Consider the following 72,089-nt stretch of genomic DNA (forward strand, 5'->3'; position numbering starts at 1 on the left):
GCCGCCACCGAAGGTAGCAGCCCAGCCCGAACTGCTAGGCCAGGTCCCCTCTGCACAGAAAACCAAGCAACCCCAGACATGTTTCGGCCTTTTTGGACCTCCTCAGTGAGGTGCAGCCTGGTTCCCTGTGGCGCAGCGAGCAAGGGACCCACGTCTGGGCATACCCTCTCTCACAAGGAGATACAAAATGACCACAAAAGTGATGGGTGGAAGGTTTCGAATGAATCTAAACCACTGGCAATTGCTCTGGGTATGCCCAGACGTGGGTCCCTTGCTCGCTGCGCCACAGGGAACCAGGCTGCACCTCACTGAGGAGGTCCAACAAGGCCGAAACATGTCTGGGGTTGCTTGGTTTTCTGTGCAGAGGGGACCTGGCCTAGCAGTTCGGGCTGGGCTGCTACCTTCGGTGGCAGCAGCTGCTGACTGATTTGCACATGGCTGGTCCCCTTTTGCAATGGCGCAGACGGGCTAAAAAACGGTGGTGTGGAAGGTTGGCCCAGAGCAATTGCCAGTGGTTTAGATTCATTTGAAACCTTCCACCCATCACTTTTGTGGTCAGTTTGTTTCTCCTTGTGAGAGAGGGTATGCCCAGACGTGGGTCCCTTGCTCGCTGCGCCACAGGGAACCAGGCTGCACCTCACTGAGGAGGTCCAACAAGGCCGAAACATGTCTGGGGTTGCTTGGTTTTCTGTGCAGAGGGGACCTGGCCTAGCAGTTCGGGCTGGGCTGCTACCTTCGGTGGCAGCAGCTGCTGACTGATTTGCACATGGCTGGTCCCCTTTTGCAATGGCGCAGACGGGCTAAAAAACGGTGGTGTGGAAGGTTGGCCCAGAGCAATTGCCAGTGGTTTAGATTCATTTGAAACCTTCCACCCATCACTTTTGTGGTCACTGTGCTCAGAGAGGCACAGCTCCACCACACTGATGAGGCCCAAAAAGGCTGAAACACGTTTATGGGGTTGCTGTTAGTACTCTTGTTCAGAAAGGAATTGCCATGGCATTTCGGTGCTGTACTGCCCATGTGGGTGAGACAACGATTGATATGCAAATGGTAATTTCCCATCTGTGAAAGGTACAGAGAAAAAAGCAGATGGCTGCGAACTTTCATAGTGGGAAAAAACTACTGAACAGGTTATCATGCCATGTTCTTTCTGGAGATGGGCGCCGGCTAACATTTATGAAAATTGTTAGCAAAAATAAAATGACCAGCTAAATTTCAAGGCTATGTCGATTGTATCCTGCCGACATGTGAGCATCTAGCTTCACCCCTACGATTGGCTGATCTGTTCTCTTTTTTTGGTTTCCAATTGCATTTGAATAAATATGCAATATAAATAAATGGCAAAACTGACATTCAAGGCTTTAGGCAATGATCAGTCATGAAGCTGAGTGGGACTCAAAGAAGCGTACAATGGTATTTTAACTCTTATTTATTTTTTGCCAATTTGTTTATAAAGTTCTGTAAAAGTGTAGGTTGGAACTATCAACACAAAATATGAGTTATTTCTTCTGTTCTCTGAGAGAAGAAAAACCAATGTTCAAACTTTCAGGGTCCAATACACCACAACTATCTAACAACATAAAAGCCCAGGCAAGGCTTCTTGACTCATGACACTTGCTTCTGTTAGATGATGGGTCTCTTGTTGTAGGGTACAGAAGTTTTTCAGCTTAATAGTCAGCTCCTACATTCACCATCTACTCAGAAGCTATGGCCCATACCATTTCCCTCTTCTAGGGCCCTGATCATGTGTAACACACAATCTCTCAACATGGAATAAGTTCCCACAGCATTGTTGAGAAAACACTGACCGATTGCCCCTTGCACCTCTAACTCCTGCGTAGAATGATCTGGTCCACCAGAATCCTAATAGAAAGACTAGTTGGATTCTCTTTCTCTCTCAACTTCTCCTCTATTGAGATTCGGGTTACCTCCTTCTCCCATTCTCGATTCTTACCCTTGAATCTCCAAACCTACTTTAACAACTGTTTCATTTCTTTATATTCACCATCTAGCCTCCAACCATTCTCTACCATTCCCTTTGCCTGTTATTCACCCTTCAGTCTCCAATAATCCAATGCCTTTGTGTCTCCTTCTCCTTTGCACACTTCCTCAGTATCTCTTTTTTAATCTTCATTCCACTCGTCAGCCACTGCCAAGCTCCCCTCTCCAGCACCTTCTCCAAAATCCACCCAGTGAGACTGAGTTGCTTGTCTTTTATAGGATGGTTTTACCTCCTCCTTGGTAGTACCATGGGTAAGGGTTTGCACCTGGGTATGCCTGGGATGAGCTTTGTAACATCTTTGATTCTCTCTATAGTAAGCTGGGGCCCTCGTTTCCCCAGTATATGAATTGCAAGTCTAGAAAAGATCTGAGCAAGGAAATTGAAACATTGTATCTCCAGCATATACATACTTTACTGGGGATCAATGCTTTTGTTCAGGAGGAGAGGAATTCACTGACGGGCCCATAGGTCAGCGCTCACCCTCCAGAACTTGTAAGACAAGATAGCTGCACCATGTGAGGGCAGGGGGTGCAGGATTCACTTACTCCAACATGACTTAATAATGAGGAAGTTGGCAAGATCAGCAGCATTGCGATCACCTGTCTCGTTCCGACTTCCTCGAACCTCTGTCGAACAGCAATTCTTATAGGCAAATATCGTCATCACTGACGTCTAATTTCTATAAAAAATCATCATGCAATATTATTGGTTAGGAAAGGTAACTTAAGTATAGGTGTTATATCTGTATATGATAATAGGGCATGCGGATTGGATAACTCTTATTGGGTGGGTGTCTACGCCCATCACTCTACATTGCGCGTGATAGACGTCACTACAACTACGACGTCCTATTGGTTACAATATCTATAGGACTCCAGATAACTTGGTCCATTGTGATTGGGAAGGCTACACCCCTAGACATTAATTTCCACTTTTAATTAGCAGCATGCAGAATGGACACCCCTGTGCCTGGTGTCCCAAGTTTCACCCTGCCTCCCTTCCATAAATCAGTGTTTTAGGGCGACATGTCAATTAGTTGGCTAAGGATGGCCTCAAAACTGTAGTCTCTTATCAAGAAAAGTTATGGCACCCTCGGGTCCTGGATGACATCAGGCGATGGTACTTCTTCGCGCCTGGCTGGTCACGTGATATTTCAGTTTCAAGCTTTTAGTGCATTTAATTCTGTGTCAGCCTATCCACCTGCATGGGCCCCCCTTATCTTGACCTTCATGAGTCAGGCTGGTATGCTCTGAAGTTGGAGTCTTGTGAGCTGACGCTCACCTCCCCTTCTCTGGTTGACCTCGATTTCCTAGGCATGAGATGCTCTTTGTTGAGATTCGATTCCGCTCATTCTCTTGCCTTTGGCTGGGTTTCAAAACTTGGCCTGTCAGGCCGCTGGCCGCCTGGGTACATTTCTGCCTTTACAAAATGGAGTTGCACTTGTATAATGTGCCTTATTGAGGTAGATATATGGTTGGCGCTCGCCGCTCTATCTTCTACTAAGCATTGCAAGCAGTATCGATTTCTCAGCATCTTGCGTTTCAAGCCTATTTACACACGTTTAACAGGACGGTTGCTTCCATATTGTCTTGTAGCACTCTTTCCTCACATTGTAACATTGTCTCCTCTCTGTGTCTATTCCATTGATTTTCGTAGTTACTCACACTGGCGTGTTATCTTCGATAGCTGCTTTTATTCATTCACAGGTCTGTTCAGGCCCTTGTGTCATTTCCACTGGCCTTCCATTAAGGCTTTTGGGGTCTCTTCGTGGACCGTGTGTAGGTACTCCTCATTTCGTGTCAGCGGCTGGTATGGCTGTCTAATAGGGTACTGTGCTGCCCAGGGTTGTCTGGTTATGGGTGCTTCAACCGGTATGGATCTTCTGATGTATACTAGGCAGAGTCCCAGTGCAGCTCTTTGTAGGTTCATTTGATCTTCATACGTCACATATCTTGGCGAGTACGCTCCTGGTAACTCGAAATAAGAGGAAGGGGTGCAGGCCGTGTCTGGGACCTCCTCTACACTCCCCACTCTGGTTGGTTCATCGATCACTTCTGCACCCTCCTTTGGATTAATTTCTTTTGATTCTTCGGTGTCATGCTCATCGTCCTCTGCGTTGGTACATGATGGTGTGAATGTGTGAGACTTTGGAGTCCATATTTTTATCACTCCCTTCAAACTCCCTGCTGTTTTCACATGTTGTCTTTGTTCCATGTCATTAGCTGACATTGTCCATTTGGGCTGCAGTAGATCCATTTTCCTTCAGACCTTCTTCATTTCTTAGGGTATGTGAACTTTGTTCCCTCTGACGCAAATTTGCTGCCTTTCACAAAGTCTCTTATTTCTTCATCAGTCAGGTCTCTGGGCTTCCATCCTGGCTCGACATCAACCATTATTTTCAATCCTATGGCTTTCTTCGCAGTTTTCTGGCACTGTGTAATGATTATCTTGATAACACATAATCCTAGCAATACCATTGCTAGTAGAGCTCCCAGAAACTTGAATATATCTGCCATCCATTGTGGGACCCACGAGAATAGGTCTTCAAACCAGCTGTCATCGTCCACTTCATCACTTTCATCGGTCATCTGGATTTTCAGGCTTGTCAACATACTTATGGCCTCTATTAGGGTTCCATTTTCTTCATCGTGTGATGGTACAAATGTGCAACATGATTCTCCGATTTTTGCACAAACACCTCCATCCATTGCAATGTTCATGTCAAGCACATATCTGTTTTGGAGGGTCATAAGTCTGATTTCTCTCAGCTCTTCTTTAATCGCATTGAATCCTTTTATAGTGGTATTGATGGTCTGCGATACCTCACATCTGGTTATCTGCAACCATTTAGTATTCACTCCAACTTGGATGTGGGGCAGGAGTAGTGTTGTGAATACTGTTGAGGTGAGGCTGAACAGCCTGTGTTCGTACGGGATTGGATGGAATGCCTCTTCTGATTTGGGAGAAAAGTAGTTTTCTCTCTTTATCCTGGTTACCAGTTCTACAGATCTCCTTCTTCTTAGATGAGCATATGCTTTCGGGAAACTGTCCAACTTCAGGTCATTCTTAAGGATCACTAGCGCGGGAACGTGGACGTTCACTAGTGTGCATATGCCTCCCCAATTCTTCGGCAACCTTATGTATGCCTTGGATCCACATGCTCAGTAATTGTCCATAATAACTGCGGTTCCTTGTGTCATTCCTGGGGCTTCAAAGATTCTTCTGCAGTTTTGATTCTCTCCCATCTCCCTTGTGCCATTGTTTCTGAAGCATAGTTTTGGGCTCTCCAGTGGCGCTATCTGCAGTGGTCCCCCTCTATCTTTGACCCATGTTAGTAACTTTACTAGCTTTGGCCACAGAGGTTTGCATAACCTCTGCAAATTCTCTATTGCTTCCTTGCAGGCTCCAAGGACCATCCATGCTCGGCAGATTACTACTCCGTCCTCCCATCTGTCTGGGGAGACCGCTGACCCCCAGATCTGCATTTGGCCTCTGTTCTTCCAGATTTGAGCCTCTTTTGCAGTGTTCCCCCAAACATTCAGTCTCGGGTTAACTTCCCATCTTATCCCTGATCTTTTGATGCCAGGGTTCTCGCACCTGATCACATGATTTCTGGTGTGCGCTCGGTTTCTTGTTTTAATGTCCTGGACATAGCCATCTTCATCCGGGTAATCCTTTTCGTTGGCCCATATCAATGAGGCGTCTCTTCCCATAAATTGTCCTCTGGTCTTGCACATTGCTACATGTGACATACAGTGTGCTGTAGGGACATCAATTTCTACAGCCACGAAGATCTTGGATTTTCGCACGCTTTATGGTAGGAGAGCACAGACGAAGCATTCTCCTTCTGACTGCCTTCGTCCTACTTCCTTCATGTGCTGGTACCATATGTTGTTTCCGAGATCTGCTGTGCTGTCCAGGTAATCATTAAGTTCATTGTTATCTTCGTATGGGCTTCTCTTGATTCTCAGCATTCTTCTGTAGTTTGATATGACTATGTCTCTAAATGCGTCTGTGCTGCTTTTCCTCTCTGGGTGTCTTGGTGGAGCAGGCTGCCTCGTTATGGTAGGAGAAGGTTTTGTGTTTCTCCTCCACTCCTCTTGTTGGTTTTCGTCATGGATCTCTGGCTGCCATTGGCTCACCATCTCCTCAGTGTGAGGCTGAGTTATAGATCTGGTGCTTGTTTGCAGTGCTCGAGCTGGCGTGTTTGTCGTTATAGTGTCTGCAGTTCTATGTTCCAGCTCCTCGTGCAGTTTCTGTGCTCTGACTATGAATGGGAACAAATAGTCTATCAGCATTTGTGTTTTGTCTGTGAATTCCTTTGTGGCTACTTCTGTTCTTTTGAGGGATTTTGCTATGCCCTCTCTCTCTAGTAGTTCACTTGGCTCCTCTTGAGTACTTCCAATGTTCTCTGGAACTGCTTGTTCGGCAGGCAGTCTCTCCTTCTCTGCTGCCGTCGTTGGAGGTCTTGTAGCCATTGACACTTGCCCTTGTTTGTGTGCATTCTGTGTGTGGGTGCGTGCCGTGGTCAATGCTACATTATTATTCATTCCGTGCTGACCCTGCCTCCAGCCTTTTTTCTCATTCATCACCTCATGTGTATACGTATCACTGCTAATTACATTCAATTTTAAATCATTTGCTTCATCATTGGCTTTTCTTGGAACTGGAATCACTATATAGGGTCTGGGTGCTTTCGTAGGCTCCAGATGTTCATTATCTGGTGGGTGCACTGAGATCGGGGCACTTCGCGCACCAATAAAGAAAGCAGTTCGGAGTGTTAATGACAGAAAAACAATAATAATAACTATACATATACACACGATCGTTCGGAACGACAATTTGCAGCATTTTCTTCCAGGGAAGTGGGGGCGCCCTTCTGTTGGGGGTAAAACCAAGTTACTGTTCTGGGCCCCCATTTCGAATGAGTTCATAGTCAATTATTTATTTGTTCTTTTGCTCTGGTCTCATATTTCAAGAGTTTGTTATTACCAGAGGGACCAGTGCTTCTCCAAATGTCCCCCCTCACGTGAGTGACGACGGTAGTCTCTGGGTACTCAGTACAGTTCCTGTGCTAGACTACGGAAAAGGGTTAAGCTAGCACCTTTGTCACATCACATTCATTATACATATCGATAATAGGTGAGGTCCCAATGCATGCCTCGAATTTGCCTTGGTCCTGAGGACATGCTGGAATTTGCTCAATGCGAAGGAAGGAGAAGGTGGAACTTCTAAAAATCACACAAAAATAAAATGTAAAAATAAAAACAAAAGTAAAAATAAAAATGAACATATGAAAAAATAGGAAAATGAGAAAAATGCAGAAAAATGAAAATAAGATGGTGAAGTTCTTGTGTCCGCTCCTTTCACTCGGGCTCTCGGCGACAAGTTGAAGAACTGTGTCTCTCTCCCCGATCTGCTCCATGGTTGAAGGATGACGAAAAGTTTTATTGTGGATCTCCTCCTTTTAAGTTTCTCCTTAGCAGTGGATGTCCGTAATTGCTTCTCAGTTGCGTTATGATAGCTCTCAGGAGCTTGTTTAATTGTGCGTTCTTTACTGGGTCTCTGAGGAATGTATGCACGTCAACATTGTTGGGTCTACCCACTAGTTCTGGAAAGTTCTCAATGAGGTGGAAGAAGACTTGGTATGCGTATCTGCTGTCTTCTGGTGACAACAACATTCGCTCTGACTCTATGGTCACAGGCCTTTCTTGTGACGTGAACAGTTTTTACACTTTCCTGCTGCGTGGATTGCGACCACGTAATTCAGTTTGTACCACACTTGGTTTAGGAATTTGTTGTTTCTTGGATCTCTGATAAAGGTAGGTAGGGTATCTGTGGTTCTCCCGACAAGTCGTGGGCACTCCTCTATGATTCGTAAAAACAAGGTGTATGTCAGTTCATAGATGATCACTTGAGGTGGAAGCATTTGTGTCCTTATTCCCAGTACTCTGGCACTTCGGCAAAAGCCTCCGCGAGGACGTCAGTAGTTGCCGTATTATCTTCCTGTTAGCTGGATTTTGAATGAAATCTGGGATGCTGGTGTCTCTCCCTACAAGTGATGGCTATGTCTCTAATACTAGCCGAAAACAGGAAAGCACATCCTTTGTAATATTTCTTCTGGGGGATACCATAAGTTTTATGACAAAGACTTGGTACTGGTTGCTTCAGGATACTGTGTTACACTGTCAGGCAATGCCTTATTTGCAGTCTATCAGAGTCTTGATTCTTTGTACTAATTGAGCAGGTCGTGCTTTCGAAAGCTCATTTTATCAATGTTGTTGTGGCTTGGGATGTGCTTCTCTTTACCCTGCAATGGGATGGACAGAGTGTTTGTTTTATTGCTTTTTATTCCTTTCAGTGCTTACATGGAATGTTCAGTGTAAGGCCAAGTTTACACAATGAGCTCTCTCGTTTTGTATTTTCTGATCATGTGTCCTTCTTCCTCGTCATGGATCTTGTCTGCACGTGCAGAGGTTCTTCCCCATTGTCTGTAGATTCTTCGCAGCTGGATGCAGCTGGAGGGCCCTCTCCTGCATAGGGTTTCATGTCATTTAGAAAGATCCATGCTCTTCTGCCCTGGAGCTTGACAGCGGATGGGGTGCAGTCCTCTACGATAAAGGGGCCATTACATCTTGACTCATCCCACCTTTTTCTTGTGTGGTTTCTCACCAATACTGCATCACCAGGGAAGATGAGGGCGCACAAAGGATTTGAGCTGTGCCTGCTTCAGCACTTCCTATTGTTTTTTGTGCTGTGCTGTCCCCTTTTAGCCATCGCTGCAGCTGGCCTGTAATGACAGAGGTGCTGGATGTCATACAGTCAAGGTACTTTTGCATCTCTGTTCCCAGAACCTCTCTAGTTGGCTGGGCATCACAACTAGCTCTATCTCGGGGGGTAAGAGGGGTCCTCATCCTTCTGCCTGTAACTATCTCTTGTGGCGTGAGATGATGGTCGGATCCTGGTTGGTTCCAAAGTGCATACAATGGCAATGGTAGACAGTGCAGCCATCCCTTCTTTAATGTGAGCTTCAACTTGGCTATCCTCTCCTTACGCAAGCCGTTGATCCGATCACATATCCCGTTCCCCTCAGGATGATACGCCAACGAGAACTTGTGCTTTATACCAAGCAACAAGCTAATCTGTTCGAAAAAAGTGAATTTACAAAGTGAGCCCTGTTATCTGATCTCATTACTTCGCACACCCCCCATCTAGGGAACACCTCCCTCACTAGGAACTTGTCAGCACAGGTAGCGTCGGGGTGTGTACAGGGACCTGCTTCTATCCATCTAGAGAATGGACACACCACCACAATTAAATACCTGTACCCGTTGCACACTTGAATCATGTCGATGTAGTCGATATGCAAGTGCTGGAATGGTCCATTTGGTCTGGGGATGATCCCTCTCACAACTTTTAATGTGTGCCCAGCAGTGAATTGCTGGCAGATTATGCAGTTCACCATGAAAAATGCAACATGCTCTGCTAAATTCGGTGTGAACCAGTCTTCTGCGAGCGTTGCAGCAAGATTTTCTTTTGTCATATGGATGGGGTAGTGTAGTTGTTCTAACGCTACCTTTAGAAGGGTGACAGGCATTACTTGTTTACCAGTGCTGTCTTGCCTCCACAACCCGTCAGAGGGGTTTAAAGAACACCCTTGACGCTTCCATAAATGTTTCTCCTCCTGAGGTGCCTCCCCCTGGAGCTCCATTAGCTGAGTCAGCCCCATATTGCTATAGGCTTCTGGTGTGGCTCGCGCTACCATCATCCTCTCATTGGTACCTGCCCCTCCACGTCCATGATTGTTTCAGTTTTGGATGCCATGCGCTTGGCTTCCGTGTCCGCTTCATGATTTCCAGGTGACACGAAATCCGTCCCCTTCATATGAGCGGCACATTTCACGACCGCTATGCCCACTGGGAGATGTAGTGCTTTTATCAACCTGTCCAATAAGGCTGCATGTTGCACTGACGTGCCGTCTGCTCGGAGGTAGCCCCTCCTTTTCCAGCGCGCTAGACCTGAATGTACTGTGGACGTCACATAGGCTGAGTCACTGTACACAGTTACTTCCTGGTCTTCATGATTCTCAATGGCGAGTATCAATACCAGTAGTTCTGCAGCTTGCGCAGAATAGTGAAAGGGTATTTGCGCACTGATGAGTACTCGAAACTCTCCATTCGCTAGGTGTTTTATCACAGCCACACCTGTATACCTTTGTCCATCTTCTTGGTCGATTCTCGAAGAACCGTCAATAAAGATGATCTCTCCACTTGCCAGGGTGTTTTCCCTTACCCTGGGGATCTCAACATAGAATTCCTCATAGTTCGCATAGTCGTGTATAGGTTCTCCCTCTGTGACTGGCTCAGCTATGAATGTAGCAGGATTCACAGTTTTACATCGAACTATTTTGATCGATGGGTTAGAGATAATCACCTCATAGGCAGATGCTCTCTGAGATGTCAGTGTGCCCTTTGGCTTCTCTAGTATGGCGAACAGCGAATGTTCAGCATATAATGTCATGGAGCACCCCATCACAATGGATGACGCTTTTTCGATAGCGAATGCGGCAGCAGCTAGATTTTGTTCGCACGGGAAGTGGCCTTTCATAACCGGGTCCAGACTCCCGCTGTAATATGCTAAGGGCTTGTACCCCAGCGAGGTTCGCTGCGCGAGCACTGCTGTCATAATATTACCATCAGAGTGTGAGAACAGGTAGAATTCCTCTGCATAATTAGGAATCCTGAGAACTGGGGCCTTACAAATTGCCCCCTTGAGTTCTGCAAACCCTTTCTCCATTGCCTCAGTCCATTCAATTTCTCCTTTTGTTGCCTGGGCTTTCTTTAAAGCCTGAAGCAAGGGCTTGGTATACGAGCTGTAGTCAAAGACCCATGCTCTGACATAATTGCACAGGCCTATGAAGCTCTGCATTTGTTTTAACGTGCGCAGCTTGGCCGTGTTCATGATGGCTTCAGCCCTTTCTGGGGTTACATACTTCCCCTCATGAGAGATCAGTTGCCCTATGTACAACACCTCCTGTTGACAGTACTGCAACTTTTCCTTATCAACTTTGTATCCTTTTTCAGCCAATATAGTCAACAGCTGGACAGAGTCGCGCCTGCATTGCTCTTCAGTGGTGCTGCAGATCAGAACGTCATCCGCATACTGAAAAACAACACTGTCCACCGCAATATTGCCTAGGTCCATTTGCAGCACTCTGTTGAAAATAGACGGGGACTCGCAATACCCCTGTGGCAACCTCATACTTTTCAGGCGCATTTTTTGAAGGTAAATGACGTCAGGTCCTGAGAGTCACGGTGCAGTGGAATTGAGAAAAATGCATTTTTCAAATCAATCACTGTGAAATATTTTGCCTCAGTGGGTATTTTACACAGTATTGTGGATGGATTGGGGACTAGAGGGAACTGGGCTTCAACAGTATCGTTTAATGCCCATTAATCTTGGATTAAACGCCAGGACCTCCCTTTGATTTGTTGACAGGGTAAATCGCCGTATTGGTGATTCTGACATCACTAGGATGCCCTGCTCCATCATGGCCGAAATTGTCTTCGCAATCCCTTCATCTGCCTCTCACGACATGGGATATTGTCGCGCTCGTGGTAAAATTGCTCCTGATTTCAGTTTAATTTTCACTTCACCTGCCCCCTTCAGGAGGCCTACATCATAGGGCCCTGTAGTCCATACCTCGGCAGGCACTTGGGCCGTGTCATCCTCAAAGTATTCTGGACGTACCAGAGCCAGCATCATTCTCTGTGGCACCTCCCGTCTGATCATTTTGACCCAAAATGTGGGACTTACTTCCACTCTTGTCTCCTCTAGGTCAGGGTGCTCTTTGAACAGATCGTCATCAGTGACATCAGTAACTCGATACCCTTCTTCGATGGTGATAATCGCACACCATTGTCTGCCTTCATCATCATATCCTCAACCAATACCACTTTCCCTTGCACTGCATCAGATTGTATCATTAAGGGAAATACTTGCCCCTCCTCTTTGTGCATGGGTATTCTTGGTCTGAACAGAAACTCATCAGGGGTTCTCATAGTTTTGCCTGCGAGGCCTGGCAGTCCCGCCATAAGCACTCTACTATGAGCTCCAGTGAAATTCTGAGTATCTGTAGCCTCGCCGGACAAGGAAAATTTGCCCTCTCGTATGCATGAGCGCGTTGCACCTGTGTCAACTAAGAAGGAATATTCTTTCCCCCCTATGGTGACATTCACCCTTGGTTCCCTGTTAGGGTCTGGTGCCACTGATAGGATAGAGCACATGAGAATCCCCCGTGAGCTGTCCTATTTTATATATAAGTTCAGCCCACTGTATACTTGTTGGTTTCCCCCAGCCCCAGGGTTAACTCCCCCTCCGGAGCTAGTGCCCTGTGACATTTGCGGTGGTGCCTGCTGGGGTTTTCCCTCTGGCAAGTTCCCCATGTTCGGTGGTTGAACCACTTACTGTGCACCTTGCGGCACGCCTGACGCCTGCGGCTGCACTGTGTACTTTTGCAAGCTGATTCACCATGCCTGCCCCCATCCGTTGGCTGTTTTGCCACATGCCTTGGCTTCTGCACATGCGCGCCACGTGTCCTGTCATTCCACACAGCCAACACGTTGGCGGTGGTCGGGCCATCTGTCCATCAGGCCTAGCTTGACCGCCCATCTGCGCGTTCTGAAAGCCATTTTGATTATTCTGCAAGCCTCCCTGGTTACCTCGAAACCCTCCTTGATTACTCTGCCATCCTCTTCCTCCAAAACCCCTTCCTCTTGGGTAAAATCCTGCATTACCCTGATTATTCTGCGATGGGTTGGTCGCTTGTTGTGCGCTTGGTTCGGCTGGGCTGGTGAGCATGGCTCCCTCGTGAGCATACTTTGAGAGCTTCTTTTGCACCAGCTTCGCCTCCTCGCCCTTACGAGTTACCTCCTTTTTCCGATTCTTTTCTTGCAATAATCTACAGTAGTGTGCAATTGTCAACTGTATTTAAGCGCATGGTTTTGCTTCTACTCCTACCAGTTTTTTTAGCTGCTTCTGCACCGGTTCAGGCAACCCTTGGTATTATATGTGGTACAATAGAGGGATTGATTTCGTCCAAGACTCATGCGTTTCGAGCACCCACGCGTCCTGAAAATAAATCAGCGGGTCCTCTGACTCTTTCATTTTTTGAGTCATTATAGCCCCCATATCAGAAGTGTCTGGATATAGCGTTTGCAGCGCTATCCGCACTGCTGCCCTACAGTTATTAAACAGTGCTCCGTCATGGGAGGTGTTAGTTTGGGTTACCCTAGGCTAGCCTGCCCGTTTCCATACATCATCTGCTCTTTCGCCAAGTATGGCAATTAGGAGGCCCTAAATGTCCCCTATAGCTCAGGTGACACCCACGTCATTTTCTCTAACTCGTGTATCCACTTTCCAGCTCCTGATGTCAGCATTGGAAGCTTATTTTTAAGGTTCTCTCGGTCCATATGTGGCCATGGAATATACTGTGGTCTGGTTCCCCCCTTTTCTAGCAACGGGAATTGGAATGCACAGTCCTCCTTCTCTTTCCCCATAGCTCTCTGGTCTGTCGCTGGGGTGGCATTCCCGCCTTGCCGTCTACTTTGCAATGCCCTTAATCTGTCTGAATAGGCAGGTGCTGACGCCCCCCTCTGACCGTGGGGTGTTCCTTCATGTCGGCCGGACTGCGTGGGAGACTTCTGTGCCCTACTTGTGGACCCGCCAGCGTCTGACAATTGTACCCCTCAATCCCATGGGAGCCGTTTTTTGCACTGACTCCCTTCTTCATATACCACATCCTAGCATCTTCTTCGTTTTGCCCAATCTCCAGCCAGTCTAGGGACAGTCCCCTGCTCCCACTACTTCGTGTGACATCCTCAGTGTCATATAGCTGAGTGCTCTCTAAGCGCTCATCTTCCCTTCCCCCATCGGATATCTGCTCTAGCCCCATCTCGTCGTATATTTTATCGATCGTTTCCCCGATGCTTCTGGTGTCGAGGTCATCTTCAATATTTGTCCTGCTTGTACCTGGTACTGCATCGTTTGCAGGAAAGAATTCTTCTATGTCTTCCCATTCTATTGTAGGATTGGGTTTAATCACTTCCCGCTCCAAATATTCAAGATCCTGTGCCCTCTGTCTGTGCTTACGTTCTATTTCCTTGTCTATTTCCTTTCGCTTCTTTGCTTCTTCTCTAGCCTGATCTACTTCCCTCATCCGTTCATTTCCATGTTCTTTTGCCCATCTACTTCCTCAAACTCCCGCATTTTTACTTTCCTTTCGTGCACTCTCCTTTCTTCCTTCAACCTTAACATGTTCTGCCTGTACTTTTTATAGGCTGCGTACTGTGTGCGACTGAGGGGTATTCCTTGCTCTATACTTGCGATATAGTTGTTCTCGCCTTAGCCTATCTTTCTTTCTAGTCCTTTCATCTCTTTCTTCCATCCCTTTCTCTTTCTCTCTCCTTTGCGTCTCATCAGACTTCTCCCTTGGCCTCAAATCATCACTTCCTTTTCTAACTTCAGTAATATTTGACCTCCCATCCATTCGTCTTTCGCGATTGCTATCTCAACACCTCTACCTTCATTTCCTTTATGTTTATTTCCCTCTTTCTCCCTATCTGGAGGTGCAGAACTCCGTGCCCAATCTTTCCCTTTATCTTCGCATCTCTCTTTGTCCCTTGAGACTGCGGAGGCGACATTGTTTTCTTGTTCTTTTCCCTTATTATCGTCACTACTGTACGTAGGCGACTCATATGCAGGGTTACTATACCCCGTGGCTGCTTTAAGTTCTCTTAGTGGGTAAAGACCCTCTGACTTGCTTCCTTCAATGACTGGATCAGGCGTGGCTGGTGGCATGGTAAGCGTCTCACCCCCCTCTGTACATACATTTAGTATCCAGTCTATGGGTGGTTCTTCCACCTTCGTTTCTTCAAACATTTTCCACAACTCTAGAACAGCAAGAGGTTTCTATAACTTCTGCCCGAATATGTGGTATGTAGGAAGGTAGTCATGTGCTGTAAAACAGCCTTAGAGAGTGACCCGTTCTGGGGCCACGGCATAAACATCTTATTGCCGGTACCCTTGACCCACTCCTGGCTGTATTTCTTCAGCTTTAGTGCAAGATTGGGCAGTTGCTTGCATAAATGCGCAAGTGGGGTAACTTCCTCCATTCTTAATTTCATCACCAACAGTATTTATACAGTTTTTTAATCTTCCAATAGTATGAGCGAGCACCACATAGGCAAGCTCCAATCAAATTTTTCCCGCCGAATTTTGTGCCAACAATTTACTCAAAACCCATCAATTCAATGGCGATTCCTCTTAGTTACAGAATCGCGTAAAGCCATAATGCATTTCAATCAATCATGAATACAGTTATTTCACATTTGACATAAACAGGACATATATGACAGATATTTGACAGATTAGACGGACACCAGCTTATCATACATATACCTGCCTTCTAATCAATACCCCGTCATGGGATGTGAATAAACCCCTTTGATGCCGTCTTTAATCGTCACCGTAGACTAAATTGTCCCCCCACTGTGGGCTCTGGGATCACGTTCCTTCTGACCACTCTTTAAAGCGCAGGAATAAGGTGAATCCTTACGTTTTTTTCTCAGGTGCCCCCCTGGTAATCCTTACGTTTTGTCTCGGGTGCCCCCCTGGTAATCCTTACGTTTTGTCTCATTTGCCCACCTGGTAATCCTTACATTTTGTCTCAGGTGCCCCCCTGGTAATCCTTATGTTTTGTCTCAGGTTCCCCACTGGTAATCCTCACGTTTTATCTCGGGACCCCCCTGTATGCACTCTTTATTTCTTATGCTCGATTAATTCCCCCCTTTATATACACAGTCTCCTCTACTTCTAACTACTTTATTTTTCTCCGCCAACCTCCGTTACCTTTCCCTTACTTACTCTAATTCCTACAAGACATTTGCCAAAGTAACGAGCTTGTTGTTTCACTCACTGATCGCATCTTTTCCTCTGTGGAACTTCGGGATCATCGCCCCTTTCTCTTCCCGCTTTTAAGGTTTTCGTCCGATACGCTGCCCGTGGGAATGAAAAGGAATATGCTTGGAAAGGCGGGTTCCTTCAGACCCACTGCAGATTTTTGAAGTTTTACTCTATCATTGTCCACAGGGAGCTTCTCAGTCTACTCACCCGGAATGGCGAAAGGACTCCTGATCTTACCGAAGGCCTAGAATTACTTTGTGCCGTCGGTCTAAAAGTGTCTTATAACTATATCAATCGATAATCAATAATCGATGGCCGAAACCATCCTCAACCTACTAAGTGTTCAGGAGGAGAGGAATTCACTGACAGGCCCATAGGTCAGCGCTCACCATCCAGAACTTGTAAGACAAGATAGCTGCACCATGTGAGGGCAGGGGGTGCAGGATTCACTTACTCCAACACGACTCAATAATGAGGACTCAGTAAGTTGGCAAAGGGAAGTCTGTTTAATGACAATTACATCAAACAGAGAAACAAATGGAAATCAGCAGCATTGCGATCACCTGTCTCGTTCCGACTTCCTCGAACTTCAGTCGAACAGCAATTCTTATAGGCAAAAATCGTCATCACTGACGTCTAATTTCTATTAAAAATCATCATGCAATATAATTGGTTAGGAAAGGTAACTTAAGTATAGGTATTATATCTTTATATGTTAATAGGGCATGCAGATTGGATAACTCTTATCGGGTGGGTGTCTACGCCCATCCCTCTACATTACGCGTGATAGACGTCACTACAACTACGACGTCCTATTGGTTACAATATATATAGGACTCCAGATAACTTGGTCCATCGTGATTGGGCAGGTTACAACCCTAGACATGAATTTCCACTTTTAATTAGCATCATGCAGAATGGACACCCCTGTGCCTGGTGTCCCAAGTTTCACCCTGCCTCCCTTCCATCAATCAGTGTTTTAGGGCAACGTGTCAATTAGTTGGTTAAGGATGGCCTCGAAACTGTAGTCTCTTATCGGGAAAAGTTATGGCATCCTCGGGTCCTGGATGACATCAGGCGATGGTACTTCTTCGCACCTGGCTGCTCACGTGTTTTTCACCATCAATATGCTTCCGTTTCCAGCTTTTAGTGCATTTAATTCTGTGTCAGCCTAGCCACCTGCATGGCCCCCCTTATCTTGACATTCATGAGGCAGGCTGGTGTGCTCTGAAGTTGGAGTCTTGTGAGCTGACGCTCTCCTCCCCTTCTCTGGTTGACCTCGATTTCCTAGGCATGAGCCGCTCTTTGTTGAGTTTCGATTCCGCTCCTTCTCTTGCCTTTGGCTGGGTTTCAAAACTTGGTCTGTCAGGCCTCTGGAAGCCTGGGTACATTTCTGCCTTTACAAAATGGAGTCGCACTTGTATAATGTGCCTTATTGAGGTAGATATATGGTTGGCGCTTGCCCCTCTATCTTCTACTAAGCATTGCAAGCAGTATCGATTTCTTAGCATCTTGCGTTTCAAACCTATTTACACAGGTTTAACAGGACGGTTGCTTCCATCTTGTCTCGTAGCACTGTTTGCTCACGTTGTAACATTGTCTCCTCTCTGTGCCTATTCCATTCATTTTCGTAATTGCTCACACTGGCGTGAAAACATCGATAGCTGCTTTTATTCATTCACAGGTCTGTTCAGGCCCTTGTGTCATTTCCACTGGCCTTCCATTAAGGCTTTTGGGGTCTCTTTGTGGACCGTGTGTAGGTACTCCTCATTTTGTATCAGCAGCTGGTATGGATGTCTAATAGGGTACCATGCTGCCCAGAGTTGTCTGGTTATGGGTGCTTCAACCGGTATGGATCTTCTGATGTATATTGGGCAGACTCCCAGTGAGCTCTTTGTAGGTTCATTTAATCTTCATATGTCACATACCTTTTGCGAATACGCTCCTGGTACCTCGAAATAAGAGGATGCGGTGCAGGCCGTGTCTGGGACCTCCTCTACACTTTAATAACCTGTTTCCCATGTGTTCTACTCTTTGTTCAGGGAGCAGTGGATCTGAAATATTGTATCCACAGAGCTCCTGTGCTTATCTTGCAGGATTCTATTGATAGCAAATTACTTTGCTTTGAACTGTGTTCAGCTTATAACTGTATCAAATCCCTCTTGTGCTAAGTGTCGGGAAATGATGTCTCTGACAAGGAAATGTATCTAATACTCTGCTGTGGTTTTGGGTTTGGCTGTTGAATGCTAAGGTATCTCTGGTAGACTTAGAGTAAATGTGAAGAGGCTTTTTACTGTGTGTGAACCCTGCCTGCGAGCAGGAACTCAGTGAGAGTGGTCTTGGAAACCTCCACATACCTCTTCCCAGCCCTCATTCTTTAGCTTGGGGTGGTACCTTAATCATTCACCCACTCTACCTATAGTGCCCAAAGTCTTCCATTTGGCTTCCTTCTTCGTGTTTGACTGTATATCAACTTTGGCAATCTGTGTTAAGCTGTTCACATGTTTTTCAGTGGACTGACAAAAAGGAGTATTTGTAATTGCATTTGTTTGTTGGGGGTTTCTAGTGTGCAACTAGGTAACAACAGAGCAGTGTAATGTTGGGTTAACAGAGGTCGGTGAAGGGGAGGTTATAATAGGTTGGCTATCCCATACTGTATGGCTGTTAAATACCTAGGTGAAGCAGGTCCTAAGTGACCCCTATTTTCTTTCTTTTTTTTGAGTTAGTTGATCAAATTAACCTTTCAATTTACTTTCTTATAACCATACAAAATATTAACACAAGGTTTTTGTTTTCTTTCCAACAAAATCCGCTATCAGAACTAAAATATACTAAATTCAGTCAATCAATAAGTAATTAAGATGCATTTATACAAGCAACATACACCCATTCATAAGCTTCAAATGAGTCAAAGACATATCCAGTGTCTAAATTATGACATGATTGATATAATAAAAAGAAAAAAAATGCAGGCATATGAATAGAGTACATTTGTGCTAGTATAAACCAATCTTCGATAAAGAATATTAGCAAAGGTAAGTTCTCATGAGTTACTAAATTGATGACAATTAAAACACATAATAACAAAGTGTGAAAAAAATCAATATATGAAAAAAATCAATATATAAAAAAGAAAAGAAGACACATCTGCGTTCTCAAAAGGTCATCATTTAGGAATCGTTGTGGCAAACAGGCTTCTTTTCATCTACCAGAAATTCTGGTCTGCAACCTTTGGCTCCCAGATGTGTTTGGACTACCATTCCCATGATCTCCTGACATTGACTATGCTGTACAGGCCGGATGGGAATGGTAGTCCAAACACATCTGGGAGCCAAAGGTTGCAGACCCCTGTACCAGATCATCACTGAGAAAATTCAAGTATTCATGATGTACAGGATAAAAAGAGAACACTAGTTTGGTTATCAATATCTGCAAGAGGAAACACATCTTAAAGCCTCCTTATTATTGTACCAAAATTTAAAAGAAAGAAAGAACAGGTCTTTAGGAATGATCCCTTTTTATCTCCAATACAGCCTATGTGAGTCGAAGCGATTCTAGATAATTCACAATAGCGATATTAGTTGATGTTCATCGGCAATTAAAAGATTGTCCCAGAAGATGTCAGGTGTTGTTATACGATATTTGGAGAATAAATGATAAAAATATTTTCTCCTTGCTTCAGACAACTGGGAACACACAGTTAATAAGTGCTTTATAGTCTCAGGTTGATTGGTTTCCAAGCAGAATCTGCAGTTATTCGTCTCTTTGCCAACTGTCTAACCCCTATATAGGACATCATTGGTGTGCCAGAGATTCAGTCTAAATCCCATGAACTGGTTTCTCAGTTTTTGTGCTGGACATTTTTTTTAAAATATGTCTCTACAGAATTAAGTTTCTTCTTCAAAATGTTATGCTCTCTGAATAATCTTAATTTCATACAGTTGTCTCCTGTTGAGATTCCATCATTTGACCCCTATCTCTTCTGTGAAGAGAAGCATCCTATGTTCCTTGCTGAACTACAAGATCATTGGAGCAGTCCTGATTGTGAACAAGATTATTTTCCAGTAGGCTGGGGAATAGAAAGAGAAGGACTGTTTCCTGGTTTCTCTTTGTGTTTCAGTTTTGTCTCAAGCCTCACAATACATGGGCTCCTGCAGCAGCATGCCCCACCTAAGCGCACATGTTTTGTAACTAGGTAGGAGGGAGTTTGGACAGTAGCTGCCTTATATGTGATGCAAGCAGTTTTTAAGAGTATCCCGGCTGGAATGGGTGGCCAGTGTAATTTCCTTAGGAAGGGAAAAATATGATCAATTATCTTAGCTCCTGTTATGAAGCATGCAGTGACATATTCAATGGACCTAAATAAGTTCCTTATCAATACCAACTGTATGCTTAAATTTTGAATTAGCATCCCGCCTTTTATCTTTTTCTTTTGCGATCACTGCGTTTGTGCTGATGTATAAATGGAACGTAGAACTCTGCCTCTCATTCACGGTTTGCAAATCATAAGTGGAATCAGCTAATGACATGAACGTGGTGTTTTGACATGAACGTGGTGTTTTTACATTGATGCATAATGGATAGCAGAGTGGATTATACCACTTCTAATGTTTGTACGTAATATATGCACTCCCACATTTATTTTAGAACTGTTGAAGTCTTAGGGCCTCATTACGAGGAGGGCGGTAAGGGGTTAACGGTGCCAGTAAAGGTGCAAGAGCCATTAATCCCATACCGCCTGTAAGATATTTTGTCTTACTGGGGTAAATTTGAGATTTGGCAGTATTTTCTTACCGTAAAAATGGTGGTGGTAATTTGGTGGTAAATTAGTCTTGCACTTAGATTGGACTTGGCATCCCATTATTTTAGTGACCATACCTTATTAGCTTATATTGGTGGTAATTTTAGTGGTATTTTGTTTTGCCGTAATTACTTCTGTGGCATAGTGATGAGCATTGTTTTCTTTCTTATACTATAACCCCATCATAAAACAAAATGTTCATTTCAATTAGAATACCTCCCAGTGGTCTATAGAGAGCCTCAGACTTATGCACTGTTATAAACCAATGATATTATTTAGAGCGCCACCTATAGTTTTGGCTGGTATTAGTGGCTTATATACATCCAGTAATCTATGTGTCATAAAGTATCACTGGCTTATTTACATCCATAATCTATGAATCAGATCCTTTCTCATCAGCATGCAAGAAAAGGGCATTCATCATACCGCACACAAACCTTTGCTTATCTGTTACTTTACTTGCATTGGTAAATTGGCAAATGCACTACTGTACTAATATGAGCCTCCCCTTTAGACATCATCTATTGAAGGTAATTCACAGATACATGAATGAAACAAACTCCCATTTGTTTTCATAGTTAATTATTGTATTTAATTACATTTACATGTCATCAAGTCTTACCATGGTTATTTACAGCAGCCTCTGGAATACAAAAAAAAGCAAAACAGAACAAGCAGGTCTATTTGAAACGTAGATTAATCTTCCCACATTTGGAAAATGACAAGAATAAACATGCAGTGATTTCCTAACCTTTCTACACTGTAATATATCTTGCCAAACATACGACATTCAAATGATCCTCACTTGGCATAAATCTTACCAAGATCAGCACTTCTTTGAAGTTCTCAGCACAACCTTGCTCCACTCGCAAAGGCAGGGCCAGTGACAGCTCAAAATGGTTCTGTAAATCTTGTGTGTGGGGAGCTCCAGCGAGATATCTCTCATAGCCAGCGCTCTATAACCCCTTGAAACTCTGTCTGTCTTCACAGCCCAGTCTGAACTAACTGCTCTGCACAATTTTTGCCATTAGCAAAACTCAGATCCTTCCCATTTTTACGTGGCATATCTGCCTATAATTCTCTCCCAATCAGGTTAACAAGGGTGTGTTCTGTGACAACCCTCGTGTTCCGAACAATGAGAGCTTCAGAACAGAATTATTGTATCTTTTTGGTTTCCTGCTGCAGCATTCTTTCTGCTCCCTGCTAGCTAAAGTAAACGCCAGTGTGCATTTAAAAAGCATTTCAGTAGGGCCACCAAAACATGTATTTTCACCTCATTTTGCACATGAGACTATATTATAATGTTATGGAGGTTAGAATTAGTATTTAGCAATGTTAATTAAGTTAGTCAGTTATATGATTAATGTAGTCTCCATGTATAAGGCATAAAAAAAAATTGGTGCACTTCAATATTTGGCCTGACAGCACTAAGCTTTTCTATGCATGCATTTCATTCTCCTCTGCAGTTTCAAGTTGGGCTTGGCTGTGTTGTAAAACCTGTACTTTGCATGCCACCAACAACATATGTACATGTTATACTGGCAAAAATACATATATATGTATATATGTGCCATATTACTGCTGGCAACAAAATGCCACTACATTTTGCATAAAAATGCTATTACATTTTAGTAATATATATAGATATATATAGATAGATATATATATATATATACCCTTACATACCCTCCTTTTCTGACAATTCTGGCTACCCAAATCCACAATTGGAGGAAACCCAAATTGTTCTTCTTTCTTTTCATCATATGAATCACAATTGAAATAATAGCGACTTAATAAAATGAACATTGAAATATTTCATAATAAACCACTGCTTAATCATAATAGCAGTAAAACATATCCCAAATGGGTCCATGAGTACTCATACACATGTGCATATGTATGTATAACTTTATTTTTAATGAAGTGTCCGCATCAACATTTTATGTATAATAACAAAACAATAAAAATGAAATAAATAAATAAAATAAATGACTAATATAATTAACTAAAACAACTAATTAAAATAACAAACATGTGATTCTCCACCACACTCCTTTTCAGTTCTATAGAATAATACTATGCTTCATCAGGAACGCTGTAGAATTAAGTTTAATTCACTACTGTTCTTTTAAAACATTTATCATTTTTATGATTGATATGCACCTCTATGATGTTCTGATCATTAACTTTTCGTTATCTGGTTCATTCGATTAAATTCTTCCATCCTGGCACCCTTGGATTCTTTTCCATAGAAGTCATCTCTTTGGGCGTCCCTGTTATTTTGTCTTCACCTCCATATTTCGGTCCGGAGGCATTACTTGAGCTTCATCCCATGGACTCCAAGACTCTGTGATCTTTCGTGTCCTCCGGTCCAGCGACCTCTGACCTCAAAAGATCAATTAATTGTTCTAAATTAAATAGAAAAGAGACAGATTAAGTACGTAGCACAATACCAATTTCACCCTTTCTACCATAAAAAAATAGTCCAACATATTCTGCTTGATTTCTGAAACTAAGCACATGTTAGATAGAAAACAAACATATACATAAGACACCATTATACATCAAAATATATTTCAACACTGTTCCATTATAATTCAATCTGCTTCAGCCCCTTATGTCAATGTCTATCACCTATGGTATTTTCATTTACATTTATCTCTACAATAAGGACCACATCTATTTTTATTTTTATGATGTGAGATACTATAAAAACAGCTACTCTGTTTTTCATTCCATGTATTCAGGGCACTTAAGCTGTTTCTAATTGCTCAAGCCTCCTGACTTCATGTTTGGGATGACAAGGCTTGATTTGATTAACATGAACAAATTGCTCTGTCACCATTTCACCCTCTGTCTTCAATATTTTGTAAACTACTGGAGACACCTTATCCACAATTTCAAATGGCCCTTGCCAGGCTGCAAGAAATTTAGAATTTTTATGTTTACATTTTCCAAAATGAAATGTATGTACCTGGTCCCCCACGTTATCAAGGGCATGGCTACACCCAAACTAGTAATGAGGCCCTTAGTGTGAGTTATTAGCAACATTAGGTAAGTGTCATGATTATGTTGGGCTGGGATGTTCAGAATTTAAGCATATAATTGGTATTGATAAGGAACCTATTTACCCCCGTTTGGTTACCATACATCAAGGAGGGCGGTATATGAATAACTCAGATGAGCCATTGGGTAGTTTTGCATGTGCATTCTGTGTAATGGCAGCTAGCAAAGTCGGGCTGACATATCACATACACAATGAACAGAATGGGTGCACTATATGTAATGGTTAGGAGGGATGGCTGCTAGATATAATTTGCATCCACAAACGTTACAATGAGCAATGTCTTATAACCACTAAGTGATGTCTGGGCATTGGTTGTGGGCATGTACGGATGATCCATGCACACAACGGAATCTCGTTAGAGCTAAAGTTAGCAAACATATGACTTGTTATAGGAAGAAGCTATCTTTGTTAATTTAGTATGCTAACACTAAGATCTGTTGTTTGTGTTTCTCCCTCTTCTCTTTTATATTTTTCCCATAATCCATCTATAAACGGGGTGATATTTTGTATGTCATGCTGTATCCTTTTCAAACTATATGTGTACAATTATGTGTTTAACTTTGATTCCCTATGTTCCATTGTGTTCATTTGTGTTTAGTATCTTAATTTTGTATTCATTGAATCTGTACCAACCAATGCAGACTCAAACCTGAATGCACCCATGTTGTCTTTGGTTTGCCCTAATCATACTTATTATTGTTTTGTCCATGAATTCAAACAACTGGTTTTTGAATGTTTGTATGGACACATTTCTTTGTTTTTTTACTACTAATTGTAGCCTGGAAGAAGACAGTTGGGTCGAAACATGTGTTGGCTACACTGTTTTCTGATAATTTGTTTAATTAAATGCATTGCCTTTGCTCAGAATGGCTGTGTAACTTTATGTGTATAATTCTCTAGTTGATAGCAGGCATCTCAGGTTTTTTGTTGATATCTTGCCGGAAGGAGAGATTGCTGTCAATAATCAACCCAAGTGATTTGGAATATGAGCCCAGTAAAGATCGGAATCCATCAAGGTGCATGTCATTCAGCCACTATTGACTGGCCTCCTGTTTAGATAGATGTCCTAATAGGACAAATTAACTTTTGGTGGGATTGAGTTTCAGGTAGGTGCTTTTCAGCCAAGCTTGGATGAGGCGAGGAATTTCCTGGGGGGTGAAATACCTGGGGCTAAAAGGGAAAGAACCATCTCATTATCCCTCGTTTAGTGGAATTAAGTAATTGGACGAGACAGGTGAAAGGGGGAATCGTCTATTACTAATGGACATTTTTTACATTTCAAGTAGTATTTTAGTTGATCTACTGCCCAAAGGACAGCCAGTCACTCCCATTCAATTGTAGAAGAGTTTCTATTCCAAGGCTGTAATTTTCAGGAAAAGAGTGTGATTGGCTGTACTACACCATTTGTACTTAGGATACAACCAGTTCATAACCAACTCAGGAAACAGAGCTCTGCACAATAAAGAGCTTTGAAAAGTGAGGCATAGTTAGGAGGGGTGTTGGCAGAGCGAGTGCTTCAACACATTAAAGGTTCTCTCCAGCTGTTCAGTCCATTTGATTTGGTTTTCCTTGGATCCTTTTAGTTTGTCTGTGAGGGTTCCTACTATAGCATAGAATCTGGGAATTACGTGATGGTAGAAGCTGAGTAGGCCAAGGAAGGCACTTACTGCACACTTGGCCTTTGGGGTACGGATGGTTTGAGAGTTGTTCCCCTTGGCTAAAAGTGGCTGAACCTTCCTCTGCCAACTTAGAATCCAAGATATTCAACTGAGGGCATGGCTAGGTGACATTTATCAGGATTGTCAATGAACCTAACTTTCGCTATGGTCCTGGTCGTTGTGTACACATTTAGCATGTGTCCTTCCTACATCTGGCTATGGATAATACTGCAATCTAGATATGAAGTGACAAAGCACTGATGGGGCAGAAGTATTGTGTCAATGATCCACTGGAATATATCTGGGACCCCAATGTAGCACAAAAGGCAGCATGTTGTATTGAAATAGTGCTGTGAGAGTTACAGAAGTGTTTTCCTGGTCCTCTGGTGACAACAGAATTTGTCAATATCATTTTAAGCACAAACATTGGGCAGAATTCTTCTGGCACTATTCTTTCAACCAGGCATCGAAGCAGGGGTTTTGTTGTAGTCTACACATAACCTCCAGCTGTCTTCTAGTTTGGGCACCAACACCATTGGAGAGGCCCAATAGCTATGGGCAGGTTGTATTCATTCAGTAATAGCATCCTCTAGACCTTTTCGACTATAGCCTTTTGGCATGCTTCGTGTAGGTGGTTTAGGTGAAAGTTGCACTGCCTTTCCCAGTGGGTTTTCAATGTGATACAGAATCCCTTCATTAGGACAGAGCAGCCAGGGACAATATCTGTGAATTGGTGCAGGTAGAACCTAAGATCCACATCCTGCTTGGAAGAGACGCCTTCTGGAATGAAACCCCTGAGAGACAAAATGTTGCATCACCCTGAGATAGGATATGCCAGAAGCATTGGCCCCTTCAGTGCCCATCAGGCCTTTAGCAAAATGACGTGGCACACCTCCTCTTGCTGAATCTGCTAGTTAGGAATCAGTGAATTCCTGTACCACTTTGTATGTCACTTCACCATCAACTTGTTCTCCGTGGTGGGCCGTAAAACCAGTAACCAGTCTCCCATGAAAATACTGACCAATACCCAGTCTCCCACAACAAACGTACTGAGCTGTGCACCCAGATCATACATTAATGTGTGCTTCTCTTGGTGAATTTTAAAGTAATGCTGTGCAGTGTCCTGAAACAGATGAAGACCCTCATGACTGGTACTGATGACCAAGCCATTCCTCCTCATCACAGGGTCTTGGCTCTCCCCTCCATCTTTTAGGAAATCAAGGACATTTTGAGGCTCCATCCTGTAGTCAAGTTCGAAGGGGGAATAGTCCATGGATGCTTGAAGTGTTTTTCTTTTGGCAAAGAATACCCAGGATAATAGTGAATCCCAGTCCTGGCATCTTCAGACAAACCTCTAGAGAATGTTCTTCAGTTTTGTTTTACACCCTCCACCAACCATCTATTTGAGGGTGGGATATGAGACATAGATGGTCTTAAACGTTAATGCCTTGTTAAGGTCAGTCATGAGATGGGACAAGAAAGGGGGTCCCTTTGGAGGTCAATAGCTCCTTTGGAGATCTCACCCAGTATAAGCAAGGGATAAGGTTATCTGAGATGTTCATTGAAGTGTTAGTCCTCATTGGAAGTGCCTCTGGTATATCGTGGTGTAATTAAAAGGGGACAACAATGTTGGCTAAAGGTTGAAGTAGGGTTTTGGCCATTTTGCCTCAGGCACTTTTTTGAATACGGGGCACTGTATACAGTATTCTTCTATGTTCTTATCTAAACCTCATGAAAAAAACCTAAGCCTGGGTCTTCACTGATGATGTACGGACAAATCAGATTGGATGAAATCTAGAACCACTTTCTTAAACTGTGGTGCTACCAATAAAACATGTATAGTTCATCCTCCCTCTTGCATTTTATTTATGACTCAGTGTAGGAGTCCCTGTTTTTCCATTAAATAGTGTCGAGCCAAGGTCAGACCTACCTCAGGGGAGACCACTGATTTGAAGGCTGACCTAAGGGTTGAGTCATTCTGCTGAAACTGGGTAAAGCCTTCTTGAGGCGTACAGGCCCGCCAGGTCTTGTCCCTCATTCCTATTTGAGTGAGAAGGAAGTTAAGAGAACCTGAACATGGCCTCAAGTTATGCCTCCTCATCAGGCCTAAGGGTTTCTTCTACCTCAATCAAGACATACGTTTCACAAATCTGTTGTGAAATGGATGTACCTCACTAGATTTTAAAACATTCCAACTCATGATTTAAGAGAAGGATGTAATGTCCCAATAGACTTTGTCTGTGACCACAGCTCTTACATCAATTCCAAACCTTCATGCCAACCTGTATTTCACAGTTACTATCCCATATATCTCCTTGAATAAAGATACCTTTAATCCTGCAGATCTAAAGAATTGATAGCCAGGTACAAGTTCAGCTCCTTCACACTCTGGCCATCTAGCCCCATGGATCTTGGGGCAGGTTAGGAAGGGATCTGGGACAGTCCCAAGTGGGTGGTTCATCTGGATTGCAAATCAGCCTCTCCACATCCCACTTTCAACCCCACGTGTCATGAAGCTGAGTGGAGCAGATAACTGAATTTAAATTCTCAAGTGTAGTTTATTTTCACCAAATTGATTATACAGTTCTTCAAAGGTGTGGGTAGGAGCTACCAACATAATGGGCCTCATCACGAGTTGGGCGGTAACGCCGGCGCTATTAGCGCCGGCCTTAATAGCCCTACCGCCAAACCCCCAGGCGCTAATAGCGCTGGATCACGGGTTTGGCGGAACGGGTATTGCCCATCCCCCACTGAGCCCATTCGGGTATTCCCCATTCCCCATTGGGCTCAATGGGGAATTTTCATGCTCTTACCGCCGGCGGATTTCCCGCTGGCGGTAATAGCGTGAAATTTCGTCGGATTTCCCCCCAGCCCAGAGCTGGGGGAAATCTGCCAAACCTGTGATTTGGCAGACCCTTAAATGCGGCGGTAATAGCGTTACCGCCGCATTTAAGGGTTACCGCCAAACTCGTGATGAGGCCCAATGTCTTAGTCATTTATTCTCTCCACTGGGTGGTAAACCAACTATCTGTGTGCTTTCTGGTCACCCATATCCCACAACTATCTAACGGCCCAAAAATCCAAGCCAGTCCCAAATAATAATTTCTATCAGATGCTGGCTCTCTCGTCACAGGGTACAGAAGAGTTCTGCTTCTTGCTCAGCTTCCACATTCTCCACCTGAGTTTTTCTCTGAGGTTCTGGAATTGATCATCTCCGTCATCTAGGGTACTGATCCATGTGTCACTCACAATCTCACTGAACCTGAAATAAGAAAGCTCTGTCACCTCATAAAGACAACACACTCTAACCTCCTCACACCTCTAACACCTGATAGGACTGTCCTGGTCCACCTGAACCTCCCTAAACTGACTTACTGGGCTCACCCTGCCCCCCCTCCTCTGCATAGTCTTGTGTCCCACTCTCGATTCTCACCCTCCAATTCTGCACCACCTCCTCCCTCTCCAACCTCCAATCTTTCTCTGCCACCTCCTTCCGCTCTTGATTGTCACCATCTAGCCTCCAATCTCATACTGTGTCCTGCTGGTGTCTCCTTTCCAAATTCCTCCAGAATCTCCTTAGCACCTCTCTCCACTGCCAGCTGCTACCAAACCCCTTTCTCCAGCTCGTTTTACATCCAATCCTGTCAGACTAAGCTGATTGGTTTATTAATCGTGATCTACCCTCTTCCTGGTTGGGACTCTGTCTGGTGTCTGAACCTGTATGAGCTGGGGCTGAACCAGATAATTTAATGTGTCCTGGGTTATGGGGCTTGGGCCTTGTTGATTATGTACTCTATAACTCTCTGATACAGGATATAATGAGATGGAGTCCCCATACAAATTGAAGCTCAAGAAAACCTTGAGTAATTCTAAAAACAAACTTTGCCAGAGAACAATGCTTCAATAACTTTGTTCCTACGTCTTTCTTTTTTGATCAGAGAGCAGAAGCTTTGAAACATTGCAAACATGTCAGGGGGGATTCTTCTAATCATAGGAAATGACTTCACTTTTTACAGTGTTGAACTTTTAACTTTTATCAGATACCTCTCTACATTTGGTGAGTATCTGGAAAGTATTTCCCTCAAAGGAAAATAGGTCTGTTGCTAAGCTAGTGGTTTTAGATCTGGTTATGGATTGCCTTAGCACTGAAAGGTCTCTCTAGTAGACCTCGGCTAAATGTAGGTGGGATGTTCACTGTGTGTTTTCCCTGCCTTCGGGTATGGATACAGTGAGTGTGGCCTGGGAATCCCCCTTATACCTACACCAGGCTCACACCTGTAGCCTGGGTGGTACCCAGCCCATAAAAGAAACGCTCTGATAGCTGTGAAGTTAGGCAGGGGACATTGTCATAGCTCCTAAAACATCCTGAAAACCTTCAGAACTGCATATACAATTCTTTACTAATACAAACTGAATCTATGGAGCAGAAATGATTAGCCACAATTCATATAATCCTGTCAGTTTTCATTTTAAAATGCAAAATTTCAGAAGCATTGAGCCATTACCATTAACATATACACACATGGAGGTATCAGCTCTTATACATCCCCTTCCTGTGGTTGGCCGATATCTGGTGCCCTCCTCTCTGTGTGTCCTCATTGTTTCACATGTCCACTACTGTAATTCTCTCTTTCCATGGACCTCTACTTTTGTATTCTTTGGATTCTTCAGATTTGCACTCCTTTCCTTATCTTTGAACTTCTTGCTTTGCACACTTTTCTAAACCTCTTTTACAACTTCACTGTATCCCTATTTTCCAGCAAATCTTTCTCATATTTCGCTACATTCTATTCTAAGTATGCCCATTCTTCTTTCTATCATTCTCTTTGTATGGGCTTCTCTATCTTTCTCCCTCTCTCCCTCTCTCTCGTTCTTGGTCATTCCAGTTGCTTTTGTCTCTTGCCCCCTCACTAGAACTCATCTCCTCTTGATAACTGTATCTTTTTTACATTCGACATTCTCCCAGAAACTCAAAACTCAATGTTTTGGTTTATCTTTCAACTCTATTGTAAATATGGCTAGCACGAAGTACATTTTAAGTAAATCTTTTTCTGGATCATGTATACTCTGTGCCCTTCAACCCCCACCTAGGCAGCATAGTTCAAGCATGGTGCTTAGAATAAAAATGCATTCACTTTTAAGGGATCCAGAGAAGTATAATCCCCTGAGTGGCGCAAGTCATTGAACATCAAAATATGGATGCCAGAAAGCAGGGTTCTGCATCAGTAGCCCAAGCAGGATAAAGACATTAGTCATATTCAAATGATAGAGTTCAGATAGTTCTTACACTTTCTTCGTTGGACACTAGTTGTTCCACAGTTTCTCAGACATAGCAAATTAGTAACTGTATCTTGCTGGGATCTCATCAGGCATAAACACCTTGATCTTTTATAATTTGGCATGAATATCAAGAACATTCAGTACATTAACTTGCATAGCCTGGCATTCTGAAGTGAAACTTCCGCATTAAAAATCACGAAATGAATACTTCCATAACTAAAAATATGAACTTTCATTGCTGAGTAGCAATTTACAAGAAACCGATTGTTATTATTCTATAAAGGTCTTTGATTCTATGAATATTTTGTGTCTTTTTATTTTTAAGAAAATAATCTGAAGTTATGCTGTTGCGTTTTTATCCCATGGCATTTCTCTGTTCAAATTACATTCTATTATTGAAAGTAATCATTCCTAATGTCTTAAGAAATTGTACACGTGGCTAACTGTTAATTTGGCTGATTCATGCAATCATTGAATGATAAATTAGCTAGGGGAAAGCAAATTGAATTTGCCCAACAGTAAGCCTTTTGTTTAATTTCCTTGACACTTCAGAAAACCTTTTTACAGAAAATAGTTTGTCCAACTCAAATTAATTCCAATCGTGATGCTGTGCCCCAGTTTAAGTCAGCCAATCTCAATATATGCTCCTTTGATCATATAAACCTTATTTTAGTCATCAGACCATAAGTTCATTATGGATACAGAAGTGCAAAACCAAGGAGATGATTTCTTGTGGCACGATATCTGCGGAAACAGGGTCGGCCCCCTCGCGGCACATTTTTGGTTTTGGCACAAATGGTGGTTCACAGCGCCATTTTATAGCTGTAACCAGTGCTGCCAAGAAGTGAAAGAGAAAAGGGTGTTAGGAAGCAGAATAACTGGTTGGAATGGCAACCGTAAATGCTTGTGGCACGAAACAGCCTAAGTAATTAATGCCTATTGTAGTATGTTCCAATGGAACATCCAATATGGGGTTGTTTCCCTGTAGACTTGCCAATCATGTGTTTGTATTCACCAGGGTGCTCTTCTCGTCTTCTGTGGAGCTGCCACCACGAGCAGTGTGTGCACCTCTGTACATCTCCTTCGTCCTCGCTTCTCCCACGAGCTGTTTGTTTCCTGTGCCAGTGTGATGGGAGGGTTTTTCAAAGTCTCTACTTATAGTAGGACTTGGAGAAGCCAACCTAGGGCAGCAGGGCTGTTTCAACCAGAGTTAAACATAACCACTCTCTTTAAGGTAGCAACAATGAGTTGTCTGGCTAAATTGGGGCGAGGGGGTATGGTTATAGTTAAGACTATACAGGTATGATAAGTAAAAGACAACAGAAAGGTAAGTACAGCAATACTGTAATGTATTATGCCATCACACTGTGGCACACTTTAAACAATGAATTGTAAAACTAAAATAAAGCTACGCATATATATAACACATAGTTTTGCAAACCATTAGGGACTGCTCACTACTTTAGATCTGCACACAGTTATAACACATACACTGTACATATTAAAGTAGGACAAAGCATCCAGTTTAAGTAGATAAAAACATTCAAATACATAGGCCTTACTTAAGGGCAGTTCAAAACACCATGAAGCTAATTTAAGGAATGTAGGAGTTGTAAATAGGTTCTGCTGGAGTCACAGATGAATAACACTAGGAAAAGCCACTCAAGAAAAGAGTTCAGGACAAACAAACAGCAAGTTCAGAGCAAAAGGTTGTAGGTGGAAAAAGACTTAAATGAATGAAGTAAACTTGCAGATGTTTTGGGTAGCAGTTAACATGACTAGGGTCCATGAGGACTTCCCCTTAAATACCGACCTGGGCCAGCCCCAGACAGAGCTAAGGTAAGCAGGACTTTGAATCCAGTGGAAACCTGGCGGAGATAAGGTAGATTAAAGGGATATAATCAATCTCCGGCCCTGGAGGTCCCACAAAGGGATGATCACCTTAGTCAATAGGAAAGTGCTGGGGAAGATGATATCACTATAATGGTAGTAATACAGGGTCTTTGGGTCAGGGTATGCAGGCGTTTAATGTCAGTTGTTTCTAGGCTCCTCTGGACACCTCTGACCGCCCACAAAGTAGCAGAGAATGTCACGGACAACCGGTACAATTAATGTCTTGCATTGATGCCGGACCGGTCAGCAGGCTCTTGGTAGCTTGGGGGTTGGACTTCGGGATCCTGGCATGCTCCACTTCTAGTGAAGGTCAGCATAGCCGAGTACCAGTATAATAGCAGAGCACTGAGAAAGCCCTCGAAGATTCCAGCACCCAAGATGGATGAAAGTCCTTGCAGTGGAGCAAAGGTGGTAATGGGTGTTCCAGGCTAATTGCAAACATCCAAGCTCCCTCAGCCCAGAGATGGGGATGCAAGTTGATCAGGATAGCTGACTGGTTGGTCCCACCATTCAAGGAGTGGGAGGTGCCTTGGAAATGTCTGTCCTGTTGAGTAGTAGGGAGAGCACAATATACAAGGGGTGCTGCCAGCAGAAGAATACATCAAACGCCCCTTCTTTTCGAATCAAAACATGAACTGCAATAAATGCTTTGCAGTTTAGGATTAGGCATTTGCTAAATTGAAGTCGATAAATGATCATTCTTGAATAATTCTTTTGAACGAAATGCGATTTCAGGCAGTTTATTGAATCCAAAATATTAATAAAAACAAAAGAGCGAAGGGTTAAAGAAACTGTGCTCGAGAGATAAAGAATAGAGAAGGAAATAGACTCACCGGAGCCCCAATGAGACTTGTATTACTTGAATGGGCTCCGAATGTCTTGAACATGATGTATAACAAAAGAAAGTGTTCAAATGAATCCGCACTCGGGTGGTCAATTCATTACTTGCGAAAAGAAAACCACTCAGGACTGGCAAATAACAAGGCCCGCTTCTATGACAGTGTGAACTAGACATGGGCTGGGAATGGAAACTGTTCCTATCACTAGGAACAATGCTAACCACGCGAAGCACAAACTGAGAATGTGAACTGTTCATGTAACGGAGCTTTTAATCTCATGTTGCTTGTCAAAGCGAAAAGTTAAATGTCAACTTGTGATAAGTACAAATTAAGATCTGTACTGGAGATCGGTAAATGCAAATTAAGATCTGTGCTGAGGGTCGACGTCTTCAATAAATGCTGATAACATTTATTTAATGTAACTATCCCAGTATTGCTGTAAGACGTTGCATCGATTGCTCTTTTTTTGCTCGACTTTGTCAGGACAACGGAACTGTTATTTGACCCTGCATGAGAACAGTATCATGACTGTGTTAGTAAGATGTACGTAGTGTTTGCGTGCCTATTATTGCCTGACCGTATCGCTGTGGTCGAGGCTCTCCTCTTGTAAGTACACGGTTGGGTGTTCCCCACAGCTTAGTCACACATACAAGCATCACTCATGATGTGTATTCATGTCGGCAATAACATATGCAGATGTCTACAAGTGTAGCTCACTGGTTTCGTAATATCTTTATGACCAGTTATGTAGATACCATACCTCAGGGACCTTTAGAAGATGGAAGATCATTTAGAAACCTTTTGTAAATGCTTTTAAATTGCAGGTGATACAGTGTCAATATTGCCAACACCGCGATGGAGCGTGTAGCATACCTGTAATGACATATGTGAATGCCTGAAAATAATGCTGACTGGCTAATCGATCTAGTGGTTGCCAATAATTTAAATAACCATATCTTGTTGAGCTTATAGAGGTGGATGGTCAGTTGGGAGCGTGATGTGAATGCGTTGACTTAAAAATGACACACTGGGCCTCATTACACGGAAGGCGGTAGGGGATTACCGACACCGGTAAGGGCACCGGTGCCGGTAATCCCCACCGCCCTACTACGAGGTCCCTCAGCGGGTCCTGTCCTTAACATGTGGTCAGACCACACGTTAAGGACAGGACCCGCTGAGGGACTTCAGTGCAAATAACGGTACCGCAAATTGCGGTACCGTTATTTGCTCCTTCCCCATTCCCTTTGAGCCCTATGGGGGCTCAAATGGGAATGTGGAATGGTTCCCGGAATGGGGAATTACCGGTCCCGCAAAGGTCGGAGTAGGCCGGTAAGTCCCTATTCCAGGAATCCGGCCTCCGACGGCAGTAAGGGGGTAGCCATGGCGCTAATAGCACCATGGCTACCGCCTTCCCTGTAATGAGGCCCACTTAGTTGCCAACTTATTTGTATTCAGTCCGCTCTGAAAACAAAGCCTCATGTTTGTATTAGTGATAACACGCAGTGTTTTTGTTGTTGCAGAGTATTGCTCAAGCTACAGCATGTGTGCCCGAATGACAGCGTGGTGGCTGTAGCTGCTATCTCTCTTACCCGGGACCGTAATGCAGTTTGTGATGCCCAGGGACAGCTGAGAAGTAGAGTGAGGTCAGACACGTGGTGGTGTTGGCTGAGCCAATGCAGGTCCTTCAGAAGTCTTCTGGTGTCCATCAAATGTCTTCAGGCTCAGTGGTAGACTTGTTTCCTGAGTCCATCTCCTCTCCTTATATCCAGAAATCAGCCTGGGGTTACCCCAGCTCTCCAATACTCTCCAGGAACTTTGCAACATTCAAACATTTACTGTTACTGAATCGAGTCATGTAATCAGACTTACTTGTATGTACTGCAAAATACCGGTGGCCCTAATGGCCTTTTTAAATAGTTTTTGCCTAAACCATGCGTCACTACGGTTTTAGCGTAGCGTTTGCCTACAACAAATTCGATTGCCAAGTTTGTCCATGATTGCATCACGATACGTGGCAATCCTTTTGGCAATATGAATAGTGACATGAATATTCATGTCATCTCCTTGCTTGTATTACAGTATAGAGGAGTACACAGGGCTGACTCCATTGTGGACGCCGTGTGAATAAATTATTGGCACCAGGCACCATCAGCCATTGGGGATGATTAGATACATCAGTGGTCAATATTAGAGGCTACAATTCTGTAAGTAAGTTCTGCCTTTTTACTTACCCTTACACTGTATGTATTGGCCTATGTCAGTAAGAATAATGCTAGGAAGCAGGGAGGAATGGTAATTTGACATATTCCTCTAATTTGATTGAATTGCAGGATAGTGGAGTTCATGAATTTTTGGTTCGCAATGAATGTCCGCCTGCGAAATCAGTAAAAGTGCCAACTTGGATGGTGGACACAGAGAGACATGTTGGCAATCTATACTGTACTACTAGAAGCAAGTGGCATGAGTCTAAACATCTAGATAGACTCTATGGGCCTCATTACAACTTGTGCAGAATGGGTTTAACGGCGCCGGTAATGGTGCCGGCTCCTTTAAACCCACTCCGCACTATTACGAGGTCCCCTCACGGGACCCGCTCTGAACGTCTGGTTTTTCCAGACGTCCATAGCGGGTCCCGCGAGGGGACCAAGGAGCTAACAACGGGCCCTCTCATAATGGGCCCATTGTTAGCTCCCTCCCCATTCCCATTGAATGGGAATGGGGAAGGACCGAGCCCGGGTTCCCTGAAGGAGGAAATACTGGGCCCTCCATACTCGGAATGGCCCGGTATTTCCCCATTCAGGGAACCCGGACACGATTTTGGAGGCAGCCATGCCCTTATTAGGGGCATGGCTGCCTCCAAAGTCGTAATGAGGCCCTATGTGTCTCTAGGAAGGGAGCTCTTGAATTAGTCTGTGCCTTCATTTTCTTTAGGCTTCTCTGAACTTGTATCTTTGAAGCACTGAGGATTAGGTCCACAGTTTGCACTACTACCATAAGTTGAAATTGGAGGTAAGTGAGAACTCATATAATAACTAAGATGTATATGCACAACTTAACTGTGCTGTAGATGCAATAAAAAACGATTGGATTGTAATTAGATGTTGTAGTTTGTCTTTGTAGAGAATTTGTCGGAAGACATCTTCCACCGGATTATGTTACAAGGGTGAGGCGACATTCACGCCCTGCCAATGTCCTGAAGAAGGTCGGAGCAAGGTTAGGCTGAATTTGAAAGCCTTATATGCTCACCGAAATATATGTAGACTATGTTAATAAGCTCTTGTCGCTATTAAACAGAAATACACAATGTTAGTTTATATGGGTGTGAAGAATTGAAACATTGTTGTGGTTTTACAAAAGGGTTCCATGTAAGGGATAACCCTGAGTATTGTTAAAGTTGACATTGGTTGTGTGTTAGTGAGTATGTGTATGAATGGTGGCATGAAACTGATGATGTCAAATGTATGTGATTTATTGTGGTTTTTATAAGCAAACAGCATTGTGTTTTGTAATAAATTCATTTTTTGTATGGAAATATTTAGTTAGTAGTATCTTTCCAACCTCACCACCGAGGTCCAATTTTGTTTATCACTGCATTATTTACATGTAGGACCTTCGGTATTACAGGTACCCTTATATCCTGTACTTACTGTCCGGTATTACTGCATGCATGATTTAATGTCTCCTTTCGCTAATAAGTCCATTGGGATCCCAAAATGTTGAATAAGTGCATGAGTCTAATTCATATGGACCCTTCCTGTTACTTTTACCTCATGTGGTAAAAGTAAACAACTATTTTGATCTTAGGTCTCAGGAGGGTAGCTCAGGGGCAACGTGCACACGGAGCATCACAGGTTCGATCCCCGGGTCCGTGCTTAGAAACCTCTGGGTATTAAGCACGTTATAAATAACCTATCACATCATATCTTTCCAGAGGAAATACCGCCAAACGCCCTTAGAGTCTGTAGACATGTTTGGAAGGACCATTCAATATTGTATCCTTCGTTGACTGCTGTTTTGTGTACATATAAATGGAAAGCTCTGTGAGAAATGTTTACAGTTGTAATTATAAAATGTTGATATAAACCATGCCAATGTTCCTTTATTTGCCAAATCTAAAGCTATTAACTTTCCAAGAGCAACGTATTTATTTGAAAATGTTACCTAACTATAATAGAAGTAATTAATCTTTCAGACTGAAAGTTGGCCGGAAAACAGAACCTTTCCATCTTTGGATAGTGGCATCAGAATTGGAGAATTATCAGGGACGTCATTTAGGGGTCGCAAGAGGTCGCAACTGCGACCTCTGGGGCCTCCCTTGCGACCTCTAAAATAAAAACGAAAAAAAAAAGTGTTTTTTTTCTTTTTTGTAATGCAAGCTCCTGCTCTTTACTTTTGGAGTAGCTGACTTTTTTGTTCAGGCTCCTTAAAAAAAAGAATAGAAATAAGAACAGGAGTACCACAAGTCTAATTAACACTTTCAGCACTAACACTAAATAAGAAAGAATAGGAATACCAAATAATGTGTCTTTCTGGAATTCTATACAATGATTGCTAGACTCATTAAAGGTTTATTTCAGGCACACTTCAGGGGGTGAGTCACTGATTTAGTCTGTTCTTAAACGCCTCAACTCAGCCTTTCATCCTTCTGAGGTCAATAAATGAGTACCAACACAGGTTGGGTGCATATTTTTTCTATATAAAGCGCTTAAGGTTAAGTGCTATATAATAGCACATAATTATCATTTGGTCATGGATGTCTGCTTGCATTCACAGGAATGTGGTAATATGGGCCTATATACACTGATCTTAACAATACATATGGCAATCCATTCTTGTATGAAATGTACATCACATTATAGTGATATCGTAACCATATTTTTCGTAGTGTAAAATGCTATGTGATGCCACTTCCTGTTTTGTCAGTGGTGGGGTCAAATGACATCATTTCCTGTGATGTCATTGGGGGTCAGGGGTCATGTGATGTCACTTCCGCTACCCCTGGTATTTTGGTGAAATGACGTCCCTGAGAATTATACATTTAAAATAGAAATAAAATATCTCATTCAAAGTTGGACATGCATTATTAGTTTGATTGAGGGTTTAAAAACCTAGAAACATTTTGCACAATAAATGCATGTGCATTAATAAGCAAAACAGCCCATGTAAAGAATATGTCAACTTTGATGAATATTTGCGACACCGCTATTAAACTTTTTGTGAACCAATATGTCTAACGTAAAGAATGCATATGATTCGCATTGCAATCAGGTACAAGTTCTATGAGCCGAGCTCTAAAGTACATCTGTCCTTTGTCAATGACACTTCAGTTAGCTATTACAGGGCAGTGTCCTTCCAGTCACATATGCAGTCATTTAAAGGTCACTGGCAGTAGACATCGATGCGTATAAATGTTGCAGGGAATAGACATCAATAGTGCTTGCCAATTGTTGCACCACTTATTAAACAGTATTACAATATATATTTGAGGAAAACATTAAAGAAATCAGCGGTTCAAACCACCATGGCATTTCAACAGTGGGAACACTTAGATAATGAAGTCTTGTAAACAGATGGAGGGGTCATTATAGCCGAAGAACGGCAACCTCCAACTTATTGCATGAGTTAAATTAGTGTGCAATAAGACGAGGAGAGAATTATTGACTGCTTTCTGAACATTCCGGTTGGTCAACAATTGCTTCTAGGTGCTAGTAGGAGGTACATTTACTTGCTCTAAATAAAGCAAATCATTCCAAAACCTTTGGACACAATTTAACAGGCTGATACATGCCATACCAATGGGTCCCTGTAATAAGAAGGGTCTGATTCATAGAAATATTTGCGCACCACAAAGGCACTTTGGCCCGAAAAAATGCACTGTGCAGCGTGCAAATCTCATGCTGCAGATTCATGGTTCAAATTTTGCATGTGCATGCACTCACTTTGCGAAGGTCCTTACCTACTTTGTGTGGTGCTAAGTGGTTTGCGTGACAAACAGCGCAAAGTGCGTAAAGGCCAGCACAAAAAAATGAATGGGTGGCGGAACATGTATATTTCCCATTATTTCCGCAAAATGAAGAAGAATGAGGAACAACGTGGGTGTGTTGAGGGACCTGCAATGTAAAAATCGAACATACCCAGTCACGAGCAAGCATAACCCAATTCATGGATTTGCAACCTCAACTTTCCAGAGAGAAAAGGCGCACACAAACCTTGTGATCCCACCTCCATATGATATGTGACGCAAGAACAAAGCACAAAGGCCATGTATAAAAGCATGCAATGCACACCATTACAAAATTGCACTTCTAGGATATATCCCTCTGTAGTGGCAGCTTTCATACATGTTCATGGAAGGAGGAGGAGGAGGTTGGTGGGGAACAGGCTTTTCCATCCTTGCACAATGCATTTTGGGATGTCAGATGACAAGGTGTATGCAAGGTACAAATTCCCTCCCCATGTCATCCTAGACCTGGTCAGCGAGTGGGAGGAAGATCTTGCATCACCCACCATCTGCTCCCATGCACTCACACTCCTGGAGAAGGTGCTGAAAGCAATACATGTTTTGGCCATGGGCTCATTCTAGCACACCTCTGCCAGTGTTGGGGGCATACTGCAGTCCACGCAATCCCAGTACCTACACCAAGTATTGCACTGCATTAAATCACAGGAGTGTAAACACATATGCATGCCACACATACCGCAGGCAAGGCAGAGAGTGTGGCTGGAGTTTTATGCCATTGCACACTTCCCACAGCTACTGGGAGCCATTGAATGCACGCATGTTGCACTATGACCCCCCTGAGCAAGCAAGCACATGTACCATAACTGAAAGCATTGGCATTCAATCAATGCACAGGTCATCTGTGATGCAAAGGGAGTCATCATGCATGTGAATGCAAATTTCCCCGGGAGAACAAATTATAGCTTATTTTACAGCTGTTCACCACTATATCAGGGCCTGGCATCGGGAAACTTTGGCAACACCTGGCTCATCGGTGAGTATGAACTATCATGCACATGCAAGCAACCACACCACACACAGAATAACAGCCCATGACAATCAATGCAAACAACCATTTCAACATTTGCAGCGGACAGTGCCTACCTGCTCTCACCAATCCTGCTCTCGCCATTCAGGAATCTTGTCATCCTAGCTGAGGTAAGGTATAATGCAGCAAACATAGCCACTAGGACATAGTGCAGCACACATTTAGGGTGCTCAAGTCACGCTTCGGCTGCCTTGACCACTCTGGCAGTGTATTGCTATGTGTCCCACCTGTGTCCTGCACAATGTTGCCAACCTGCGGAGAGTTGCAGGAGGGTCATCGCCCTCAGCCACAGGCAGTACCCATTCCCTTGGCAGGCCAAAGGCCACAGCGACAGCAGGCACGCAATCATGTTGTGCAAACCTACTTTAACTGAATAGCAGCCCCTGTGGAGCACACACAGTGAGGCCACTTCCCTGGTAACCTTCAATGATGAAATGGAGCTAATCCACCTTGCCCATAACAACAACATGAGAATGTGTGTCTGGGAGAGGCAAACTGTGTGTGTCCATAGCCATCAGATCAAGTATACAAACCACTGACAATGTCATATCAAGTGGAAACAACAGTATCCTTGTCATCCAAACAAAAGCACACAACACAATCAATTAAATAATTTACTACTTTTACATGCAAAACAAGGGGGGTCTCACGAACACAGCCCAATGACCTGTTCTTGGGTGAATAACCTCTGGGAGAGACTCTACCAAGTCTTTAGCTCACTGTCCCTTTCACAGAGAAGAAATGTCCCTGCATATCAGTCTTTGTCCTACCCAGGGGCAGTCCAGCGCCGAAATACTAGGCAATTTTCCTCTGAACAAGAGTACAAACAGCAACCCCATACACGTGTTTCAACCTTGTTGGGCATCATCAGTGAGGTGAAGCTGTGCCTCTCTAGGAACAGTGAGCAAGGGGTCCACATCTGGATCTCCCTGGTAACTTAGGGTGAGACCCAAAGTTAATTTATGCAAAACAAGGGCGGGTCTGGAAATCTCTTTACCAGCACGAACACAGCCCAATGACCTGTTCTTGAGTGACTACTTTTACATGCACACCATGTGCACTCAGACACCCAACGACACACAGGAGAAGACAAGTAGAAAGGCACAGCATATAATGTAAGCAGGAACACACACTTGTGAGGACTGCTCTTGCCTCCCTAGGTGTATCTCAACCTAATATACAGGTGGAGTGGCTACTCATTCCCTGACAACAATACAGTTATAAAACATATCTACATATAAATAGTTATAACGACTAAGAAAAGTGCAAATTCAGTTCAAGAAAGATGCCCATCTCACCTCAGCCTTTTCCCTTTAGAGTCTGCTCCAGCTGTCCACAGTCATGTAGCAATGAACTTCTTTGTAGGTGTCAAAACCAGCCTAGACTGCCGAAGTATGGCATGCAGGCATTCCTCAGCCTTGTGTCATTGCATAGAGCAACCATTTCCCCTAGCAGAATTCCTCAGAAGAAAGGAAAACACAAGTTCAGAGCAGGTAACGAATCCCTGCACCCAATAACACTGTACCCTGTCTGCCCTGAGTGCCATGTAACATCTGCAAGCAATAACTCACCTGCCTGCCATCTCCATGTCTCCTTTCAGACCCATGCAGCTGGATCTGCTCACCTCAGGCCAAGGCACTGAAAAATACCCCACACAATGATAGCATCACCGCCCACACCACCACTGTGTGCCCCCCTGAGTGCCATGCAATAACTGCAATAAATGACTCGCCAGCCTCCCAACTCCATATCTTTCTCTGCACACATGCAGCCGGACCTGCTCACCTCAGGGCCAACGCACTGAAAAACTCCCCAAGCAGGAACAGAATCCCCACCCACAACACCACCACCATGTGCCCCTCTGAGTGCCATGCAACAACTGTAACCAGTTTCCTCACCAGTTTAAACAGGAGTATCAGAGTGCAAGGTATCCTGAGTGAAACTTCAGAGGGAACTAGACACCAGATGATCAGAATGTTCATCTGGCCCCATAGCCATGTTGGACAAATGATTAACATGTCAGGACTGCTTTGGACCACTGCCACAGTACCCTCTGACATCACACTATCCATGTATAGTGGCCTTGTCACGCGTCCTGTCACACACACTCATGCAACACCTCCACAACAGAGTGGATGAAAAGTGGAGGTGGCATGCATGGTGGAATGGGATCACACTTCAGCTGGTCTACGCTGCCCTGAATCTACATCATGCCTCAGGCTTTGGTTTGGCTCACCAACTTGTAATGTTGGTCTGTGTCACAAGATGAGTAGGGTGGGTAACCAAAATCACTGCAGACCCCTGACATCCTTTGTGAGCCTCCCCGCCTGGTCGTGCTACATGGTCACGGTACACCGAGAACAGTTCACCCCAGTTGACAATTGCACTAGGATCTGGGGCCTCCTTCCCCTGTATCTGCCCTAGTGACCAATGAAATATGATGGGATGGTTGTCAGGGGAGTGTGTGCTGGTGGTCAATTGCCCTTGGCCATGTGAACATGTTGAAAATGGATATATATCGGAAGGGGTGCACTACACGTTCTTGTGTCTCAATTTGTTTCTTTAATGTTTGGATAATACCTTTCTGTTTCAGGTGCCCTGGATATGTCGCTGGATACAGGGACTCTAAGCTAAATATACACTGCTCATCAAAGGCCAAGTAGGATTGTTCCCTCTGCCCCCCACCCCCTTACCTTGTTGCACCTTGAGACGCACACGTGTATGGGTGCATTCCAAATGAAAAATAAAATTAAAATAAAACAAAATTCTTCTAGGTGTAACTGTCTTTTTGATCTTGCATGTTGGCTATTTGCCGCTATAAAAAATGAGCACTTTTCTAAGGTTTGGCCTAATCTTTGCTGTGTTGTTTTTAAAAAAAATGTTTTTTGTAAAAAAGTAATAGAAAGAATTCTAATGCATAAACTTTCTATGACACACTTTGAAGCTGAAAAACAGCTACAAATAGCCAAATTTATAATTATCCTAGATAGAACTGTTGTTTCTGAGCTAAAAGCTGAAACGGAACACATAGAGAAAAATGGTGGTATTCTAAGGCGACTGCTTGATGCTATATTGTATCTTGCAAAGCAACGGATGGCTCTCCGTGGACAGAGGGAAAACATGCGATTGGGAAATATGTCCAATGAAGGACATTTTTTGGAGTTACTGAAGATGATATCCAAGTATGACAATGATTTAGCACAGCATATTGCTCTATGTAAGAGGAATGAAACCTATTTGAACCATGACATTCAGAATGATTTCATTTGTGCACTAGTGAGACAATGCAAGCTATCCTTCAAGAAGGTAAAATGGCAAATTCATTTTTGACTCTACAATAGATGTCAGCAGAGTTGATCGATTTTCTTCATCTCTTAAATATGTGACATCATCTCGTCATGCAGCTGAATAATTTGTAACATTTGCCGAACTTCCTGGTGCGGGGTCGTCAGGCTTTTATAAACTATTGACATTGATTTTAGAGTCCCTGGAAATTGATGTTTCCTTAACCCGTGGGCAGAGGTATGATGGTGCAAGCACTATGTCCAGATGTAATGCCTGCCCAGAGCTATATATGTTCAATGTTCTGCACACAATTGTAACCTTGTGCTGATTGATGTCACACAGTCATGTAAAAAAGGAACTTTCTTTTATGGTACACTTGAGACACTGTACACTTTCCTTACAAGCAGTCTGCCGTGCATGAAAGTCCTGCAGGAAGAGCAATAGGAGCATGACCTAAAAGAAACAGCCCTGAGATTAAAAAAGCTATTTGACGATAGATGGGCTAGCTGTAAAAGGACAGTAGATTCTGTGAAACAAAACACTGTAGCAATTGGCACAGAATTGCACCAAATATCCACTGGATGAATTCAAAATGCAAATGGAGGAGACCACCAGGTGGCGCAGGCAAGATGGTAGCTCGAACGCTCACCTCCCGAATGACCTGCAAGCAATGGCGGATTGTTAATTCGTTGGCCAGCCAGCAAGCAGACCCGACATGCCATTTAGCTGCAGAAAGGGATCGCTAACACCCGATCTAATCTTGAAGAAAATCAGAGCAGGATTCTCGAAGATTGAGTCGCAAGCCATAACGCCATCAAAGGCGGGGCTCAGCGGTGCAGTGAAGCTCTGCGACCACTCTAAGAAACATGTGGCAGCTCAACAGCACCAAAGACGGGAGTGAGCAGGGCAGCAACGCTCTGTAGCCCTCAGCAGCATGCTTTTGCCCGGCTGTTAGTGATAACCGGCACTCTCCTCTGAAGCAGGAGGAAGCTACCGGCTACTAGATGCCAAGGAAGTCGAGAGGATTAAAATCAAGAGGCAGTCCCTGCGTCAGCTGAAGCAGTGAGGAGCCAGGCAGCAGGACCCCCGGAGCGTGGATCGGGCAACAGAGCACATACAGTTTCGACAGAGAGCCGACCCTCCACGTAAAGTGGTCCGGTAAGGAGCGGGACGAGAGGGGGGGCCTGTTGCACAAAGCCATGACCACTCTCAGGGTGCTCCCCACCCCCCCCAAACCCCTGGCACCAAAGAGAGGGCCACAGCTGCAGCAGGCTGCCCAAGAGACACCCAAAGGAACATGCTTAGTTGCGAGAGGCAAACTTGACTTTTCCTCAGCCCAAAACTACCTGGGAGACACTAGGCACAAACATATTCCTATGCGGCCCAAAACCTCAGGGCGCTCAAGGCTGAGAACCATATGCCCACATGTTTAGGTATTTGAGCATTATACCCTGCACACATAAACTTTCCAATGATATCCACGCTGGTGTCATGTAACGGAGAGACAGACTACACTGACCCGAAAGGGCCGGTACACTGCACCCGCAATCACGGAATCACAGCTGCAACAAAGGAGAAATACCCCCTTCCACAGACTGCCTCCCTAAAATAAACGCAGCAACATGACACCACCGTCTGCAAGGAAAAAGATGGCCAGAAGGCTCAAAAGCACCCTGGAAATAAACAAAACCACAGGGCTGCACAGGCCCAAAGTGATCAACGCTGGTGGGAATCCCCCCCACCTTCCATGTAAGGGGTGGACAACACTCAAGGTCACGAGCCATCAGACATTTAAGGTCTAAATACAGCTGGACGACCGCTCCTTGACCGCCTGAGGCAGAGCCCGGATCGAACCCTGGGTTCCCCCCTCAAGAGGACTCACAAAGTGTGTCTCAGACCCCCCCCCCCCATTGTGGAAGGACGCTGAACAGGATCAGGGTACAGCAAACACCCCTCTACTATCAGATCAATGTGGAGCACTTAGTTAACAGCTCTCAGGCTCGGGACCTAAGCACAGCACAAATTCACACACAGAAACCAGAGAGCTGACTGCCAAGGGCCTCCCTCACCCCCCAGCGACACAATTCCCAAACTGCCACTCCATCTGCTGCTGCGCTAGAGGAGGTGGAAAAGATTCCGCAATTCAGGCCGTAAAACAAGCACAAACGCAGCCAGGCTCACATGCAGAGAGAATTAGACCCAGCCACAGTCCTGAAGTTACAAGAGTTCTGGAAGGGAAACATTGCTATGGCAGCCTCCCAACTTCAGAAAGCCTCATTCCGGGGTGGGCCCATGAAACCTCCACGAAAGCAGGCGTACTTCTCCTACTTGACGAAATATGCACTGTGAGCAATAACATGACGACCACTGTCAATGCCCTCCAAGAGAGAGTCCATAAAATAGAAGATAAAGTGGAAGCCATGGAGAATTACCAGCCATCCGCAGATGTCATGGAAATGAAAATGGAAGGCCGACTGCAAGACCTAGAGCAAAGGAATTTTGACCTTGTTGCAAAGGTCGATGACCTAGAAAACAGAGGAAGAAGGACAAACATTTGTATCCTAGGCCTTAAAAAGACCCCAAATGAGACCCCGGCAAGCCCAGAAAGAAGGGTGAAAGCACTGGTAAACTCCCTCTTCTCTAGACCCCAGACCTCGAGCTAGAATTCGACAGGGTCCACTGAGCAGACGGCCCACCAGGCGGCCCGCGATCAATACTGGAAATGTGCCACTACTACGGACACAAGGCGGAAATTGAGAGGCTGGCGAGAAAGCAGGAAGTCATAGAGTTCGAGGACTCCAGAGTCAAAATATACCAAGATCTGTCAGCCGCTACACTCGGTCAGAGAAAAGCCTGTCATCCCTTAACCTCTTGGCTACGCAAACATGACAAAAGGTGTAGATGGGGCTACCCCTTCGCACTCACATTTGACTACAACAACAAAGAAAATAGAGTGGTCTCAGGGGAGGAAGCTGTAAACATCTTTCGAGGTCTAAGAGAAAAGGAAAGCTCAGCAGAAGCAGAAGAAATGATGTCCTCATCAGAGCCAGCGCAAAGACCCCTGGGACTATGGCCAAGAAGGGAATTATCAAAAGGCTCGAGGAAATTCAAAAGTCTAGAATCTCCTAAAATGGATTAGACATGTTACAGGAGAAACTTAGTTTGATAGAGTCCCGCTGAGGCAGACGAAGTGCTCAGTGAAAGATGAGATGACACTGAGCTAAACACCATACGTGGAAAGACGACTGAGTGTCACCTCAACTCAGCAATACCCCTCTCTGGGTTCCAGTATGCAAAATCTGCTGGGCTGGGCAGCAACCAGTGTGGTCATGGCATACCGACCTTTTATCAATTAAAAAAGTTATACAGTTGTGAGGACTGGGTCCAAAGGGAGACACCCCTTTGTGTGGCCCTATGTTATCCACTAGGGTGCCTCCGAAGTTGAAGATATTCCTTTTCTTATTAGTTTTTTGTTTCCTAAGTAGGGGGCGGTGTAGGGAGGGGGGTTCACGAGACTCAAGCAATAATAAAGGGAAAGGAGACGAGAGGCTGCTGGAAGGAGAAATCTTCCATCAAATATTTGTTGGCACACAGACCCTGAATTTAGATTCTGGGCACCCAAGCACACACTGGCTGGCAACTGGGGCCCATCGAAAGCATGGAAACCCACAAGCAATGGAAGCAAGACTGCACACTCAACTAAACACAACGCATGCGACACTCACAACACAGCACTCGAATCGCTGCTGACACAATACACATGGGGTGCTTAAATGTTGAGGGCCTTAACTGACCACAGAAAAGGTCCATGTTGGTAAAAATCTTCCAACAATCCAATCTAGACCTACTGTTCATTCAGGAAACCAAATACAAAAAAGAAGGACATTCCTGCTGCATGGTAGGCAAGTGGGAGGGGTGTTATGGGCCTCAGGACCAGACAAAAAGTGTGGAGTCTGTATCATGTACCGCAGCTCCCTAGAGTTATGCATTTCTGGAACCCATAGAGACACGAGAGGGAGATTCTTAGTCATACATGGGACCATTAAAACAAAATAAGTTACACTGTGCTCCGCATATGCCCCTAATACCTAGCAACTAGCTTTCTGTAAAGACTTCCTTACAGTGTTGGACAGGGAGAGAACAGGATCATTGATCTGTGGAGGGGATTTTAATCTAGTCATGAATCCAGCACTTGACTGGGAATCCTACAGAGAGGGGACAGTCCCTCCCTGGGATAAAGGGTCCTTCTGAAGTCTGATAGAAGAACACTTGTTGATAGATTCCTGGAGAGCCCAGCACCCACAGCAAAAATCATGCACATTTTATTCTCCCCAGCACAACACTATTTCCCGAATAGATCACATTTTCTGGGAGGAAGACATTGGGCAGCAGCTGAGGAACACCACAATAGAGCCAGTAGGGTTGTCAGACCACGGTATGGTAAGGATAGGAATTGACGTGGGACCCAATAGGCAGATAGACACATGCTGGAAATGTAATGTCAAGCTTTTCAGGGATAAGCTCTTTAAAGAATCTCTAGATACAGAGATAAGAGAGTTCTTCAAAAGAAATGACACAGGAGACCTCCCTTGAACCACCATATTGGAAGTGGCAAAAGCCACGATAAGGGACCTCATGATGGCTCAAGGAGCATCAGTCAAAAGAATTAGACAGCTTAGAGAAGCCCAACTAAATAAATTGATATGTGAAAAAGAATTAGCCCTAGAAAACGACAAAGAAAAGGTGACTGAAATCCTAGCAGAAACAATGGAACTCAGGCTGGGGAAAGCACTAGCCCACCTCAGGTTCGACAAGCAAAGGTATTATGAGAAAGGAGACAAGGCTCACACATTACTAGCCGCCAGACTAAGAAAACAAAGAGCTGAAAGGGCAGTAAACAAGATAAACTTCCTGTCAGGAGCCACCATAACCAACCCAACTGATATAAAAGCCTGCTTTGCTCAATTTTATGAACAGCTGTATGCCTCAGGTTGCAGCCCCTCCTCCGAGAGCATGATAGAATTTATGACCAAAGTTACCTTCCCTCCAATACAACCCTCAGACCGTGACGAGCTTAACGCTCCATAACAATGGAAGAAATTGACCACGCTATTTCAAACCTAAAAGCAGGCTCAGCGCCAGGCCAGGGCGGCTTTACCCCAATTTATTACAAAAGACTAAAAGGTGCCCTAGCCCCGTTTCTATCCCTCTTGTTCAACAATGTTATAACGATGGGACAAGCCCCACCCTCCTTCACCGAAGCCAGGATAATTGTAATACCTAAGGAGGGAAGGGATAAATTAGAATGTGGCTTGTACAGGCCCATTTCACTCTTAAACGTGGATGCTAAAATACATGCCAGTATTCTGGCCAACAGACTGAGTAGAGTCCTTTCACTCTTGATTCATAGCGATCAGGTGAGATATGTGAAGGGGAGACAGGGCACAGATAACGTCCGCAAAACTCTCGACTTAATGGCATCAGTCGAACCAGGTGATTTCAACCCCATGCTAATCTCAGTTGACGCAGAAAAAGCATTTGACCGGGTGGAATGGCGCTTCATGATCCACATCCTTGAAAAAGCAGGCCTCGGAACCGGATGGATCCAGGGAGCACAAGCACTATATAACAACACAAGTGCAAGAGTGGTGGTTAATGGAGTAGCATCCCCCCTGTTTGTGTTAACAAGAGGAACCATGCAGGGCTGCCCCCTTTCACTGCTGGTCTTTATCTTAGTTATGGAACCCTTGACCCAAATCATTTGAAATGAAGCGACAATAATTGACCTTAAAAATTCGGCAAAGAATACAAGCTAGCTTTCTTTGCAGACAACGTCCTGGTATATCGAACCCACTACTCACAGTCCATTTCAGCACTCCGAGCCAGAGTGTAAGAATACGGTTCACTCTCAGGGTTCTGAGAATTCTGTAACCTACCACTGCATGGGGCACAATCTCACCTAGCATTTGAAGGAACAGTTTAATCCCTATTACTTGTATATGTCTGTTTGTATTTATTGAGCCATTGTTATGCGGCAAGCATTTGATATCAGTGATATTTATTTGCAGCTCAAATGTTTGGGCACATGTTGGCTTTTTGGCACTAAGAAATGTTTACAAAAGATATTGCCCTGATGCACTCGAAATAATGACAATTATATTTAAAAATGTATACAATTGTACTTAAGTTGTTTGCTAATGTTTAGTTTTTGTTTCAGGATCCTCATGTCTGTTGTTGGGACAAAAAGTTATTGTTGGTCTCAATCTGTCACAGCAAATCATCTGCTTGAATAGTCTGTAGTATGTTTCTTTCCTAATGTACCTCAGCCTGTGATAGGAGGGCTTTTTGGACAAAACCGTACCCTGCCTACATTTGAAGGAACAATCTCACTGTGACTATTTGTATGTGTTAGGTTTGTTTGAATTTATTTATCTACTGCTGTTGCTGTGATAAAGTATTTATATTATCAGGGTTTTTCATTTTAAACTCAAATGTCTGGACAAATGATGGCTTGCTTGTGCAGATACCTTGTGTCCGAGAATCTAGGAAAACTATTAAAACATTTAAGCTGCTCAAAGGCCCTTTTTGACAGAAGAGTGGCTTGGGATCCAGTGTCCACCAGTGCTGAATTTGCACATTGCCCTTGCACTTGAACGGGGGCGTAAAATCTCCCCTCCTTCACCTCAAGAGGGCAAAGGTAATGAGCATTTCGGGCAAGCTGTATGGTCAATTTCTTTATTTTGGACTCTGACGCAGTGGCATTTTTGACTATTTTCTGTGCCGGAGTCTGGGAATCTGTAATGAAAATTTGGCATCCTGAAATAGTGGAGCTTTTGGAATCCACTTTTTCCCTTAGCTCTGTGCCGCCCCTGCTTACCGGGTGGCAGTCACTACAACCAATTTGTGGGGGGGATCCCTCCATTACAATTCTTTTCTCAGGATGACCATTCTGGGGTTCAAGGATGGGTGACTCTGAATCAGTCCCCACACCCAACCAGTCTTCATTTAGATCTCTTGGGACCCATTTTTCTCTTTGGGAGGAATTCCCCCATCCCTGAAAGAAAAGATTTTTTCCACAGAATCCTCTAAGGATTCTTTCCCTTCAAACTGGAGGACACTAACGTCCTCCACAAAATGGGCCTTTTTACTGTCTTTATTTTTCCTACCGACCCTCTGTTCCCTGGGTTGCAGATTTACGGGGGCAAGAGATTTTTGTTCTGGTTCCTGAGAGTTCAGGGGCTTTTCACTGGGGAAGAAGGAAGCTTCCTCTAGGGCTTTCGCCCCGCCTCCCCCGTGCCTCCTCCTCTGGAACCGGTGAGTTGTCGGGGTTCTCTCCCTGTCATTGTTATGGGGTGCCAGACCCTTGGTTGGTGGGGTTCTGTGCCGCCATGTTCATCTGAGGGTTCTGTTGAGCCCTCAACATGCAACCCAGATCCTGTGTGAGGTTCTGGACCTGGCGCTCCAGTTGGGATACCCGTTCAGGTTGGTACGGGGGTCTCTGTTCATTTCTAGGTAGTTTGCGGGAAGGGTAACTATCCCTTCTCCCGGTGTACCCTCGATATTGTGGATTTTGGTAACCCTCCACCCTTGGCCTCCCCTCTCCTGGATTGGGTTGTCTGGGCTCCTGAAAGCGTGGAAAGAAAGGAGGGTTATCCTGCAGGTTGGGGTTTTGTGGATACCGGGGAAAGAAACTTAACCCAGCATTTGGGGGATTACTGCCCTCCTGGGGGAAGCTTGGAGGGAGGTTTCCCGTGGCAGTACTTACCAGATTGGATCCCACCCTTGGGCTGGGGGAGTCCATACATACCCCAAGATCAGTCGGTTGCCCTTGTATCTGGGACTCATCAGGAGAATTAGGGGTCCCATTGGTGGGATTGCCACCCTGACCACCACCTGTTTGTGATTGGCCTGAAGGCCTTCTTGGTTTTACTGGTTTGGGATTGGTACATTTTTAGGCTCCCCCATTTCCAGGTCCAAAATGGGGGCAGCCTTCATCTCCGCTACCTTAGCAGCAGCAGCAAGGATGTTGGCTGGTTTGGGGTTTTTGGTCTGGTTTTTATTTTCTGCAGGTTTTTGGACTTCATAAATGTGGGTAGGCTGCTCTATTACCCAGTCCAGAGATCTTGTATCATGGAAATCCCTCACCAGCTGGGTCATGTTATATTTTGGGAGCGCATGAAAATAGGTAGTGACAAATTCTCTGCGAACCGTGCGCACCCTCCTTGTGTTTTGTGCAAAGGTGCATTTTGCTCCTGCACAAATTCTCGTGGAGCCTGATCTTCTCCACACTGCAGATTGTAGGCTGCTTTGCGAGCCTCATGGGGGTTTTTAAGGGTGGAAAAGTGCTTCAAGATGGCCGCCTTATAGGTGGACCAGCTTGAATGTTTTTGGCCTTCCAGTCCAGTAAAGAAGCTGGAGTATTCTGGAGAGGATGTCCATTTGGCATAATCTATACAGTTCTTGCTATCTTTTATGTGAAATGTGTCCATCATTTGTTCATAGAGTTCCAAATGCTCCCATACAGAATATGTTGTGTTTTTATTATACAGTGTCATGAAATTCCTGATGGCCTTTATAGGGTCTTTCACCAGAACTGTTTTTGGTTTATCTGCCTTCTTTTGCCGCGTCACCAGAGTCCATTCACCCACAGACTCAGAGGCGCTGCTGTTTGAGGTCCCCTCATGATCATCTAGGGGCTCCCTGATTCTGTGAGCTTGAGAGGGGCTCACAGAATGGTGGGGCCTAGTTTCTTCTCCCCTGTGACGCACAGGGGAGTAGTCTTCTGACTCCTCCCTGCTTCCAGGGTTGGCAGAGTATCCCCCCACTGCCGTGAACTGGGTGGAGGTCTTCAGGATGCTCTTTTTTGGCCTCTTTTCCTGTTGTTCTTGTGCAAATCGAACCAACTGGTCCCATTGGAGGGAGTGATTCTGCAGATCGGATTCGGCTATCAGGGCTTTACTGGCCTCTATGGCCTGCTCTTGAGCTGCCACTTGCTTGTGGAGCCTATCTTTTTCCTCACAGAGGGCCTCATTATCTCGTTGTACTGCCTGTATAGTTTGGGAACACTGCACCAATTTTTGTTGCAGGAGACTCACCTCCTGAGTTTGTGCATTTTTATTTTGGGTGTTCTCTTCCAGAGTACCTTTTACCCGTCGGGTTTGCTCCAATAACTTTACATATTCTGTTTTGAGTTAATTTCATTTCAGGAGGCCCAACTTACTTTGCTGTAAATCTGTTTTTAAATTCCTTACTTCCTGACATAGGGCATCTTTCTCCTGATTTAAGGTGCCCCTCTGTTCAGCCAGGTCATCCCTTTGTTGCTTGATGGCATTTAGTTTTTGGCCTTCTTGATCAAAGTTTGTCTGGAGGTGAAGATTTCTATGTATTCATTCCTTTCTCCCCTCTTCCAATTTGTCAATCTGTTTTTGTAAAGCAATTACTTGCTCTGAACAGACGCTGTTATATTTTATTTGTTTTAATTTCAGTTGACCCTCTTCCAAAGAGTCAACCTTTTCTTGACACTCCATTCTTAAGGCATTTAATTGGGCCTCTTGGTCTACATTATTCTGCTGTTGGAGAACCAAGTCATCTTTTAGCTTTTTAATGTAAATTCCAGATTCAAAATCTTGGCTCTTATCCAATTTTTGTTCCGCTAATTTTAGTTCAGTCTGGATTTGAGCTAAAGGTTTGGATTGATTTAGCTCAATAGTTCTTTTTTTCTCATGCTTTTCCCGCATCACTCCCATATGGAGATACATGTATGCCATGATTCTGACAATTTTAATCTGCTCCTCTTTAATTTTCGGAGTCATGTATAACTCGCTCAAAGCTTGATGTAATAGGCCACCGTCCTGCCATGTGTCCATGTCTATGGTGGTGACCCTTTTGCGTCATTTCTTCTAGCCAGACTTTTTCATCTTGTTCTGGCCATTCCCCCCTGACAAATAATTTGTGCAGAAGGTGCTCCCTAGCTATATTGATCTCTACTGTGGCCATTTGGAAAGTGTTCTTTCTTTATTGATTTATTTATGCAAGGGTAATCTGTATTCTGTTGCTTTTTGTCTAATTTTCGGGGTTGAAATAGCTTTAATTTTCTACACAGGCCTGGTACTTAGCATTTTTGTTTTGAGGAGGCCCTTCTACAGCGTCGCACAGTGATCCTACTACACAAAGTATCACTACCTTGAAGGTTAGCTGTCACGGGTGAATAAACAAACCCAATCCCGGCTACGAGCCCCAATTTGTGAAGGATTCTAACCAGGCATCACACACCGGACCAGGACCTTCGCCCTCAGCCTTAGATGTGCACGTGATTAGAATGTTTTTCTTTAATTTCAACAAATTCTACAAGAACATATTCAAAACACAAATGAATAGGAACACTTAATCAATTAGGATAGATAGCACCAGAGTTACGATTCCCCCTGCAATGTTCCCTCAACCCACAATTAATGTAATTCTGAGTGGACAGAAAGAAGCAGTAGGTAGTCAGGGATATGTGGCAGCAAAAAAAAAATCAAAGTCCGACCTTCCCTCACAAAATAAGAGATTTTAAACCCTTTGCAATGGCCCAAAATGACACTCGGATTTTAACAAATAATTATTTGTGTAATTAAATCATGATGCACATATGCTTTATCACAGTCTCAGGGATGTCATATCACTAGCAACTATAATTTAAGGTATCACCAAAGACATACAGTTCACAAAGCAGGTTGAAATTGAAAACACAGTGCAGTCGAATCACACATGGAAAAGTTGCATGTTTTCTAGTTTTCTAATTTGCAGTTTTAAATGTCATAAACGTTTTTTCAGAAAAACAGGTGAAATATTCTGAATTGGAATGTGGTTTTTGGGCTGGGGGATAGAGGCACATCCTAGGGACAATATAGAAGTGAAAGGATGGCTGTAGCTGAAGAATTTAATGACATTTTCAAGGTAGAATGAGGTTCGATTTTAGGAAAACAAAGCAGTTAAAAACGAAAATCGGTTTGGAAGGAAAGGAAAAGTTTTACTTACACAAGATTTATTGGCTAGAAAAGAGGAACGCCACCCGCGAATATAAATGTTACACTGCAGTTGTAACCCTTCATGCAGTGTAGCCCTTTTCTTTAGGGAAAATTAATTAATTTAATCAAAATATTGCTAAGGAGTTACAATATGGGGTGAATGAAAGTATGGCGCTAACACTAGAAAAACAAGGACAGGGTGCACATAGAATTAGAACATTTTAGACAAGTTATCAGGGTATGGATAGGATTACTTAGAAAATAGGGCAAAGACAAAGGGGTCAAGATGGGGTATGACATTTTAACAAATTACATAGGCAGATTACATATTTTACGTAGAGCATGGCAGTGCAATTCTCAAATTTGTTGGACCTTGTTTCGCCCGTCTAATAGTTTTTAGCGATTTTCAGTGATAAATATTCGACCTAAAATTCTATAACTTTATACATGGGTATAGATTATCATAAGGCATGTAAGTATTGAATTTCAGAGTGGCATCATGTGCACTTTACCCAGAATATCCACTTCTCTGCCATTTCTGTTCCCTATATGGCACTGAAGGCTAACTCGTCTTGTTTAAAAACCACAAAAATTACATTTAGAATGTTAACTTTTTACATTCCTGCAAAGTCCTGTTGCAGAGATAAAAGTCTTAAACTTTTTTTTAAAATAAAATAATCTTTTGAGGCAAATGGTCAGCATTGTCCACCATACACGGGCATAGCTTACAAGGCAGCTATTGAGTTGGCTTCGAAGCTCCCAGTAGAAGTTGCGGGGACATGTGATTTCCTATTTCACATGTCTGTGTCCCAGAATCTCTATTGTAAGAGGCATCAGCCCAGACAGAAGTCTGATGAGGCAGGGCTGTTTAGTGCTTTTGGTTCCTTTAAAGTTTTCAAAGGTGGAAATTAGCATACATGTGTCCTAGAAGTTTATGGTGGCTCCTTTTTGGGGAAGGACTCAGTTTAGCCAACAGAAAAACCTGTTCTGGAGCTCCCAAAGCATTAACCTCTTGATTTTATTTTATATTGTTCTGAATCAGAAGCAAGCCTGCTGAATAAAACATCCCATATATGTTTCCCATCACAAATCATCACAAAGGACAGGGCCCTATCGAACATACACTTTTAAAACCAGTATTTTTCTTATTTGAAAAAGTACATTTAAACACGGTGTGATGCCTGCTAACATGTTCCTTTCAAAAGGTTCCATCTGAATTTCCCACATTGTTCTGCAGTAATAGTCAGTTTCTTTTATACAGCAATTTGTTTAAAACACAGATCCACTGAAATTGACATAGGCCCAGAGAGCCAGGGCCTCTATGAAGCATTGATTTTTGACATTTTGTAGCCCAAAATTAAAGCGTTTTCCTGCACGGCTGAAAGTAAAGCTTCTTTTGATTTCCCTGTTCTGAACAAACGCCTGTCATTCAGGGATACTGCTCTCTTCTGCTGGAGCACAATGTAAATATGGATGGGCATTGCAGGGTCTCACTGATAAAAGTAGTGTGATGATGAACAGGTGAAAATAGCATCAGGGCTGCATCCTTTTTAATGTTAAATATTCCCTTTTCAATGGGAACTTTTTAGCAAACAGCCGAGCAGAGCTGCTTTCAAATCGCTTCTTTTAGTGCACACAAGAACACACACTGGCACCTTTCTCGGTGTGCTCCCTGTTCCAACTCGCCCAATATGTGTTTGGCAAGATGGTGTAGCCATCCTTTTGTCGCTGCGAAATGCAGTTTTGATGCAATGGTGCTCTAAGGAGCCAGCGCAGCCATTTTGCTGTTGACCGCACTTTTGCGCAGCCATTTTGCTGTTGAATGCCACACATGTGCACTTCAGTAAACTTTTCCCCTGAGTACGTCTTCATTTACTATCTTTTGTAACTGTATCTTGACTCATGTTATCCCATCCTGGAGTTTGATACGTATTCTTCTTGTTGGCCTTGCCTCAGGTATCCTTAAAAGCCCTCTTTGGAATCTTTTTAGGACGTACTCTCCGTCCCCTTGGAACCGGAAATCAAGGTATCTACTTCTCTTCTTTATAATCCCCAAAAATCCTGTTACTTCTATATATACATATTTTTGCCACTTTCAGTGTTCTTCTTTCATCTGTGGCTCCGCTTGAGTCCCTCGGCATTGACTCTCCATCAACCGACCAGTTTGCCTTCCTTCCACGGATGCACCTGCGGGGACCAGACAAGAATTTCAACAAAAGGGGACCTGCAAACCATATCTTTTTCCACATGCTTTTGCGTGCCGTTCTCCACATGAAACTAAGTGGTTTTATGGCTAATGGCAGGAGCAATCGATCGTCCGGGAGTCTGGGTCTAGGTCGGTTAGACTTGAACCATTTGCACTGCTATCAAATTGTGCTCTCATACCTTGAAGCATCTCTTGTGCTAGACGGAATTACCAATAAAGATCTCAGACCAAATAACTGGACAGACTGAAAGAATGTGGCAAAGTACTACTTTTATTCTTAATTTAATAAAGCAAGTTACACCAGCAGACATCGGACTGATGTTTGCACACACACACACACAAACATTGATTACACAGAGGTCTTATACCCCAATATGCATCATCTATGGCATCATCCTATGTGGCAAACTGTATAACCTATTGGTGGGAAGGATTGGTTAGGGAACATATCTTCTTATAGATTGTATACAGGTTAGTACTTCATTGGCTTCCCCTTATCTGCAGGACACCCCTTGAACTACCTCTAAATATGTATAATACTAAGTAAAGCGGACAAAATGGCAGTGGATTGGTCTATGCAACATTGTATAGCAGATTGCCCCATAGAATAACTGATTGGTTGGCATTCCCAACCAACCTTGGCTACCAGCACGTAAGGAAATCGAAACCCAGGTGCTTGAGTCATGTCATATTACTTCTTACTTTCCCAATTAGTCTATCATCTCTCATCATCTGACCATAATCCAGACATTCCAGTCTATAGTTGACCTTGCAGTCTTCTCTGTTCTAGGACAATCAAGAGAGTACTAGCACATCATTATCTTCAATCGCAGCTTAATGAATAGCCCTTGTTTTTGACTTCTGCATTAGATTTGAGGAGATCCCAAATGTGTCCATTTTGACCTCCTATTTACTGCTATTTGATTCAATTATGCTGGGTATCATTGCTCCTTCTGACATCTGGAGACTTGCTCACTCCATCTTGTATGAGCCTTATCCACTGTTAATTGTCCAATACTTGCCTCTTGCACATGCTTTCATCTTCTTTAATCTAAGAGAAATATGTCTCACGCTCATGGCTTATCTGTTTTTCTCCCTTTGTTCTTTGCAGCAATTCCTTGAAATAGCATCCTTGATCCCCGGTCAACATAGACTCCTCTTCCTTTCCACAGAAAGCTGTTTCCAGCATCTCCTGATTCTGTAGCCCTGGTTTGTTACTGCGGTTGCTAAAATGAATCTTTGCATAAGCCAACGTCCCTTTTTCAATTATAGCCGCCCTAGCCACATTATATATTCCATTATAGCAAGCTTCTATATCTATCATTACATTGCGTTGCTGCATATTTGTACTTATTGATCACCAAGTTACTTTATCTTATTGTACATACATGATGACTTTATCATTTTGTACATGTTTCTCTTGTCACTTCTGCTACATCGTCTCTCCTAAGTATTTTCATATAATTCAGTATGTCCTCATATATCTCATTCATGACATCACTCTGCCCTCGTCAGATGCCACTCAGTATTACATGATAGCCAATGGTGCATGCAGACATCCTTCCACTCTTTCAGTGTGGGTATGCATCCGGTATGGTTGTCTGAGTGCATATCATCTCTCATATACTCAATGCAGTATAGGGACAACACAGGGGGTCCCACATGCAGCTCTCCTCCTTCTGTTCCAGTATGACGCCGGTGAGGGGGCAGGAGTTAGGGTATATGCATCCAACTGCTCTTCTACAAGACAATACAACAGGACTGGACAGGACTCTTGAACGCTGCCATGATGGGAATCAGTAAGCATGTTGCAAGATTCAGCACATGATCAATCTTTGATTACCTCTCCTTAACATGAAATACTTCAACTTAAAAGCAGTAAGGATAAGGGGAGGAAATTACAGGGTTGGCAAATATCTATCTCATAAAGAGAAGAGGATCTAGGGGAGAGAGGGAATAGATAACCTGGGTCTAATTCTGCAAGAAGGGAAACAGGATGTAACACTGAGGAGGAATTGAAGGGATTAGAGGATTACCAGAAATCATTAGAGTTTAGCATCAACAGATTGGGAATTTGCAAAGCTAGATCTCATTCCACAAGGAACAGACCTGTATTCTCAAATGTCTGAGAGCTACCCAAATAGAAGAAGGCAAATGCTCAGAGACTGAATAAAAGAACATATTGACATACTATTAACACAGGAGATGCACCATATGAACAGGCATGAATGAGAAACAAAATCATTCAGCTACAATTCTAGTCCCCATCAGAGTCTAACATGGCAGACACAGTGCTGCTATTTCATGTTAGATCACTCTTCATCCCAGATAAACACAAGAAACAGATCACATTCATACATGTTTGCCTCCTTCTACTCACTAAACTCCAACCAGAATCAATGTATGCACACTTTCTTACAAGAGCTGGAATCATTTGCTGAGAGGAAATCTGTTCTAGCAAGAGACATGAATATGGTTATGGACCCAGATCTAGATGAAAACATCATGGGAATCACAAAACAGGAATGGCATCACTTTGATTTCAAGAAATCCTTAGAGTACATAATCTGGTGAACGCATGCAGGCACACCAATGGTAACACAAATGATTGTACATTCTTTTGCCATGTCAACTGTATCTTTCACTGACTGACAATGTGGTCTTCACTGGAGAACTACTAGGTGAGATGCAAAGCACTAGCATAGAACCCTCCTCTTAAAGTGACAATAGTATAGTAGAACTCGGGTTGCAAAGCAAGACCCACATGGGAGTTAACAAGGCTGGAAAATGGATGAATGAGTAATGAGAGAACTTAAATTAAGCAAACAAATGAAACCATATGTAAGGGGCTATCTATCACTTAACAATTATCAGGAACTAACACTGGGAATGAAATGGGAAGCTCTTAAGTCAATGGCAAGGTGCAACGTGATAGTGGTTGCAGAATATCTAACACAAATTCGAAATAAGCAAGAAGAGATTCTTACACTTGATCTTAAAACACTAAATAAAAATACTAAGAAAAACCCTCCCAGAAATATTTAAAAGAGCTCAAGACAGTTACACATTCACTGAATGTCCACTGAACTAATAAGGTGAGAAACAGATTCTATCCTCGAAGCGATATTTCCTTAAAAATGTTAACAAGGCTGCGAAATTGTTGATTGAGGATGATAAAGGATAGGAAATCAGAGACAACACCCTTAAATGGAAAAATTGTAAAAAAAAGTTTAGAGCATGCATTACAAAGCAAAACAAGGAGGCATACAGGATCAGATACATTATTTAGAAAATCTACCACTAACACCACTGTCAAAGGAACAAATGGTCCAACAAGAAGTGCCAATAAAAGAGGAAGAAATCTTTGAGATGATAAGCAAACTAAACAATAACAAAATTCAAGGTCCAGGTGGTCTGTCGGCCCGATTTTACAAACTCATGTCTTCATTATTGATAAAACCCTTCGCAGAACTATTTAATGTGATCCGAATGGGTGCAGAGATATCAGAACCCATGAGAGAGGCTTGAATTGTTTGAATACCCAAATCAGGGAATAATTCAAAACTATGTCAATCGGACCTCTTAATTTAGATAATCAAATCTCCAATTGTATCTCAGCAGATAGATTAGAAATAGTTCCTCCCATTTATAGTAGGCCCGGACTAATCTGGTTTTATTGCTCAAAGAAACATGGTTGATAATGTTAGAAAGATTCAACACTTAATAGCCAACGCACAAAGATCTGCAATTCCATTGGTTTTGATCACCCTAGACACCGTAAAGGCATTTGATAGGCTAGATTGCAATTTTTTTTAACAAGTTCTGATGAAATTCCATTTTAGTCTGATGCGATGAGAATGATATTCCAAATAACAAAAACCAATGGGCGAGAGTATCAGTAAATGCAAAACGTTCAAACCCTATAATACAGAGAAGAGGCAAAATATAGGGTTGTCCACTCTCGCCCTACCTATTTGCCCTAACTATAGATCCTCCTGCAGAAAGGAGAAAATGAAACACACATAAGACACAACATAAAAAACACTTTTTGCAGACAATGTCATCCTTTCAATAGGAGACCCATTGCCCATTGACCAAAGACATCATTGCCGACACGTATAGAAGAGATCAACCAATTTAGTGCTGTATCAGGATTTAAAATAAATGAATTAAAATTGTACATTTTAATCAGGAACCTAAAAAGAAGGAAACTTACAAATTATAAAAACTTTGACATGATTTAGATAGGGAGAGAAACACATAAAATAACAAGGAATCAATTTCCCTTCCAACTCTGCCGGTATTTATGTAGATAACTATCCAGGAAATGTAAAAAACCTTAAGAGGTGGTTGGGCATATCATTGTTTTGGCTAGGCCCCATTGCAGTCATCATAAATTTCCCATACCTTTTTCAATCAGCCCCAATAGAAAACCCAAGGAAAGAACTCAAGAAGTGGAAAGAAACATTAACGCAGTTTATCGGGGGAAGTAAAAAGGCACGGAGCAGTAAAAAGGTCCTGCTCACCCTGGAAGCAGTAGTGTACCAGGATGCCCCAACCTCCAAACATTTAACTGTACAAATTCAGGTGATTCCAGAATGGATGCAGAAATTCTCTGAGAAGAAAGTGTACTTATGGAGCAATGTGGCAGGTAAACACATGTGGTCACAATCATGGCTGCTAAGCCCCTCTTGAGCCCCAAATCTCCATTTAAACAAAGAAGATGACGATGAAAGTCTGGGGCTTGCACCACATTTTCCTCCCCATTTACACGGATAAGAATAAATAAAGAATGATCTCCAGGTCTACAGATAGGAGTGTTTGTGTGTTGAGTGTTGGAATAAAAGGGGATGTGTCAAGTTAGGAGATTTGTTTAAAAAAAGAACACTTAAAACCATTTGAGAAATGTAAGACCGACTTTTAGAATGGGCAGTAATGTTCCATTACTGGCAGCTGAGACAATGGGTGCATCACCATTCAATAACATTCCTTGCTGTAAGATCTCTTAAGCCATTGGAAAAGGTCTTTCAGAAGGCCAATTACTCCAAATGACGGATATCCAGATAAGATATATGTAATATTTACAACTCAAGAAACCGACCTTAATTGGGAATATAAGGAACAATGCACAAAGAATTAAACTGTAAAATGAACAGAACCTCTTGGGAAGAATCCCTCCAGAAAATATGGAAATCTGCACCCAGTTTTTATTAAATAGACACACAACTAAACATTCTGTTTTGCTGGTGCTTAGTGCCTGATTGCCTTTCCCATTTCCAAAAAGACAGAGAACCTCGGTGTTGGAGAAGCTGTGGCCAAAGAGGCACCTTTCCGGCCATGTACTAAACCAAACCACTTCTGTTTTGCACCGTAGAAGTACCCGCTTTGCTGCAAGTCTCCCTGCTGGTTCCTGTTGTGTGCTGCTCGCCGCTTGCACGATTAACTGGACTTGTGGCTTTCTGGATTTGATGTTAAGTTGCTGCTTGGCCCGCCCACTGCCCACCCACCGCAGAGCCGTACTTCCATAAATTGTGCACACCCTGCGCACACGTGTAAGCACCCGTAGAAATACCCGCTTTGCCGCTTAGCCAAGAAGGCGATGAGGCGGTGGCACAGAAGCATCTGCTTTTTTCTTCTTGTATCAGTGGTAATTGTGGTTTCTATTTTACAACTAATGGTGTTGTTACTACATTTACAGCTAGGCTTGACATGTTTTTTACAATGTACTCTCTAAAATCAAACATGCCGGCCACTCTTTTGAACAGGCCGTTGTGTTCATTGGAGGTCAATGAAATAGCCACCCCACTGATCACTCCACAATTGTTCCATTCTGCTCTCACAATCACCCCTTCAAGAGCACTCCTGTGTGGCCCCGTATCCTGTGCTCCCCCGCATGCATCTCCTTTTCAGTTTGCAGCGTTTACTAAACCTCCTGTGCCCTCCACAGCCAATGCCTCTTGTAGGTCAACAAGAACATTTAATTTGAGGCCAAACTCACACCCGCAATCTGATCACACGATTCTGGCTTCAGTCAAGGGAAATGTCCCTGAGGTAGTTCCTTCATGTCCCCGCTCTCCGATTGCATTCCCTATGCATCCCCTATGCTTATGCATGATACATCTGGCCTCTCTATATATGCCAGCCAGTGCGAGTCACCCATTTCAATTGGTGAGAAGGACCGTTCATGTAGTTCTGAGATTGTTACTTTGAATTCAATCATTGGCGGATTCATTTACTCATCCAACCCCAAGACCGCAGCGTTCCCCTTCTAGAGACCCAATTCCGCATTACTTGTATATGCTTCAACCAGCATTAATGGCTATCAATACCACTCTTGTTAGCCTGGTGAAATTGTATGAAACTGTAGACAGCAAACTCTCCACACAAACTACTAAAGTCAAGGAGTTGATTACATGGTTAACGGGTAATCAATGATTGTTCTATATCAGTACGACTCAGGTGCCCACAATATCTAAATCATCCATCATTGGGTCACCTGAACCAGAGGTACTTAGCTATCAATCATTGGCTCCTGTAGCAGGAGACTCTCAAGTCCTACCAACTATGCCCAACTCTCATCTACCAATCATCCTGGGCATATTCCGTCCTATTGAGCAAAATCCAATGCCAACAGAACCCCTTAGGGGAGACCAGTCATGGATTTCTGTTCCACCCTCTCCAGCTTTGCCTAGGATGTCTTCAGTTCCTTCCTTGGGGGGGTGAGCTCTCAACAACAACCCACTAGAGCTGCCACAAGGGGCACAAAACAAAATCAAAATCATTTACACACTAAGCGTGCAGCGAAAGGCCAGCATACATTACATTTATAAATAAAACAAAAAATATGGCTGCCACAAAACCCCTAAGAGGCACGATGAATGCATTTTTTCAAGCAATTGACCACTCAGGTAAGCCCCAAAAAACGATATTTGGTCTAAATATCATGGGCCTTTCCGCACCAAATTTGCCCATTGCCCTTCAGCATCAGGCCACGGTGGCAGCTCCTCAACTAGAGAAGGCCAAATCCCTCACTTCTTATTCTCCGTTGAACAATCTTATACATTCTATCCGGGAGGGGGACAAGGTAGACAAACATGCTGCCTCTATAAACTCTTCCAAAAAAGCAGTTTCCTTTTCTTTACCTGTGGCCCCCTCAGCTCTGATTGGCGAAGTTGAAACCCAAAGGTCAATTAAAGATCTAGATCATATGGTGAACCTCTATCTGGCAGCCCACTCTGCCAACTCCGAGGTTAAAAATTTGGTTCCCCAAATTGGAAATCCTGCTCAAAACCATATGGGCCAACCTGCAGCCAGTACTGTGTTTCCAACCCTCACATCTGCCGCTCCGTCAGAAGACCTGGAGAGGGCTATTGAATGTCCCATGAGACAAGGGGAGGGTGCTAATTTAGCTCATTGTCCTCCAGATACTGTTCCTACTAGGTTTGTGTATAATAATTCATCTAGATATGCTCATCCCGTGAACTCGCCATGTCACACGCTCATAATGAAGTGTAGAGACGGCCAGTTTCAATTGTATGACCTTAATAGGCGCAGCGTCCTGAATATTTTCAGTGATCTGGTGGAATTAGAGGATGTTGTCTCGAGTGATATTGATCAAATTGAATTTATCTCTGAGTCATCGTGCTCTGTGGTGCGGCTTTGGATAACATCTGGTGTGGTCATGAACACCATCTGGCAAGTCAAAATGGGGTTGTTTAAGATGGGTTCTTAATCGCACAAGATCCTGATCGGATAGCAGCCAGACCACAAAACGTCCTTTACCAAACCCAACATTTACCAAAACACACAGGCGATAGCAGAGGGTTTATCGTCTGTTCCAGACTACATGTACAATTAACCACCACCTCGACCTTCCCCTGCAGTGCTGAATATTGCATTTTGGAATACAAGGGGCCATTCCCACCTGCAATCCTTGATTAGAAAATGTTCTGGCATCTATCATATTATTTCAATGCAGGAGACGTGGCTATCAGTCACGCCAGTGTGGGGGACAATTACGATGTTGTTTTATTACCAGCTATGCTTGGCAGAGGCAGACCATCATTTGGTTTAGTGGTGGCAGTCAATACAGCCTCAGGTTTGACAATAGCTCCATGGGACTCTAAGAGTGCTTACATCCAGTTGGTTAAAATATCATGTACAATCAATGCTATTGCGCCATTAAATATAGATCGCAACCCAGTAGCAATGGCAGATGTGGCATTCTATCATGGTTTAGCCCGACTTTTAGACAAGATTCTCAAATGTGCACTCATCACACACACCATCATTATGGGCGACCTTAATCTTGATTTCTGGCACACGGATAGAGCCACTAAAGAGGTACATATATGGACTTCCTTCATGCAGATCAAAACTTTGACATGGTCAATGGGGTGGTCTCTGGTGATCTACCCCCGCAACACAATCGGCACAGAGGGAATAGTAGAAGTACCATTGACTAAATCTATGTTGAAGCTTCATTATTACATAGCATACAAACTCTGCTCATTTCTGATCAGGAGGAAAGTCTTAATAAACTTCTATCATTAACCATTCTCTGGGATTTTGCAATCCAGAGACCTATTGTACGCTTACAGGCTATGGTCACTAACACCTCGAGATCTAGAATATGCTGGAATCCAAGTAGTCTGGCCACATTCCAATCAGATATAGGGTACCTTACAATTGAATACCCAGATTTACTAACAGCGTTCACTAATACCATCATCATCCCGCGGAATAATGTCATCCAACATGCCCACACCTTTGATCCAGCACTTCATGCAAGACGTGCTGAATATAGACATCTTCAGAAAAATCTTATGAAGTCTAATTCATTAACGCAGTGGCAAGAACTTAAAACATCTAAATGCCGGTACAAGAACTGGATCAGAAGTCGGAAAGCTCTCATGTTCCAAAAAGATAGTGAACATATGGGGCAAGCGATGACAAACAAAAACTCGGCAGGCATGTTGCAATTATTGAAAAATCACTCTGCCAACATGCAAGCCTATGCCCAGATTAATGGGGTGCAAGAACAGCAATGGGTTGCCTTCTACTCTGATCTCTGTACTGATGATCACCACACCAGAATGTCCCATGTCCCTCACTCAATGGGCACTTGGCAAGTAGTATTTACACGACAAATTATTCATGATTTCATACTACAGGCCAGCTCATATCGAGCGGCTGGGCCTGATGGGCTCAACAATCTAATGTTCAAAACATCCGACAGTACGGGCACGGATTCTAGACAAATTATTTAGGGAAATTCTAATAGCAAGAAGGGTTCCAGCATCATGGCAAACATCCATCATTATCCCAATCTTTAAAAAGGGGGATCGTAGTTTGCCCAGCAATTATCGTCCAATTGCAATTTTAGACACCCCGGAAAAATGTTTGCCAAACTTATCCTGAGAGATTTCAATCTATGGACCCAAAACTTTCATCTTAGAGATCCATCTCAAATGAGGTTTGTGGCAGGTCTAGGCAACAATATCAATTTATTATGTTTGAACGCTATTAAACATCAATGCCAGAAGTTAAAACAGCCTTTCTTTTTTGCTTCTGTCGATCTCAATGCAGCTTTTAATTCCATCTCACAAGTGATTTTACTCTCTAAATTGAACAGAGACCGCTGTCCACCAGCCCTTTATGATATCATACAAGCTTTACATTCTGAAACGTCAATACAAGTTAGACTATCCCTTGCAGGTCTTTTATCAAGATCAATTCCAACAGCATGTGGCCTGAAATAAGGCTGTCTTTTGGCGTCTGCAATATTCAACTACTTCATACATGACATACGATATGTCTTTGAGAATATAATCTCAGACTCCCCTAAACTCACTGATCAACCGATAAAAGCATTAATGTATGCAGACGACCTGGTACTCATATCCAAAACACAAATAGGTCTCCAAAAATAGCTCGCTGGTTTTCATTCCTACATCACACAAAATTAACTTCGGATTAATACAGATAAAACGCAAATTGTTTTTTATTTCCCTAAAAGAGTACACAAGACTGTCTTCATTTGGTCAATTAATAGCATACCTTTGATTGTTGTCCCACAGTACACTTATTTGGGCATGTCCTTTGAAGGACACAGTAATGCCAGGTCTCAAGTGGAGAGAATCAAGGCGAAACTAGCAACAGCCATATCTCAGGAAAAAATCATCCTGTTCAAATTTGGCAAGTTTTCAATTAAACCAGCAGGGTTTTTGGAATATGAAAATAGTGCCAAGTCTTTTATATGGATTAGAAACCTTATCCAGTAATATCAATCTCCAACTTGACAAATGGGAAGCGGCATATTGGAAGCAAGTTTTGCATCTTCCCCACTGTATTCCGAATGTTTGGTTGAGATATGAACTGGGGCTGGTTTCCCTTCGAGCGCTTCCTCTCTGGCGGCATGTTCTCTATTCAGGAAATATCTCATATCCACAAATCAAAATACTATTTTAAGAATTCTGGCCAACTATGTTTTTTCAATGAAGCTCGCCTTTGCCATAGAATGGACACATACAGTATACCATTCTTCAGCTGAGGCCAATCTATCAATTGACTCAGACAAAGCAAAATCGAAAATGTATGAGGTTGATTGGATTAAAACTTTAGACCAATGTCTACAATATAAAAATGGCACTGCGACTAGATTTCCACCGAAAAAAGCATGCACATTACCATTATACTTGATGCATGCTCCTTCGGTGCAGTATCGCTTTGGAATTTTACGTTTGCGATTTGAACTATGGCCTCCAAAGTCGGTCTTGGTGCGACGTAAGCTTTCACCTGTCTCAGACAATTGTTGTCGTTGTTGTCTTAGTTCAAGGACTTTTCAAACATTAGAGCACTTGATCACAGCATGTGTGGCTCTATGTTCGGCAAGGGAGAGCCATTTCGCCCGCCATTGTAATTACTTGGGAGAGCTAGACCCTGATCAATGCTGGGCGTTAATTCCCTCGTCTGCACACATGCCGTTGCAAATTGCCATTATTAATTTTTTAAGAAGTCTAGATTTACACTTTGTTACAAAGGACTGAAAACAGACATGTTACTTTGTGTGCCATCTGATTTCTGTTTGTTTAGTCCTTAAATATTTGTCAGGCAAATCGAAATGTACATAATATTTGTATTTATATGTTTTATGTTCTATTTATTTATCTATTCTGATGTTTAGTTTTATGTATAAATCTTTTGAAAGGTTGATTGATTTCAGCTCATTCAAATAAAAAAAATGTTTAAAAAAAACACTTCTGGTTGGAGGTACGTTCCAAGGTTAAGGTCATTCTGGGAAGAGAAATCCCAGAATATCCTGTGTATAGATTGCTGGGGATGCACGTGACCTATACAGAAAGGATGAGGCCACAATGAAACTCCTTGGAGTCATTACAACTGCTCGCAGTGAAGCAGCAGCCGCCATCTACTCTTTTATGGATGTCCAAAATATGGAACTGAATGGCTCTGGGAAATATCACAGATTCCATTCATGATATAGACAGTAAATGCATAAGCAATGGACTCCGCTAATAAGGTAAGCTAGGGAAGATATGGGCATTCTGACACACCCAAGTACACTGAGAGGGATTCGTCTGTTTGATCTGAACTTTGAAGCAGAAAGAAGCAGAAAATAACATTGAAATCCCGAATACCGTTGAGACATTGCTCACCTCCTCAAGAGGCACACTTACTCAGAAATATGTGTTTATTCCGAATTCTGCGCTGACATTATGGATGAATTCCGACTTGCGGTGATAGCTTAATTTAATCATGAATGGAAAGACTGGATGAACAGAAAGACATTGCTTCAAGGTTACATTGGAAAGCACGCAGTCTAAACGATCCAAAAAGATGTTTTGAAAATTCAAGATACAGGTATTTAACGTTTTGTGTGAATATCTCGGTCTTGTTTTTTCGGTAGTGGTGGCTTTGCAGATATGCCTATCGACAGAGCAAAGGCACAGAAGTATTTCACTGCCACCAGGTTTTGCTGAGTGCTCCCGCAGAACAGACAACGTTGACAGTAGAGACAGCAGCTCAGCAGAGGAACACGGCTGAGTGAAATGCCTCCTTATTTCAAGACTTCAATCTGTAAGACTTTGAATTATGTACTCAAGAACTCATGCCAGAGCAGATTTGCATAACATTTTAAAGAACCGCCTGTAAGTTTGTTTTTCGATTACAGTTTCCTCCACGGATAATGTGGTTTAAAGAGATGCAACGCTTGTCACCTGGAAGTTGAAAACACGCATTCATTTCTCACTGGAATTAGAGTGCAATAAGCGATTGCAAGTTAAACATTCTGGCTGTGCGCCCATGTCCATCACTCCTCCTATCCTCTGGCTAAAGCAGCCAGACATTAGGTTATCTGCGTGCAGCAAATCTGTAGTTGTATTTCTTCGAGAGAGTGCGCATAATACTGTTAGTTATTGTGGTAGAGTCAGGTTTTTTTTTTTCTCCATTCCAAAGCAATGGTTAGTCCCCAGCTCTGTATTTGCTTCCATTTGATCTGTTTGCCAACAACTACAGGGTGCACGTATGCAAGGAGCATGACTCAGATTAGTGTCACTGCACTAGCACTCGATTGATAAACACCAGCAGTGACGGAAGACAGTGGATCTATTGAAACACAGCTTTTATGAACCTTTGCAAGAGACCCGTGAGCATGATAGGTGTGAAACATCATTTTGAATAGTACATTTCTACATGAAACACACTATTAAATAAGAACGTGTGAAAGCAGATAAGTGTGTGTTTCTGAATAACTATGACGTGTTAATAAAGAGGCTAGGGGGTATGGGGCAGAGTATGTGGGTGTCCGGGCCCGGGCCCTCCCCCCCCCCCAGGAAAGGGTATCTTCGTGAAAGTCCCTATTCTTAGAATAGGACTTTTTTTTTTGCTGCTGTAGCCCCACCCCCCAGGCACCCACCAGGCAAAACCAAAAGTTGGCGCCACTGCTAAGGGGGGTCTCATACTATATGACTTGTTGGAGTGTTTCTACACTAGCACAGAGGCCAGACCTCTGCTCACTGTATACCCAAGCGGTTACCTACCCTGCATTTCACCCTGCTCCTGTGAAGCCGAGGTACTAGCCATTATAATTAGCGTTGCCTACGAGGAAGAAGGAGGGAGTTGCTTCAAGAGTCTTGGTTCGGAGGAATGAGGTGGCTCAAAGGGGTCTGTTGAATCTAGACAGTAGGCTTTGCTGATTTTCTTTGCCGAATGGCAACCTGGACGATTTTTGTTGTTGCAGTTTTTACCTCTTTTTTACCACAGAAAGTTGGGGAGACCGCCCGCAATCCAACCTTACCCCCACCCACCCTTTATAGACCTTAGCCATGCTTAGCATCTGTGGCAAAACAAATAAAGAGGTACACAATTCAGCGAAAATACATCCAGGAAAGCTGTCTTTCAGCAAAAGTGAGGTATACTGTTTTCCTATGGAGCCTAACTGCAGAATTGTGAAGGTGGTACAGCTTCCACTTTCCACATGTTGCTAACCCTACATATTAAGCCGGCAGTGCAACCTATATGGGAGTGAAGTAGGGCCAGACAACTCTGAACGCAGTTTGCAAAGTTAAGAATGGAAACATCCACTTAATGGAAATAAACCAGTTGTCACTACTTTTGATTGATTTAAGGAAGATGTGCAATGTTGTAGTGCACATCCGGTAGGCAACTAGATTCTATCTGACACTACAGTGTCTAGTGCAGGGTCCTACTTCCAGCAGCCATACATCATGGAAGTGGAATTAATCAGGATTGCCACAAATAAGGACCTCACCCTAGGCGAGGTTCAATTTTGATCTTTATTTGAGTCCATTCAGTTTTGAAATGAGGGAATGTTGCTGGAATAAGGGTAAGGGGAGCAGAAGACAGACCACCATGGACAAAATAGAATTTGCTTATCATCTATATAGGTAAAGGAACCCAAGCCTACTGATTTGATAAGGCTAGTAAATAAATAATAAAAAGTATTCGAGGTGAAGAAGGGCCACAGGGAAACCCCGGGTTAAAGACAGCGGGCCAACTAGAACTGCTGTTGCAAGTGTGTCCTGGATTGGTTTGCTAGAAATGACTCTAGGAACTTAAGGTCAGAGAACACAAAGGCCCAGAACCTGTGGTATGATGTCATGAAGGGCTGCACCGCATGCAGCAGATCTGTCTCGCAGGACCGCGTCTGCCCCCTTGCCTCGCAGTACTGCTGCACAACAAGGTCATCATAGAACGTGACCAGGGCAGAGCTTGGCCTACCTCCAGCCTGGAGTCGGTCTTGAACATTGTGCAAATGCACATTCTGTTGGAGTTGTTGAGCAACGACCTTGTCCACGGGTTTTGCTGTGTATAGAAAGTTGTAAATAGCGTCATACTAGTGATTCAGATAATGTCATCTGGGTCAGCAGAAGACCTGTCAAACGTGAAGTAGCACATGCTTGTTTCTGAAGGCTAGGAACCACCCCTTTTCTCCAGAGAAGCACTGATATTTGCAAATATTTTGAATTAGCCGCTGTATATAATTTGTATTATATTTTGTATTTGTATTCATCATACTATGGTTTAGTTATAAACCTTTCGCAAAAACATCACATAATATAAATATAATCAAAATGAATGTAATCACGGTAAACAAAAAAGTAAAAAAGAATAAAGAAAAAATGATGCTCATACATTTTCTGATAACAGCTGTATATATAGAGGTCATTAATTTCAGTGAGTACAAATGTGGAGTCTATATCAAGCACACACAATTTTGTGATACGCACATTGTAGTGATAAGGACAGCTTTTTCTCCCTCTTTTCTATTAGATAGGCGGCGCACCAGGACAGCACTACTCTACAGGGATAGGGTGTGCTTCTGACTAGGGACAGTGTTAGCGGACTCATTTGTTGTTCATATGAAAAACTCATGCACGCACTTATGTGTGTTCTACACCTGTTCTTGTGTGATATTGGGCCTCATTACAAGTTTGCCGGTCTGGTATCTACAGTACCGGTAAGCTTGCCCGTACCGTACTTACCAGACCGGCTAACTG

Source organism: Ambystoma mexicanum, chromosome 12, assembly GCF_040938575.1.
Source record: "Ambystoma mexicanum isolate Mex_15411 chromosome 12, UKY_AmexF1_1, whole genome shotgun sequence".
Lineage (NCBI taxonomy): Eukaryota > Metazoa > Chordata > Amphibia > Caudata > Ambystomatidae > Ambystoma > Ambystoma mexicanum.